The following is a 72,089-nucleotide window of genomic DNA, read 5'->3' as shown; positions in this document are numbered from 1 at the left end:
AAAGCAATTCACAAGGTCTTTCTAAACACAAATACATAGCTTAATTACAACCTGCTATAATGTGGCCATCATCCTCTCTTCTATAGGAAAATCCTTCTGAGTAATGAATGTAAGTTTAGAACTGGCTTGCTACAGTTATTAAGGTCTGGGCATCTCTTACAGCTTTTAATTCACATGGTTGTCATCACTTTTGGGACACATGCAGAAACATCCTCAGTACAATTAAATATTTAATACATTTAATAATTGTGGGAGTCTGAGACAACTGAGTTGACAGCTCTTTGGTTGCTTTACAATGGGGCTAATCGGCCGAGATATTACTTAGCTCTTGCCTTTTCAGAACTCTGGCTGTTACTTCTTCTGACTCTTGACATTGAAGTGTTAATGGTGATAAAGAAATCACTAAGTACACCCTTTCATTCCCAGTGATTTGCAGGCCCCATGCTTCGTTACCTGGAATACCTACCAATAACTTTGCATGACTTCTGCTTCCAGATGCCTGCTTTCTTCAGAATCACCCTTGTAAATGTGATCTGAAGCGTTTATGTTGCCCCAGAAACAAATAATGTTGAATTTACTTTCTGTATCCCATATTTTTAGTGCAACAACTGTAGTTCATGGTTTCTATTTAAAACCCTGTACATTCCTGTGGTGCCAGCTAGATAACATTCATTTTACATCTAGCATATAAAGCTTGATACTACCATTAGGTTAATAAAAAAGTACCACAGATGAGATGTTATTTTCTCTACTGCCAGGTCTTTTGTTTTGTTTTGTTTGAGCCCTGAAGACAACTGGTGCCCTCAGTTTTCATTTATTATTTTTTCTTTCTTTTTCTTTTGTTTTCTAGTGTTTTATTTTATTCTTATTTTCTCTGCTGTCCATAAAGCTTGTTGGAGGTTCTGTCCTCAATATCAGGTTGCTATCTGTAAGAAACTGTAAGATTTTGTTGCTATCTCTGGACTCTTATGTCTCAAATCAGCAGAAATTATTCCAGAATCACCTATTTCACATTTTCCTTTAGTTGATACAAAGGGTTCTGCATTCTCATCACACAAGTATGAATACCAAATTTTTCCTACTTGGGTGATACTTAAGATTCTTTCACTGATGTGTAAAGCCTACTCTGTCACAATCACTTTCTTGCTCACCTCAAAGAAGGCTGGGTTACAATATTTTTAATCCAAATATTACTTTTAATGGTACATTTGTGGAGGTATAGTAACTGTGTTTACATGTTCACAGATGTAATCATGTTCATCTTCCCCCAGGGCATAAGATGGGGCATTCAACCCTGGTGCGGGATGGTTTTCTGTCTTTATATAAGTGTAGTGAAGGGAACTGTTTTCAGCTTTTTAATGATGTCATTCCAGTAAAATAATGTGCTTGAATTTGTTTTGTTAAAATAGAAATGAAGCATGTATACACAGTCTATTCCAGAATATCATGATGTTTAACCCTTCTTATTACCAGAGACATAAGTTTGCCAGTAGCAGCATATGCTGTGTATATGCAGTCTACCCTTATGTCTTTTTGCTTCTGGAGACAATGATCTGCAGGGTAGATTAAAGTCAACACTATACATACAGCTTTACTTTTTCCCTCTCCAAAGGCTAGTTTCTGACTGGATCTAGCAAATTACTTTTTTTGTTCGTTAGTTTCAATGAGGCATTTGGAACTGTTTTATTCCACCCGCTTAAATTGAAAGCTTTTTTTTTTTTTTTAGCAATGTAACATATCTCCCTGTACTACAAATGTAAGTAGAACCATTTTTTATGAAACTTGTTTTAGTTGCATAATACATATGTACTTTAAACTAATTACTATGTACTTTGTCTATTAATATTTCATTGAGACTATTTAATATGAACGTAACATCTTGATTTTAAAGAAAAAGGATTTTTTTAAAGTAAAAGGACTATTTTTATCAGTGTAGAATTCCAAATGAAGCAATCACACTTCAGAGTGGAATTGGAACATTATTTAAAATTTTTCACAGTTCCTATCATATAGCAGTGAAAAAACTCAGATAAGCTGATCCCTCTTTTCTTCTGGTTTATAATTTCCTTTAACGCATTCAAAGTTACAGGTACATTTTATTTCATTAACAGCAAGTTTTCACCAAAAGAGTGAACCTGAAGTGAAGGGACAAGGTAATATTTTTCAATTTCCAAAATAAGATCAGGAAAGCATAAGAAATAATGAAGTATTTGGAAAAAAAAAATCCATGAAGACAGCCTATGAAATATCTGCACTTCTGCAGCTGTAGAATTTAGTGTGCTATAGGTAAACAAGAATGAAAAAAAACCTCTATATATGATAATATTATAATAACTATCTGTTTATCCATATTAATAATCTGATAACCTCATCTTTACCAGCAAGTTGGCTGATTTTGTGTATCAAACATCAGAGAAAAAAAAATAATTACAAGTTTGTGTTCAAGGAAAGATTAAAAGTGAAAGTGTGACCTAATGTGCCTTATCCAGCCCAGCATTCCCTTAATACCTTGTTTTATATGTATCAGATATAAACCCATGGAAATAACATGTCCTAATTTTAGCCATCTGAATCTTAACTCAGTAAGTTGTTTAGGCTCACTGTATGTATAGGGAAATGAAAGATGTCCGTTCATTCCATGTATTTCAGGTTGGCAAAAATGAACTTTACAATGTATGAATTGTATTAATAACTTGAAAAGGAGCTTAAGCAACTGCAACAGACCAAACATGGTGTTCAGCTTCAGACTGTCGACATCTAGATTCAGATTTCTAAGTATTTGGGCTTACCTTTCAGATATGCAAGAGCACCTATTACTTGGGGGATAATGGAGTCCTTCCCTACTGTGACTATAAAGCCCATGATTAATGTATGTATACAATATCATGTATACATACATTGCACATATTTTTTGTATGATATTGTTCTATTAAACCTCCATTCCACATGTGCATACACTCACAGACATACAGAAACTCAAACACACAGATCCGCTTTTTTTCTTTTTGTGTGTTGAAATACCCATCATCTAAAAAGCATTAGAGCCTGCCCCGAAACAAGATATCCCATCATAGTAAATGGAAATGAAATCACTACACTCAAATGATTCTTGAAAGCCTTTCCATTTACAGTATGTCTAAAATGACCCAAACAATCCATTGACTGTATTGATCTACTCAAGTGATCCATTGGCTGGAGATGTCATTGATATCTAACTCATATGTAGACACTTTAAATCCACCACATGGCATGAATATGCTGAATATAGATCTCTATTGTCTTTCTAGGAGCTGTATACCATTGGACATCTTCATGACAGACTAGTCGATACGTCACTTATGATCCTCATGATTGCACTGATTATAGCAGAATTATGCCAGCTTATGTGATAAAAGCTCATCTGCACACTTAGAAAGGAGCAAAGAGAGTAAGTGGTGTTGATGGTCTTGGGGAGGAGTCCAAATAATACCCTGCCCCATCTTCTCTCAGACCATCACAGGGTCCATTGGCCCTTCAAAAGCCCATCTCCGCGACCACAGAGGAGCACAGGAGGGTCCAATGGCAGGCAGGAACCCAAATTAAGGACTCAGAGGAAAGAGCACCCTGTTCAGGCCACTCCCATGCCTGTCCCAGGAGAGCCTCAGCCCCAGTGCACAAGCCTGAAACCCTCTAAGATGACTCAAGGGGAGCAGCTCTCCAGGACACCTTTTGAACTGAGGGTGGTTACTGCCAATGAGTATGGGACACATTATGGTATGCAGGGGAAGAGCATTTCAGGATTGCACAAGACTTATTACGGGTGATTAGGGGAGGAATGAAAGGCAGGGAAAGGAATGGATTTAGGTAATTTGGGGAGGAACAAGTATGGAAAGTAGAGGAGTAAGAGGATAAAAAGGGTTGATCATGTGCAAATAGTTTGCTGGTTGGTATGCTTGTCTGGCTGTGCCCTGTGCCTGATCAGCGCAGTCTGTCCTGTCTTCTTCTTTAACTCTTTTCTAAATTATTCCTGGGTGATACACCCTCTGTTTGGTGTGCATGTGTATGCACGGGGGTTTGGGTGCCAGCCACTGGAATCAGACCAGGGGTCAGAGGGACCATGTGCCTTTGATGCCAGGAACTGAAGAGACCAGAGCGAGTGGACTTAAGTGCCAACAACTGGAGTGGGACCTGGGGTCACAGGGACCTGTGTGTCTGTGGTGCAGCACCTGGAGTGAGTGAGGGTCTGGGTGCCAGCTGCTGGACGGGGTCAGTGGGCTGGAAGCACTGGAGTGAGTGAAAACAAATGCCAGCCACTGGGCTGGGACCAGGGTCACAGGGGGATGTGTGTCTATGGTGCCAGCAACTGGGAATAGCCTGAGAGCCGGGGATGTGTGCTTTTCTCTGAGAGCTACAGCATGGGAGGAGCTGGCTATTGGAGGCACCAGGAGAGTCCCAACCAGCTGCGAGAGGGACCATGGTGCCTGGCGGCCTCTAGGGACAAGACCCACTAGAAAGTGTGTCTCTAATGGTGAGAGCAGAGGAGTTGGCCATTGGAGACCTAAGGAGTCCCAGACAGCCCTTGGTGTATGGGGCTCTGTGCATGTGTGTGTATCTGTGTGTGTGTTTGTCTGTGTGTGTGCATGTGCACAGGAGTGAGATATAGTGTATGAGCAACTGGAGCGGGGTTGTGGCCTCAGAGGCTCCTATATCCAGGTCGCAGCAACTGGAGAGACTGGCATCCAGGGGCAGCTACCAGGCAGACTGAGTGTTCGAGCCCAGCTGCTGGAGAGATCCACCTTGTACATACTTATCCTCATTAGTGGTTCTCTGTCTTGCTCAGCCAGAGAGGGGAGCAGGATGAGGCCATTGGTACTGCCTGTGTTTGTGTGATTGTTCTGTGTGTTTGTCTGTGATCTGCGTGGCTGGACATGTACAGGTGTATGTAGGTGTTGTATACCTGTGCTCTGCACGCATATGACTGCTAGGAATATGTGATGAGCCTAGTTTCAGGTTGGACCTGGAGGCATGAAGCTATGCCAGCCTTTCCTCTGTCAGGCTGTCATATCAGGCACAATATTTTCCTCTAAACAGATTTAATCCACTATAATCAGTAGATCACAGTAGAATTTAATTCACAGTTTGCATCATGATTTAACCAGTGACAAATACTTTCACTTAGTGGCAAGTGATTTCCTGTATCAGTATGTGGACATAGTATTGAAGCCTGAAAAATTTATTTGATTATGCAAAATAATTGAATCCTTACCAAGTAAATATCAAATCACTTTTAAGTCTTTCAGGATAGGTGTTGATATTTCAGCTCACTGATGAACTTTACTCATATTCAAAATTCTTTAATTAACATAGTCTGTTTAGGAAGAAAGGATTGTTGCTTATAATAAGGGAATCACATGTGAATGAATTATGTAAAATTTATCTTGTTCCTCCCACTTGCAAAGAGTAATACTCAAAATTGATTACAAGTAGCCAAATAGCTAAGTTATCGGTATCTTATTTACTTGACCATCTAATCAGTCAAATCTCATTAAGTTTCTTAGCATATAAAAATGTAAAGTTCACAATTCAGTAAATTCTTTTAGTTCATTTTCTGGGTAATTACTGGGGAGTTCACTGTAAACTAAAAGGTTTGGGGTTTTTTTTTAGGGCTTTAGCCCTAATCACCTATGTATTTTGTACCTAATCTTGTGCTACATGTACCAAAACAGAGTTTGCTAGAATAATAGCATTTTTTCCACAAGTCTGTTCTGTAGCTGGAATATCTTATCCAAGTTGGCTGCTTTTGATTTGTTTTCATTATTAAGGACTAATATAGCTATAATTATGCTGATGTGAGTAAAGTTAATAGAATTTTTAACAGTAGTATAACTTTATTAGGACTGAAATTCAGTATCTTTTGAATTACAAAGTAAGCATTTTGTCTGCCAGGCTACATGGTCTTTAGATAATGTTAGCCACAGGAACATAGACATATTATTCAGCTACTTGAGGGCTCACACATTTTTCTGTTAATGTAATAGAAACATAGTGAAAAGAATTAATAACAGAATACTTGTTCAAACCAAGTTCAAACCGAAAGTGCTCCTCGGTTTCTATTGAGTTACCTATGTGAAAGACAGAGTTCATTTCCCTTAGGCTGTTTGTCAGAGACGAACAAGAAATTATTCCACTACATTTGTAGACTTCATGTTTTTTTCCATAACCATAGATGTAAAATTTCTCTTCAGGTCAAGATGAAGTTTTGTTTCAGAGTCGAACACCTACACCCATATGTGTATTATGATGTGATTTTGTTTTGTCTTTGCACATAATGAAATATTGAAATTTTCCTGTGGAAGATATTCAATTTTTGACTCATAAAAGGGCTTGAAAGCATGAGTTTTGCCTGCAGGTTGAGTTCACAGTGAATACTTCAGGAAGTGATCTTCAGCTTCGAATTTTCTTGCCATTCTGCTTAATGCTTAATTGGTTCATGAAGCCAAATGGGCAATCAGAAGACTAGCAAGCAATATCTATAGGTGATGATATATTGAAGGCACCTATGTCTATGCCTCCTGCCAATTCATGTGATAGAAAACTTTACCCAGAAGAAATAGCGCAGTTATGTTTTCTGCTGTAATTTAAGGTAACTACCTTTTAAATTGATTTGATAGATAGACTTGCAATAGGCTAAAGACTAGTAGTTTCATATTGGATTCATCAAATCCCTTCACTTTTACCTATGACCTGCCATAATAGTTCCTCAAATGCTGTTGAATCATTATTAGCAGTGACTGGGAGGGCCTTCAACTTTTAGTCTTTTTCATGTGGATCAGGTACTACTAGTAACTCTATCAGTACTTGTATCTTCAGTTCATTTCCATGTTGTTTTTCTGCTACATTACTCTACTGTGGGCTGAATGAAGGACTATATTTTAAATCTATTCAGGTAGAACTAAATGTATTCTAAGTGAAGTTAACATAGCATTCAGCCAACCCTTTGTTAAACTGAGTATTTAAGCATGGCTGAGTTATATAAGCTTTTCAGTATCTGCTGTGAACTGTATATATTTTTGTCACGAGAGTGACACTTTGTCAAGAGAGTGCACTTCACTTGTAAGAGGGAAGTAAAAATACAGTTTATTGATATAGAATAGGGAGTTGAAGTTCAATGCAACAGTGATTTAACAAGATTTGATGGCAAGGTACACTTGATTATTTACTTCATAGAGGACAGGGTCAGACAAAACTGTCAGGGGGACCGTCCTGTTGAGTCATGAGGTTCAGAAAAGGACCCCCTTGCTTTCTAAACTCCTTCTCAGAGAGGAGTCTAGGTGCAGCTAGATCCACTCCTAGTCCCAGACTTGGTCAACAGTTTATGTCTAAAGGATTATATGTGCACAATCAATCCTTTTTATCACTTAGCTAAGATTTCAAAATTTAGCATGCTATTAGTCATTTACCAAGGATGTGTTGTGGCAGGAATCTCTCAACCTCGAGGAGTAACCTTGAGAGGCCTCCCTGCTCAAGGGGAGATCCTGGCAGGCAGCCCGCTGCCATGCAGGAGAGCTCAAAGGGCTCTTGGGCTGCTCACTATTTATGGGGATGAGATGATTGACTCATAGTCATATTTGCATACCGACCACAGAATTTAGTTTCTTAGGTGGGCGCATTGCACAATAGCCCTGGGCTGTTGTGTTGTTATCTGTCTCCATAAACCACTTTGAGCTGATGCAGCCATCGTGACCAGATGCATCCATTACAACCATCAACGGTAGTTATCACCTGAGCAGGGTTACAGGAGATAAAGGTCGGGGGCGGGGGGGGGGGGGGGCAGGGGAAGCACACCATCACAGTTTTATTGGTGACATCTGAGACAGACATGAAAGTGGTTTCTATCATTGTCTTTTAACCAAAGCCATTGACAATAATTGAGGTACTACAACTGTTTCCACAAAGCTGATGAAGAGTTCAGAAGTCTTCTCTGATAATTCCTAATAATGTACAAATCCTGACTACCGGAGGAATCAAACAACAAGAAAGATCTTTGTTTCTCAGAGACTCAAGCCTTTTCACTCAGTATTTCAGTCAAAAATGCTCTTGGTATGATCACTTTATTTTGTTTAGGAAAATGATTTTCTACTCTTCCCTGAGATTTTTTTCTGTGATTTGCTATTGATTCCCTTACATTTAAACTCACCACAGATGCAATTTTGTATTCCCCTCCCTCTGTTAAAACTAATCTTTAGCATAATTCTTCTTCAACTGGAAATTAGTTTTGGGTAGTGATATGTTTGTGTTTTGGATAAGGGTGGCTTTATACTGGTCCCATTAAAGGTGTGACATTAGGTAGCAGAGATCTTAAATGAAGAGCTGTAGATACACCTACCAACTGAAGATGTTTCCTCTAAACCAAAATAGTTTAGAAAACTTAGGTCCTGACCATTAGACAGACCAACTTCCTTTTGGCATTTTATTTCTACAGGTATGATCAATGTGATGGCACTATTTGGTCTGCAAGTAAATTATTAGGCTGCTGATGAAGCTCTGACCTGAGATTCAGCTAACTGAGCAGTGTGCGGACAACTGCCAGACATAGCAAAGGAAACTGCTAGAAATTACAAATAACAAGGCAGGAAGCTGAAAGAAGTTACAGGTAACCCCATTACAGCTGACGGTCATGCAGATAGTCCAGGAGGAGGTATGCGAGAGAGAGCTGAGCTTTAGGGAAGCGCTGAGGGCCTTTTGGGGAGGGGAATCTCCCAAAGCCAGCAGCACCTCAGTAATCTCAGCAGTGATACCACATAAATCTAAGATGACCTTGGTAATAGTATCAGAAGTTCTGGTTATGGATGTAGCAAAACTGGACCCAAAGGAGAAACAGTAATTACAGGTGGGTTATTTATCTGGGAGAAGACTTATGAGGATAAAGAAAAAAGAATCAAGAAATGAGAAAAGAAAATACAAAATATGCAAATCACGTGGTCAGTGATGTCAGGGGTACCTGTTAGGCAGCCTTGACCTTGATAACCTCACCTTAAATTAGATCAATAAACTAAACTTGTTTTTCTGATTCTACCATGCAACCAGATGATCTGCTTCATCAGTCAGGAAGGACTGAGTTGGGGGAGATGCAAAGCTGCTTTCCCTGGCTAACCCTGCCAGACAGGTCAATCAAGCATCCAGATACCACCATCACCATCTCAGTGCCTGTTCCACGCCTAATGACACTGGCATCTTCCTAGCCACTTCCTAGCAGAAACCAAGCAACATTCTTTTGGTTGATTAATAGAAAAATTGCCATAGGCAATTTCCCATGGACCATAATTAGTTTTGTTATCTACTCACATTTCCTCCACAGAAAAAATAGTTGCATAACTGACTATCAGACTGAACTACAAAAAAGTATCTCTTTACTCTCATGGAGATAAGTTAATATCATTGTAAATGACTGTACATTTTTTCTATTTAAAGATTAATGTCCATCATGATAAAAGTGAATATATGGTACTGAGTCTGACCTTTTATAAATACCTAATGAATTTCAAGAATATAGTGGTCAGTCAGATCTTTTTTTAACATTAGAGTTTCTTGGAAATTTTTCAATGACTGTTTCTTTCATAGTATTACACTGATATACCAAAGCAGAAACTATTAATGGAAATACATATTTTATATAAAACTTCTATTGAAGATTATTTTCTTCATCAAATAAATTCTCTCGTGAGAGAGAGACAGGGACAGACTGACTCCAAAAAGCCAACTGCTAATGGATGACTGCTTTCAGCAGGGATGTGGAAGATGCCTTGAATCTACCCTAACCACTTAGCTAAAGAAGAAGATTCTTGTTCAATTTCAAATACAGTTAGTAATTTATTTAAGTGGAAGAGCATCAGAGTCTCTATAAAGTCTCTATAAAGACCATAGTTTGAAGGTCAAGCCATTCAGTTAGGATATAATATTTCAAGGCTTCTCAGAATCAGGTAGAGCAAAAGTGATAGCAGTGTCTCCTGGACTATAGTTAGACTGCTAAATAGAGAGTCCAAGGATTGATCCATGCACCAAGACCAGCTGTCACGAACTGGATGAGATAATTGCTGCACAGGGTCTCCTAAATAACCTATTCCTTTATCATGAAGAGATCTAAGTGGTGAGTCCAAAACAGAGTGAGGAAGTGAGACAACAATCAATCAGTGTAGGCAACCATCAGTGTTTTCCTTGAGCTTGTCACCAAAATCAGGAATAAACCTCTTAAGACCAATGTAGTTTTAAGAAGCAGGCATTCTCTTTATTGCAGCACTGGATGCATGGGGGATCCTTCCACCTAATGTGCATACCAGTTTACACAGATCTAGGTTCATTTATACAGTATATCTTTCCATATGCATAGGTTTTCAAACTACTAGGCAGGACTATGTTAATTAGTAGCTTACATAATGATGATTTAGCATAATGCATGCTCAGTTTTTCATGCGGGGGGCCTCTGGTGGTCGCTGGTGGTTGTAGACCCCGAAACCATGCTTTTCAGGTCACGAATTCAGCATCATTCTTCCTTTTAAGGCTTAATTTCCTCCATTGTTAAATATCACGTGCTGGAAGATCTGGTTTTACCAGGATATTCTTGGGTTTTCTTTTGTTTCTTCTTGGTTGACCCGTTGAACTTTAGTCTTTACATGTTCCTCACTTATTTTCCAACAAGCTCACTCGCTATGTGTAATAGTGTAGATACGCCTTGTTAACCAGATAAACCTAAGGCTTTTGTATTGTTGACTGTTAACTGTTCCCTGTTCTTGAGGGGGCTTCCTTATCTTTCCATAAAAAAAGATTTACTAGTTCTTTCTTCCTTTCCTTTTTGTGGAAAAAATGTAAACTGCAAAAACTGTTTGTTGCAAATGGAACTAATTGTCTTTACCCAACTCTCTCCTGTCTTCTTGTATATTAGTATTAGAGCAAACCCGAGTGAGTAGATATATTTCTTGTGTGCACGGATGCGTGTGTCGGCACACATATTTGTATGCTTTTATGTAAGCTAAGGAACTCTTGTACGTCTAACAAACACTGACTACAGTATGTGTTGCAGCCTTTTCTGTTTGTGATGGATTTTTGATGAAGTGAAAAATATTTTCTTCTTCTTATCTTAGTTGATTATCCCTTATCATCCTCATACATTTTTCTCCTTGTTTGTGTAGAAGAAGAGATTGTCTGCTAGCTCATAACAGTAAGTGAAATCAGGACACTTAAGAAATAGCTAATAAACTGTTTGTAAAAAGACAAACATCATACTATGTCTAGCAAATAAGCAATATTTCTCATAATTTGATCTCTACTCCCATTGTTTATCTCTTTTGACACATAACAAATAGATACCATCTTTATTAACTTAGTCATTCATCCTTTCTGTAAGTGTGCTAATCAGTATTTGAAACTGGATGCAAAACATTAAGCAGGAGTTGGGGAGAGGGAGGTTTCTTATTTTTCCTCTAGCCATGCTCACAATTGCATGGACCAATAGAAAGGAAGGCAGCTGGGTTTACTTTTCTTTTCATTCCACATCAACTTCAGAACTAGCTGTTCTTTGTTTAGGAGAAAATCTATTTGTTGAGTTTAGCATACAGTGTTATGTATTGTCACCCACATGAGACAAAACGATAATTTCATCAGGAGATTTAGCTATAACATAGCCATCTAGAAGTTCTTATTTCTCAGTCTGAATAAACCGTTTTGTCAAAAAAATAGCTTTGCAGTGAGATTCATCTTATTCTGAGAAAAATGTCTAAATTGGGACACAAAAGTTGTGCTGTGGGGGTGCATGTTTCTATTCATTGAATATAAAAAAAATGTAGGATGCCTAATCAAGATGCAGATGTTTAACTTTTCAGCATTTAAATTAGGTGAGATAAATGCCAACTGTAGTTTCAGAAGAAATACGAAAGCTTTTTACCAATCTAAAAAAGCCTAACTACCCTCACATTTACACCCTGCAAATACACCAAGCTGTTAAATGGACAAGTGATAAAAATGTTCTCATCTGACTGTACTTAGTCTTAGCAATGACCCAAAATCCAAAATAGATCATTATTATGGTATTAAAAATCCTGGTAATTTTCTACTACTTTTTCTAGATGTACATTAAATTTAGTAACACTTTTAAAATTGACTTTGTAGAGAAGGCATGCTAGAGCAAAGACAAGGTCATGAAGCCCTATAGTTCTACCCATAGGAGTATAACACATATAACATCTTTTGGGACTTTTTAGTGATTATCAGCAGATTTCTAATCATTAGGAAGGAGCATGACTAAATGTAGCTGTAAAATCTTAAATGTAAAACTTTACCATTCAAATATCTATCTGGGATTTAGATCACGATTCTGAAACTTGTTCAATGCAGTAGACTTGTGCTACTTTGTAGTCAAACCTTGAGGATCAGACCTACATGATTTCTATTTTTTCTTAGAAATGTGAGTTTGTATGTTCAGATGAACTTACACAGCTCACATCAAAACAAGTGGTCTTGAGTGTGTATTATTGAGACCACCACAGAGTCCTTTTGAAAATCTTAACTGTAAACATTACTAAATATTTTTTATAAGTAAATATGGTAGTATTTACCATATTTACCAGTAGTGCTAACATATTTACTTACATCTAACCATTTTACTGTATATGTTAAGTATATTATTTGGATTTAAATATGTGATGACAAATATTTGTTCGTGGCCTACTAAGTTATTTATAGGATTATTTTTCAAACAGTAGATAAGATAATATATTTAATACTTCTTTGTCAACAATCATGATTCAAAGAAGACATATTTTAAAAATAAAAATAAAAACAAGATCAGCAAGCCAATTACAAAACAAACAGACAGATTTTCCTTTAGCAACTTTAAAAATCTCTTTTAGAAATTGTGCCTAATTTCTTACTTATGCTTGAAGCACAATAACTGTTAGGCTTAATGGAACATGGAGAAGTTATTAAGGGTTAAATTTCAGCAGATGGTTTCAGAATTATTTTACATACTAAAAAGATAATATTAAATCTTTAAGGAAATATCCTGAAACCCAAGAATGCTGGTCATACAGGAAAAATCTTATCTTATCAATAAATGAAACACAACTGAAAACTTAATCCAGAATATGTAAATTATAATACCTAAATCAAACTAATGAAAACATGTTCAGACTGCACAGTTTATTTCTGTTCAAGATATGTATCTACTATGCTTAATTATTCATGCTGTATTAAGTAGTTTATACAGTTAATAATTATGAAAGCTAAAATTTTAATTTCAATTTTAAGGAAAAACATAAATATATAAACTGAATTGGTATTTTATTTCACTGTTAAAAACACAGTTGACAAAACTGTGACCATGGCTATCTAGAATAAAAAGCACAAAAGAATTCAATTTCAAAAGTATTCAGAAAAGGCTGTATAAGTAAATGACACTTGCAAACGATCATGTCCCAGATCCAACACCCATTTAAGTTCATAGTAAGGAATAAAAAAAATTAATTGAACTATTAGTTATATCTTACAGTGCAGGTGAATCAGTGAAGATGAGCTGGAAGATCTGCATTGCTACCTACAGTTATAAGCAGTTGTGCTGGGTCCTTGTCCTTCACCTCTCTGATGTATATAACACTTTCTAAGAATCTGACCCATCTTTTTCTGAAGCACATTATTTCAAAGTAAACTGTAAGTCAATGTAGCATACATATGAGTCATAAATAGCTGGCACAGTATGGAAAATAGAATCCCTACATTAAGGCATTAATCTGATATTACATATTACAATTACTATCTTTATACTGTTATTGTGATCACTTAGAAGAGGTGACTCATGTTCTTTAGCTGAACTGGTATAGGGCAGGGACCTCACATGAACAGTTTTTATATTTAATTCTTTCTAGTGCATACTGATCTTATCCACACTTGGAATGAGTTGTTACTTACCCAAAAGTTTTTTGCACATAATTCCCTCTGTATTGTCTGGGCACACTATTCATAATACGTGTTGAAAAGACCTTTGCAGCATGACAGTAAGGATTCATGCTACATACGTCTACAGCTGGGACAGAAGGAGATGTCAGAGAGTGCAAAACTTTACAGGACACATTTGGAAGTCTCAGCCAAACAGGGGAACTTATTTTTATCTGTATTGCTTCTTGGAGTGGTCATGAAATGTATTTTGTCTGGGAGTGACTAACTCACTTCATGTCATTCGATTGACAATATTCAGGATTTTTCACATTATTTCAAACTTCAATCCACCAAAAATAAGTCCTGCATATTTTTTACATGGTTCACAGGATAAGGACAGAGTGTTTGGGCTTCTGTAGTACTGTATGAGAGAAAAATCAAGCTGATTGATAGATTAAATGTATTGATTTGTGTCTAGATAGGAAGACTTGAGCATTTTGTATTGCTAGTTTCAGTACTTATCCAAGGAACCTGGAATGTTTTGAGCACACACACACACATACGCACACACACACACACACACACAAAAAGCCCCAAACAAAGAAAAAAACCCCAAACCACTTTTCTCTTTATTCACAGATATTGTGCTAGACACTACTTCATGATTAGTAGTATGCTCATCTGTAACAAAATTTCTTTCTGTAAGTGCAATGTAATTATTATTACTCTCAAAACCTTGTTCTTCTTCAAACTTCTCAAGACCTTGTTTAGAATGATCAACCTAAGTTGATCATTCTAAATTGATATTACCAATAACAGTGTACTGTAATTCAACTAACACTGTTTTATCCTCATAGATATCATCCTTATTGTCTTCATTTCTAAATTACTGCCCCTCACTATTTCCTAGGACAGTAAGATGCCAATCATATATAGTTTTAATCTGCATTAGAAACAGATGTTTATCATTCACCCCAGCAATTTTCAAAACTAGAGTGCCATTTTTATTCCAGAAGATGATGATAAAGAAAAAAGATAAAGCAATAGCTAATTTTAGAGCACTATATTTCATAAAATCCTTTTAGTACAGAACAAAATCAAACAGAACAATCACAAGAATATTAACACTCTGCTTTTCTTACTTTTTCACAAAGTAGAATAATGCCATATAAGGAGAAAAAGTCTAACTTTTAGCAACATCTATGAAGTGCTGAATTTACAAATATTTTAAAATTCCAAAAATGTAATTGTTTTCCACTCACATTCTGAAAAATATTGCATGCTTCTTACCCATTTAAACTGTGTGTCAAAAAGCACGTGACAATGAATTTCAAGCTGTGTCTGCTAAGGGAGAACATCACCACTTCTGTCAGTGCTTGTACTCAAATTTAACTTGGTACGTAGGTATAGTTCCATTATTTAAAGCATGTTCACATGTCCAAATACAGTTTGGCTCCAGCTAACAGAAGAAACTAGCTCTTCCCACTGTATAGGAAAAAAACTGTTTTCATTTTTACTAAAGCTGCATCATTATGCAGCTGAAACAGAAAATTTCTTGAGGCCATGAAACAGAAAAACATAGGAACATGACTTTGAAAAAGAAATACTTATGAAGAATGTTGAAAACTGTTTAAGAACACAAGAAAAATACATATTCTTTCCTGTAATGTTTAGTATGTAAAAGAACTACATAACCAACATATTACACAACTCTGAAAGGACTATAAATTTGACATTGAACAGCCTCTCAGTACTGGAAACTAACTGCTGTACCGTGAAATCATTAAAATCACTAACACATTTTGCCTTGTGCCAGCTGATACTTGTATGATTCCTGAACCTGATGCAGGAATTAGCAATGGCCAGAGACTTTTACCAATAAATACTTCAGATATGATCGTGGTATTCTGAGGCTTTGAGTATTTAATAACACAGATATAGGACATTCTGGGTTTACTGGCCTTAGTGATGACTTAAACATACTGGCCAGAACAGTCTGGGACACCTTTAATTAGTAGCATCAATGTACATAAATTGATTATGTCCATACTCTTTCCCTTGTTTCCCTTTGTTTGTTTGTGGTTTGTTGTTTTGTTTGGGGTTTGGTCCTAATATTTCACTTATGCAACACTAGCAATTTTGTGGAAAATAAGGTTACATTAAATGAATGCAATACTCTGTATTTTCCCACTTTTTTCCACAGAACTTGAAAATAATAAATTTAGCTTTTTTGTTGTTTTTTGGTGTTGTGGTTTAGCTTCAGTCAGCAATTAAGCACCACACAGCCGCTCACTCACCCTCCCCGCCCCAGTGGGATGGGGGAGAGAATCAGAAGAGCTAAAGTAATAAAACTCATGGGTTGAGATAAGAACAGTTTAATAATTGGGATAATACTAATACTAATAGTACAAATAATAATAATAATGATGTAATTAAAAGGAAATCAACAAGAGAGTGAGAGAGGAACAAAACCCAGGGAAAAAAACAAGTGATGCAATTGGTCACCACCCGCCGATCGATGCCCAGGCAGTCCCTGAGCAGTCGTCACTGCGCCCTGGCCAACTTCCTGCAGTTTATATACTGAGCATGACATCATATGGTGTGGAATAGCCCTTTGCACAGTTTGGCAATTACCTTGGCCCCCTCCCAGTTTCTTGTGCACCTGGCAGAGCATGGGAAGCTGAAAAGTCCTTCACTAGTGTATGGACTACTTAGCAACAATTAAAACATCAGTGTGGTATCAACATTATTCTCATACTAAATGCAAAACACAGCACTATATTAGCTACTAGGAAGAAAATTAACTCTGTCCCAGCCAAAACCAGGACATTTGGTTTATGTGTTGTTTTCTTAATATAAAGTGGATTACGTTTAAATGAAGAACAAGATAAATTACTGCAAACTGTAGATGAGTTTTAGGACACACATCTGACAAATAGGAAAAGAGTGAAAAGTGAGTCAGAAAAGTCAAAGGCAGATATGACACCTTGTATAAGGTGTAGGTGGCAAGGTCTTTGTAGTGGTGGTAGGGTGCTGAAGGGGTGGCCTCTGTGGGAAGAGGTCAAGGGCTGACCTGTGCTGAACACAGCTGGTTCCAGCACGCTCCTCAACCAATCCACTGCAGGGCACAGATGAGTCAATAAGCCAAGTGTGTGGCACTTCTGTGAAAACATATTTAAGGAAAGGCAGAAAATGCCAGAAAGAGAGGAGGAGGCAACAGAAAAGAGTGCGAAACAGCAGAGGGAACACCAAGGAGGAGGGGCTTCATGGTGCCAGAGCAGATTTACACACTGCAGCCTGTGGAGGATCCACAGATGGATATTTCCTGAAACAACTGCAGCCTGTAGAGAACCTATGCCAGAGCAGAGGAAAAGTGTGAGAAGTAAGGAGCAGCAGAGAGAAACCACTATGTAAAGAACGTAATCTTCTTCAGCCCCCTGTGCTGCTCAGGGAGGAGTAGAGGACTCCAGAGTGAAGGAGTGAAGTTGAACATGGGGAAGGAACAAATGTTTTATTTCAATGTTTGTCTTTGTTTCTCACTACCTGAATCTATTTTAATTGGCAATAAATTCAATTAATTTTCCCTATGTTGAGTTTCTTTTGACTGCAACATAAATTGATAAGCAATCTCCCTGTCTTTATCTTGACGCATGAGCTTTCTTATTCTATTTTCCTTTTCCATCCCACTAAGAGAGGGGAGTGAGCAAGCAGCTGGGAGGGCATTTGGCTGTAGCCAAGGCTCACCTATCACACACGTTCAAAAAAATTTAAAACACTAACTAGGGAGACATATCAGTGCTGAATGTACAGAATGTCCAGAAGACATTCATATATATAACATCATCTTAACAAAATAGTACCATCTTGAGCTTTTATTAAAAAACAATCAAAAATAGAAGATAACCTCATAAAGGTGAGATATTCTTTACAGTATCTACCATAGTGTAGAATATGCACTATGGAAGACTCAACAGGGAGCTTAGTAAAACTCTCACTGTAGTTTCACATTCTCAACAGTGAATTGTGAGAAAACACACAAACAAATGTATACTAGAATTTTGTCAGTGAAAATGCATTCTATTGTAAAACACAAATTAATAACATTCAGATCAAAATTTATCACAGGACACTCATCAGGAAAAACTTTTCAAATAGAGGTTTGTAGTTTTGATCACAGAATGAAAGAGCTGCACATAACAAATGATAGTTGGAAAGAAAGTCCTGGGAAAGATATAAGATGGTAGTTCCCAGTTATGCCAGGAGAAATAAGGAAGTGGTGTCTTCTTCCTTATTTTAACAAAACCTCCTATGGTATTTTTAAAGAAATTGAGTATAAATATACAACTAATGGTTGTACAGCTCTTCTGAACTTATACATGCTATTGCTTTCCTGTTTCACACTCAAATCTTCCAAAAGAGCTTTTAAATTCTTTAAATATTTATTTAAGTAACTATGCAATTTACAGGCATGGAATATTCTATTCAGAGGGAGCATTTTAGAGAATTTTTATTGTGTGAAAACATGTAGTTGTACTTGACAGAGTTCTGCAACCTTAACTGCATGGAACTCTCCTACTGCTTGTTATAATAAATACACATACAAACACAGAAACAAAAACCTGCCTCTTAGAAATATACTTTGCTACACATATATTGCAGGAATAAAAGCTACAAGCTCCCAATATGCAGTTTAATTCAAGGAGAAAAGATACTTGAATAGCGTACATGAGGAATTAAAATCTAAACAGGAAAATAAAAATAAAAACATTACCAATAGTTCTCAACAACAGTCAAAATATTGTTTTTTACAATTTTTGTAGACATGTAAGAAATAAATTTATATTAATACTGTAGTTTACCAAATTTCAAATTTAAAAAGGTAATTTTTTTCTACAGGCCCAAATTATTTCACATCTATTTTTGAAATTTGCTTAGACATTATTACAATATATCAGTTGCAATATAAAATATATCTCTGTTCCTGCTTAGTCCTTCTTCTGATCCTGTTGAGAAAGGATGAGTTTGTTGGTTCCTGCTTTTAAGGCAAAGAAAGCTACTATTTCTAAATCCAGTGTAATACTTTAGTTACCAAGTCCGAAGCTTTGGGGAAGGTTGGTGGGAATATGTTCTACCTGAGTTTTCACTAACTTGTGAGAAGCTTTTCAATCCAAAGTGAGTAAAACTTTCCAAAGTAATTTCCTAAAGATCCCAAATAGTGGAGAGAGATAGATACTTTGAAATTATTCTGGAGGATCATCCTGCACACTTGGTTTAGGTGCCTGAACTTAGAAGGACCCAATGTCCCTCTGAAATCCTGGGAAAGCACTTCCCTCCCTCTATTGCCTATATAAGGAAAGGGAAAAAAATTTTCATGGACTGTTTCACTGTCATATTAAAGTTAGGGACAAATTTAAAAGAGTACTTCTATGGGTCACATAGAACCACATGAGGAGAAGAATAATGTCAATATTATTTAAATTACATTCCTATTCATGAAGCTTTTAAAAAGTATCTTAAATAGCTGTGTTGTTTATTGGGGAAAAATGGAAAGTATGTTTCCAAATTGGATTATCTGAGAAATTGTTTATTAGGATTTCCTTCTGATAACTAAGTTGCTCTGGAGAGTTGGAACCAGTAAAATCAAGAAAAAATGATTACAGAAATAAAAATAAATTTAATAGATTCAAAATTTTAGTCAGTTTTGAATAGAAGTATTACCTAAACTGACTCAGGACAAAAACATGCATTGGAACCAGAAGGTAAGTAGATCCTTTCAAGGCTAAGTTAAGGAAACATCAAAGAAGATATTCGAAGTATACATTTCCACAGTATCACAATGTTGTTCTGTTTAACTTCATGTTATTCTGTTTAAATTTGCGTGTTAATATAACTGTGCCCATAACATGTCTCCACATTTTTCCTTCATCATGGAACATTCCTGACAGTTTTTTAAAAGTAGCAGTATATTAAAATCCAAATAATGTCTACCTCTTGTAAAGAAGCAATGATTACAATCATTATAATGATTCATTAAAACTCCATGAAGGAAGGAGTGGCAATTAGTACAAATAGAAAAATCTACATTCTGGGAAGGAGCAGCTGTAGCAAGGTGAAGTATTAATTTTTATATTGGAGAACGATTCGTATTCCTGTGGTAACATAAGTATAAAGAATGTAAACATAGGGAAGTTTTTTTACTCAGTCTGTTTTCACTTCTGCTTTTTCTATATAATGTTCATTTATTCTCTTTCTGGACAAAGCCCCTCTTTTCACTCTGTCCATTCAGTAGAAATGCTATTTGTCACATATCAAGCTCAAAATATATTCATAACTGTAAGTTATTGTTTCACAATGATGGCTTCTAATAGAAAACATGACATTTTTTCATTTTAGAAACAGAAAATTCCTGTTTTAATTTTTGGAGGAACAGTCAAGTCATTCAGTTTCTGTTGTTGCATATTTGAATCTCAACTTGTACTTGACTAAAGCTGCATTAATCATTATTAGAGATTTCTTCATGCAAACAAAATAGCATTTAACTCATTTAACTTATAATTGTCCACTAATTGACCAATAACTGGTTCACAGAATTGTTAAGTAAGTATATGAGTGTAAAAGATACATACATTGGGAATAAAGTTTCTCAATGCTTAGTTTACTTTTTTTTTTAAATATATATATATTTATCACAACATCAATAGTTGGGATAAAATTATATTGCTTATATGAAATTAGTTTTCATTAATTATAATTCAATTACTTCTCAGTTCATGTAATATTTTATCAGAGGAGAAGGAAATAAAGCAGGTTTTCTTCTTGTCCATTGACACTGTCTGGAAGTAGTGTCGGTGTGTAACTCGTACATTCTCTTTCACATTTACACAGAGCTTGTGTCTGTATATGTTTTAAAATCAAATAACTCTATGCACAGGGAAAATAAAAATGTAACAGTTTTATTTTGGAAACAAAATTCTTCTATCTCTACTTCTGGAAAAGTAATATATTTTTCTATATTTTAATCAAACTCTTAAAAGCAAAATAAAAAAATAATAGTGAGTCACTGTGGAAAATCTATGTTATGGAATTTGATTTGAAAAGTTTTTCTCTTGGCATATAATATAAGCTTCTTTAAAAAACAAACAAACAAACAAACAAACAACTGTAATTCCTCAGCTTGGCTAGCCCTTCAACTATTTATTTGCTGAGCAGAGTGAAATAACAGATTTTTCTGAACTTGTATGAAAAGGCCTCTGCTCTCTTCTGAATTTCTGTTATTGGCCACACATCTTGGGAATTAGAGGGGACAGAGAATAGTCTGTTATCTTATTTGTTGTTATTCAGATAGTAAAATACCTGAGATAATATATAAATTACCCTAGTACATTTGTTCCAAGAAGAAATAAAGAAATTACAGGAAGAACCTTTATATTTAATAATGTTTCCCAAAGAATAGGCATGTTTCAAGTACCAATGGACATTAAATCGAGATGTCAAGTTTTTACAGAAGAAAAATAAGGGTGGAGTGCAAGAATGACTGAGAAAGAAGAGGAAAGCAAGCCTCTTTTTTTTTTTTCTGTCTCATCATCACTGAACTTTTATTCAGGTTGTGTTAATTGTTCTTACCTGTACCTTTGACAGAATACTATCCAAGAATGAAAATACTAATGCAGACATTGTCTCACTGTTGGGCCTGTATCAGACTTCTCAAGTGCTCATCCCTGTCTTGAGCATTCACTCACTGTGTGGAACTCAAATTATACTTTAGGAGTAAGACTGAGTTCTAGATTTGCCTGACTAATCTAGTCGCTTTCTAAGATGGAGTGACTGCATCACTGGACAAGGGAAGGGCTACGGATATCATCTACTTGGACTTCTGTATGGCCTTTAACACAGTCCCATATAATATTCTTTCTGCTAAATTGGAGAGATACAGCTTTGATGGATGGACTGTTTAATGGGTAAGCAAATGGCTGGTTGGCTGCCTCAAGAGTTGCAGTCTACAGCTCAATGTCCAAATGAAGATCAGTAACAAGTGATGTCCCCCAGGGGTCCTTACCCTGATAACTTTATCAATAACATAGACAGTGGGATTGAGTGCAAGTTTGCAGATGACACCAAGCTGAGTGGTGCAACTGATTCACTAGAGGGAAGGGGTGGCATCCAGAAGAACCTTGACAGGTTTGAGAAATGGGCCTGTGTGAACCTCATGAAGTTCAACAAGGCCAAGGGCAAGGTCCTGCAGCTGGGTCAGGGCAACCCCTGGTATCAATACAGGCTGGGGGATGAAGGGATTGAGAGCAGCTCTGCAGAGAAGGACTTGGGGATACTGGTGGATGAAAAGCTGACATGAGCTGGCAAAGTGCTCTTGCAGCCCAGAAAACCAACCGTATCCTGGGCTGCATCCAAAAAAGCATGGCCAGCAGGTCGAGGGAGGTGATTCTGCCCCTCTGCTCTGGCGAGACCCCACCTGGAGTACTGCGTCCAGCTCTGGGGCCCTCAGCACAAGAAAGACACAGACCAGTCAGAGTGCATCCAGAGGAGGGCCATGAAAAAGATCAGAGGGATGGAACACCTCTCCTAAGAAGAAAGGCTGAGAGATTTGGGGTTGTTCAGCCTGGAGAAGAGAAGGCTCCAGGGAGACCTTATTGCAGCCTTTCAATACTTAAAGGGGGCCTATAGGAAAGATGGGGACAGACTTTTTGCCAGGGCCTGTAGTGACAGAACAAGGGACAATGGCTTTAAACTGAAGGAGGGTAAGTTTAGATTTGGTATAAGAAATTGTTTATGATCAGAATGGTGAGACATTGGAGCAGGTTTCCCTGAGAAGCTGTGAATACCCCATCTTTGGACATGTTCAAAGTCAGGTTGGATGGGGCTCTGAGCAATTTGATCTAGTGAAAGACATCCTTGCCCATGGCAGGGGGGTTGGACTAGATAACCATTAAAGGTCCCTTCCAACTCAAACCATTCTATAATTTGGACACCAAGGTTAGGCATTACAGAGTAGGAGACTACACGTGATCTGGGTGCCTACGCTCTTAAGCTCTTAAGCTCTATAGCTAATAGAGATCTTGTCAATAAGGCAGTGACCAACACTGATAAAAATCAAAGGGTATATTTAAAAGAAATTAGAAGTCTCAGCCCCTACATTGTCTATTTATCATTTGACTTTGATTGAGAGTGTATCATTCAAATGTAGCTATGCATGGGTTCAATGCAAATATACAAAGCTGGTAAAATGAACCTATCAGTCCCCCTAATCTCAGGCTCCTGCTGCCTACTGTGAGTTTAGTACTGCTAAGGGGGTACGCATATGGTCTTGAAATATACATTTCTGTAAGAGCTGAGTGAGAATCTATATGCCAAATTTGAGAAAGGGCATTTCCAGTGTTTTGGCTTTCTTATAATTTTCTCAAATTAAAATTTTAAATCAAACCCACTTTTTGATCTGAAAAAAATATTTAAATATTCTATTCCCACATTTCTTTTTTGCTTTAATTCTTTATGTGTGAAGAGTTTGAAAAGTAACGTCAACCTGCAAAGTTTTAATTTTGTCTTATCAGCAGTTTTCAAGAAAATCACATTAAAAAGAGATTCAATTTTATCTTGTTGACAAGCTAGAAGCATTTCAAACAGAACAGATGTGAAATACATTAAAAGATATCTGCCATACTTACAGCGATATTTTATTACCATTGAAACAAGATATGTGATTGTTGTGGTTTAGCCCTAGTCGGCAACCAAGCACCACACAGCTGCTTGCTCACCTTCCCTGCCAGTGGGATAGGGGAGAGAATCTGAAGAACAAAAGTAAGAAAACTCATGGGTTGAGATAAGAGCAGTTTAATACTTGGAATAAAATAAAATAATAATAATAATAGTGATAGTGATACCAATGAAAAGAAAAACAATGAGAGAGAGAGAGGAACAAAGCCCAAGAAAAAGCAAGTGATGCAACTTCTCACCACCCGCCGACTGATGCCCAGCCAGTCCCCGAGCAGTGATCACTGCCTCCTGGCCAGCTCCCCCCAGTTGATATGCTGAGCATGATGTCATATGGTATGATGTCAAAATGGCTTTTTGGATCATCTGTCTTGACTGTACCCCCTCCCAGCTTCTTGTGTACCTGGCAGAGCATGGGAAGCTGAAAAGTCCTTGACAGTATAAACACTACTTAGCAACAACTAAAACATCAGTGTGTTACCAACATTATTCTCATACTAAAATCCAAAACACAGCACTATACCAGCTACTGAAAAGAAAATTAACTCTATCCCAGCTGAAACCAGGACAGTGATAGAAGGCTACAGTGACAAAAACAAAAAAAGGAGAAAAAGAGAGTAGAAATTGACTAAGAAAAGTAAGAAGATGGTGGACCACATATTACCCACAGGTCAAGAACTGTCAAATCAGTATTAGCAGCTGAAATGAAGTACAGGCGGGCATGAATCCCTCCCAGCAACCACCAGTGCCGAAAGGCATCTCAGAAATAAATCCACACTAACACTATGGCAGTAACTTTTTCCACTGACCTTGACAAAATACACTAAGCTATTTGCACTGTCTGCCACAAGAGTATAATTTCAGAAAGACAGAAGGGATTACTTGTGACTCTCAGTATTACAAATCAGGCAGCAGGAATACTATTGAAAAATGTCACCACATTAAGATATTTAGAGACTGTAGTAAACTTAATCAATAATTTTAATATGCTGTTCAGCACACTGTGCCTTTAACTCCCCCTATGTCTCATTAATACTGGGGGCAGGAGAAGGGGGAGTAAATTCCAAATCCACTACTGCAAAAATATTTTTTTCTGATGAAAATGTAATTAATCCTGCACAAAATTTGGAATGTTGAAAACAAATTAAAATTTTCCCAAAGGAATTAGACCAGACTTTATACACAAGCCACTGTACTAGTATTTATATTAATTTTTGGTTCATCCCTCATAAACAATGGTTGAATTAACATTACGTTATTGCCCCATACTCAGTTTTTCTGCTAGATGATGTTCTGTTGTATTAGCTACTAGTGTATGAAATAAAGATGTTTTCAGATCCTAGGGAGCAAATATTAAAGTGTACTACATTTACATGTTAATAAATAAACAAATGCAACTACCCATACTACCATGTCAGTTATCTATATAAACTAATCATATTTCTTTTCTATGCATCTCTTGCAAATCAAAAGCAGAAAACAAGTGCTGTTAAAAATTCTGTCTTGTAACTCATAGACTACATGGTCTTCGAAACATCCCAGTAGAAGTTACAGGGATTTGCCTATACATAGATTATTGCAGCTCCGGGGATTAAATGCATATGACTGTTGAATATTTAGAAATGTGATTCAGTTACCAGTTGGCAAAACACTTCTGGGGCTGAAATGAACCAGTAGCAATATTTTTATGTGACTTACAAGAAAGGAGAAAAGCAAAATCCAAGTTTAAGATTTTTCTTTCTGGCTGTAATATGGGAATGCTAAGGGTATTATACGGCACATTAAAAAATAAAATGTGTAACATTTTCAGCAATAAAATCTGGACAGGGCTTTTTAATTTTTTCCTCAAAAATAAAAATTCAGACAAACTAGGTCTCTTACTAAAAGTGTTTGAAACATGATATGGTTATGAACAATCAACACTGAAAATGAATAAACAACTATTCCAAAAGTATCTGTCTGTATAGGATCAAACTAAAATTTCATAATATCACTGAATTAAAATTGGGAGTGAAATAAAAGTTTAGTCTTACAACTTTGTAAAACCAGCATTCCTAAGACATAAAGTGATATTTCAAAATGTCATAGTTTTTAATCATATCATTTGGCATTTTATACATATTTTGAAAAACATACGTCACTACAACCATACTTCATTTTACAGCTTTATTATGGTAAAATGAATTTGTAGCATTTATTTTACTCTTGTCAGTGAAGAGAAGAAAAAACAATAGAAATAAACTTATGACACTTTCCGTATTTAAAACCTGTTTTAAAAATCTATGTCTGGATGAACTGGAAAAGACCAATTTTTCTTGGTGTTGCCTATATTAGTATTTACAGCAATGTTAATTACAGAAAAGCTGAGAATCAGGTGGAACATGTACTAGCCTCAAAGTTTATATGGAAGAGATTTTTGTTTTGTAAGAAGTTGATAATATATAATGGCAGTGGATAGTACATACTGTTCATTAACATTGTTTTCAAGATTAGAGCTTTGAAGGCATTAGTAATGCATGTTGGCTGGTATTTTTAAAATCTAGACTAGACAACGTCTAATAGGGTATGCTGAATCATTTGTATGTACTCTGAGGACTAACTCAGTCTTAGCACTACTTTATCCACATACTGGTCATACTAACATTGACATAGTCTGAATTTCTATTACTCCTCAGAATGCTTTTAGTCAAATATAACTTTGTTGTTTTAAATAATTTCTGTGGTCATTTATATATATTTTTTTTTCTGATGTATTGACTTATCTATCGTCTTTTGTAGAAGAAAAAAACATTAGCAGGAATTGTCTTGAAGCAGAGGAGAGAACATGCCTGTGTGTATGAAGAATTAAAGGCAAGAGACACTAAAATCTGGCATTGTAATTTATGGGACAACCAAAGTATCCCAGCTCAGGGACTCAGATTCCAGGCTTTGGAAAAATACTTAACATTAAAATGCATTTGCTAGAAAAATTTTCAATTGTATATGTTAAAAAAGGAAATTAGGCATAAAGAACAGATCAGCAAGCTTTGGTATCACTTATTAGTCATGACTCACAACATCCTTAGATACTGGAAACTAGTAAACAAGAAATGTTGTCAATATGTTCTTATGCATTTTCTTATGCATTGTCTCATGCAGCTTAAGAATAACAGATATTGCTAGGGGAAGGCACCATTTCTTGAAGCATATTTCTCTGTTCCAGAAATATAATTGGGATTTTCTGCCTGCTGTAAATCTGTATTTTCACCCAAGGATTTGATTCATAACTGTTACTCCTTGAAAGTAGACAGCCTTTGTGATGCACCTAATTGTACATCACCTAAACCACTGTTTTTCACTGTTTCCACTGTTGGTTTTTTTTATTTGTTTGTTTTGGGCAAACCTTAGACATTAAACAGAACTAAAAGATTTTCATTTAGGCAGATTCTCCAAACCATTCTTAGTTCCCTCCTTAAGTGGCATTCCAGAGGCAGATTTTTCCATTCCCACAGAACATTACTTACTATCAATCTTTCCTTTCCTGTTGGCACAACAATAAAACAAAACAAAACAAAAAAACACCTCAGTGGCATTTCACCAATGATAGGAATATGTAATTCAAATGCTTCCACAACATCCTTTCACACCGTCTCACTAATTCCTGTTTTCCTAACAATTTCCTTTTTTTCTAATTGGTGTACAGGAAATAAAATCTAATTTAAATTGAGAGTAAGAAAACTTATCAAACTGTGAAAATTGTAAGAAGTAAAAAAAAAAAGAATAAATTCTGGTATATATTTCAAAAGAGAAGAGAATGTTGGAAAACTACTCTCCTTACAGTACCCATGTTCTTCATCTATGTATTGGAGATAAGAGAAAAAGGAGAAACTATATAAAACCAGCATAAACTGTGTTCTTCACCAATAACCCTCAGAAGTCCATTGCAATTTATGTCAAGATAAATATGTTCCGCCACAAATCAAAGCCACAATAGTTCTTTCTTAGTCTAGTCTTTCAACCATGGAAGAAACATCTAATTCTATAATATTATAAGACATTTGGCTCTAGAAGCATCAGTCCTAGTCCACTTACCTTATATTTTCAAAATAGAGAACTTTTGATTGTGTCTTAGTGCAGAGCTGTCATCATATATATCTGCAAGAAGCATAAATGTTTTTCTATTGCTAACTCAGAAAAAAAATGCTTAGGTTGGCTATTGTTTTAAAAGTCTAGTTTATTGATAATACATCACAGATAACTTGATAAGTTTGCATATAAACTTTTGAACAATTTTGTAATATTTTACAAGCTGGAGTTAAGTTTTCATTCAAGCTAATTAATTGTGGCTGCATTTCAGCCTGAAGACAAATTGCAAAGCCATTAACAATAACTTTAGATGTTTTTGTAAAAGAAAAAAAGAACTATGAATGGGACTAGTCTCTCCTAATTCACTAATGCAAAGGAGAGAAGTTTCAAACAGAGGTTTTTCTAAACTCAGTTTCCTCATTTCATTCCCAAATTTATATTTTCACAGAGGGCTTACTAAGTAATTATCTGTTTTGTTCCTGGAGAAAATCCCCATGTTCCTCTACTGTCAGATGCTGATCTAGGGCTGGCCAAGGGGAAAGAAAAAATAATCCATTTTGCAAGGAAAACCCTTTGACTTTTTAGTATTGGTTTTGCACTGAACCATAGAAAAATCTTGTACTTATGTGAAAAAGTCATAATATCCTAGTCGTTAAAACAATGGGCTAAAAAGATCCAGGATTTGACATTAGTAATGATCTAATTTTATCTGAATTTTGTTAGTCTCACTGTGAGCATGACTGGGCCCCTCTGAGAACTTTAGCAGGGTATCTGTCTACCTAAGTATGTCTTGCAGTTTCGGAGGGACATGTGTGTTACCACTTGCTCTCCATCCTCCCAAACTAGATACTTCTGAACGTAATTAGAAGCTTAGCATTAAATGTTTAAGGAAATTTAACCCTCAGCAGAAAGACATAATTTTACATACCTTAACGTTAGATAGTGTTAGGAAAGATACAGCCTGGTTAACTGTCCTAACTCAGACACCAAAATTCTGACTCAAATAAAATTTAGGCAAATTCTGTAGAGATTTCAGTAGAAATGCTTGTGTATGTGTACCATAATCAAGTATCCAGGCAGTTTTTACACCAAAGGAATTAATTCCATAGTAATTATTTTCCTGCATCAGCATGTTCTTTGTCCTTCATTGCTGATCCTTGCTTCATATTGTGTTCTGCACTTCAGCTTTGGCAGACGGAGACACATGTTCTTCATATAGTGTATAAACATTAAAATTCAGTTTAGGCTCATGCATGAATAATACAATAAAATTATAAGAGAAGCCCCTGGACATAGCTCAACAGATGAGGTAAATTGAGTTCTGGGGAAAAAAAGAAATTGTACCTCAAGGGAAAGCTATAAACTATTTTTGCTAACAAAAGAAATCACTACAATTGAACATAGTTTTACAAAGTTATCTATAAACAAAAGCAGCTTTCTGCACATTTTTTTCAAAGTTTGCCAAAAGGGAGAAAGGTAGGTGATGGAGGGACCGTTGTCTCATTCTGTTTCAAAGGGAACTCATTACATATTGTAACTGAATTTCACCTTATTTAATAATTTTTTCTTTTAAATAAATGTTTTTTATCACTAATTATATGTGGCATTTTCAGCATAGCGAGTACTTCTCATGCTGATGGTAGGGAGACGCAAGGGAGATGACTCAGAATATGGAGGCAATGAGCTGTCAAAAATCATGCTAAATCACGTTGGAACCACGGTTATCTTCTTGCTCTGTACTAAAACGAAAGAGAACTTTCTCACTCCTTTTATCTCTGAAATAGAATACAGGTTGAAAAGCCACTTTCCAAAACAGCCTTGTGGGACCAGCTGAGATTTGTGACTGTTTAAAAAAATACCTATTAATACCATACACTACTTTTTTGACACTTGTGAAAATTCTGTCTTGTATTTGAGAGTGTTGCTGAAAAGAAAATAGGATTGATAAACCCACCCTTCCCCTTTAGTTCATGTAGTACGAAATTTTATCCTACATATAATTTTAATTTTGTAAGTTTATTTGCTTAACTTTGCTATGATTAAAAGAAAGGATTCTTACAACATAGAGAAAAATTGGGAGATTCTTGAGATGACAAGGGAACCTACTTGCAGCAGGGAGCAGATTTATACCCAAGCCTAAGAAAGGGTAGAGAGAAAAATGCTTCCCTAGGGACTTAGAAGAGATTATGCAGAGAATACAAGTTGCTGGAATAGGAAACAAAACTAGAGTTCTGCCAAGAAAAAATGCAGAATGAAAATGTAAGGGGGAAATATATTTTCAAATTTTTCCACAATAATCTGTCTGACACAAAAGTTCTGAGTTTTCTCTGTGTGAAAGGTTATGTCTTTTAACAAATTTGTGTTCTAAAACTGTTTACCTCTGAAGATGTCTTCAATATTTTTCATCATCCCAACTTAGAGGGAAAAGGTAGAGCATTTCCACTTCCCATCTCCAAACAAGTTGGAGTTTTGTTAAAATAATAACAATAACAATAATAAAAACCCGTATGAAATTGCTAAAAATTTTATTTCTCTTGCTGAATATAATTTTGTAATTAAAGGGCTATCAGTCTGAACTAAAACCTGTCAGATAAGTGTTCAGTGCTTGTTAAAACCAATATAGTGTGGTTAACTATAATTAAATAAATATTTCCTAGTAATATAGCACTATTAATTTTTGCATCTATGTAAACTAGGACTCTTTTAAACTGAAAAAAAAAAAGTAGTCTGACTTAGAAAAGGGAACCTTTGAGGCAGCTGGAGATGGCTGCAGTGAATAAACTCATTTTTTCCTCTGGATATGTTTGGTAATGTGAGCAAGAAATAGGCAACTCACTAATGACTTCATGTTGTGTCAGACGGAATATAGCTTTACTGTTTCAGTCTTAACATTTTTTTTATCTTCCAAAGTTTCAAGCCTATATCATTACTTTCTTACTAGTAACTGCTTTTTCTTTCAAAGATTTTTCTCTTCCTTTCTCAGAAAGTTAATCACTGGAAATTTGCCTCTCTCAGTGTTCTGCTGCCCACCCACCCACCCCCCCCCCCCGGCCCCAACCTGAACTAAAACATAAAGAGAGAAACTAAGAAACTAACAATCTGGAAGTAACAGAATATATTGCAAAAATACGAAAAAATCTTAAATAACCACATTCTATCTAAAATTCTCATTTGAATTAAAATGTTGGACCTCAATCTTTTTTTTTTTTTCTTTTTTTTAAATCTGGTAAGGCTATGGTAAGGCTCATCATAATTTAGAATAGATTTGCAATATTTCTCTGGCTCCTATATAAACGTATCTAATTTACTAGGCTATTTTACACAAAGTGCGAACCTACCCATACAATCAGTAAGAAAGTAATATGCTGTCTACTGTTTATATGTAAAAGCACGTTGCTTGTAAGGTTGTGTCTCTGACATATTTTTCAAGAGTTCATAAAGTTGCCAGTGACAGATTAAAAAAAAAAGTGAAAGTAAATCCAACACAATCAAAAGCAAAATGTATTTCAAACTAATTGAAAAACATTAGTAGGCTGATTATTCAAAGTTGATCCCTGGCATGGTTTGAGACTGAACTGAGAATGTGCAATGCTGGACTTCTCACACTACCTTTTGCACCAGAGAAGATAGTTTTTAAAGCCCTTTTTGTCAGAGGAAAAAGTGCATTTGCCTCAAGTGTTACAGTGACATCATTCTATTTATTTTAATTCTACTTATTTCCAGAAAATGTGAATTCTTGAATCTCTCTGGAGACAACAAAAATAGAAATTCAAAAGAGAAAAGCCTGTGGTCTCAAGCCTCTCCATATAGATGGCCATGTTCCATCCAAAAATTCTGTCTAGACATTATATAACATTCAGACTTATATTGGTTGTCCTTTAAGCCATCTCTGGAAAATTACTCCCTTTATATATGGAAACATGACATATATATCTTTTATTTCTTCATGATCGACCCAACTAGTTCTTATATTTAAGTTTCACCTGTAGGTCATATTCTGAGTATGGACTATAGCAGAGAACAAGGAATACTTTATTTTTCCCTCAGACTGGAAGGCAAGATTTTAATCTTTCAAGTTTGCAGTAAAGTTATTCAAACTAGCAATAGATGCTACCCTGCACGTTAGTCGATCTCTATCGACTAGATTAGTTTTTCAAGTGGTAAGCAATGCACAGTCCACCAGCCTTCCTTCATTTTGTGCAGAGTCTAAAGGGTTCCCTCAGGGATGTCGCATGTTCTGGTGCACGTTCTCTAGTGTGAACTCCACTTCTGCTTCCTATCGGTATCCTGAACAATTAACAAAAAATTTGTAGTGCATTTAATGAGACTGATTTTGAGAAAAGTGCTCATCAACATATAGAAGAGTTTGATTATTTAGCCCTTTGTACTTCTAACCTTTCAACATTTTAGGCACCTGATGGTGCCATTTAGAACTCCCCGTGCAAACACCGCAGAAGAGAATCAGCCTGCAAAAGGCAGCATGTTCAGTGTTTGAAAGGTGTTATGGACTGATATATATTGGTTGTGAGGCCATATATGCCCTCTGCAAGGGGTTCCAAAGAGCATAGATTCAAAGGGCTATCAAGGTATGTCTTTAAAGGTAGTATTTTCCAGCAGATATGTCTATTTTTAACGTAGTGACCTCAGTTCTATTTTGCTGTTATAACTGGAAGGCTCATGTGTGGAAAATTATTAACTTTTCAATTATAACAGATTTTGGGATAGTGTTAGCTTGCAACTAGTAGAAGCCATTGTCAGTTTTGCAGGCATCATCTCCAAACAGCGGTCATTATACTTCATGTTCTCTCTATAAAGCTTTGTTGTTCTTAACAACTTTATTCTAATATTTCATTTGGTTACCCCATGCTATACTTTCCTTTTTCTGGATGCAAAATGATGTGTAGCAGTGTATTTGACAGCTATATTGGATATACTCAGCTTCAACAAGCTTATTAATCAAAGGTGTTGGGCACATAACAAGTCATGTCAGGTGATACTCATGGCATTTATCAGTCTCACTTTGTATGTAATTTTAGGTAAACTTTGACTCAAAATTTTAAATACTAATCCTAAGGCTAAAGTATAACCATGGAGTGCTTACTTGGGGGAAAAAAAAAAGCCCTCATTTCCGAAATAAAGCTCATTCTTATATAAATGTAATTGCTGCCACACCTAACCTACATTGCTCTTCCAATATTAATATTATCTCCTAATAAAATCATAATCATAGTAGTATTCGTGCATGCATATTTATGACAACAAAACCTCACTGCCAAGTATTTGAAAATAAAAGCCTGTATTTTAGAGATATAAATTATTAGAGAGATGTATTTCACTGGAACCAATGACAAAAAAAGAAGTCCTCTGTTTCAGACATGAAATATAGCTGACATTAAATGTAAATTAATATGATCTTTTTTAAAATTCTTGTTTAACATTCGAAGTATGATCCCTTTAAACGTCCAGCAGCTTCTCAGATCCTATTTCAAAAATCCCTGCAGGAATTCCTGTCTATATTATCTGAAACATGTAGCAACCTGTATTTCTTTGAAACTTTGTTTTCATTAGAAAATAAATATTTTTAATTCAGTAAAAACTGAATTATAAATTATACATGTTGCATGTCTGTCATACACGGATACACCTGCACCTGACACATGGTAATCATTTTTACACAAATCAACATTTGCTTCAGCTGAATAATTTGTTCCTTTCGATATCGTCAGTTAGTGAATAAATCCATCTTGGATATTTCTTAGATCAGGTGTTAAGTTCATCGGAGGACTTAGATCTACAAAATGCAGGTTAGCAGAATCTGTCATCAAACTACAGTTTTCTGTACAGCTTTTGCCCAGTCTGAAGCATTGAAATTAGGTAAGAATTTTCATTTTGAAATTCATCTAACACACTGAATTATCCTAAGCATGCTGCTTACTTATCTCCAGAACTGTGGTTTAGGAAAACTGTTTAAGTGTTAGCTGATGTCTAAAATAGATTAGGATTCAGAAATTACTAATTTTTCTATATTACTATTATGGTCATGATATTCAGTCACTTCATTATCCTGTGTTAACATTTCCTAAACAGTTACTGAATTATGAAAACCAGTTAAAAGTTTGCCAGAGGTTGATAGGTTTGATAGTAGTTTATCATAATGAAGATTTGGGAGGAAAAAAATCACATTTAAAAGTTTGAAATAAATTAAGTTGGTTTTATTTTATTAATATTTATTTTCCAAAGTAAAAGATCTCTACAGGTATTAAACAAGTCCAGAATACCTTGTACAACCTTAGTGTGTAAGGTTACTGACTCTCAGAAATGGATATAAAGACCAGAATCAGTCGTGTTTTTATTTTGTTTGAGATATTTGCCTCCACACTGAGGGCTCTTCAGTAATATAGAGTGGATTTCTGTTGAGTCAATCTGTTTCTCAGCCTGAGGAAGCAGAAATAACACGTGTCTTCCAAAATGAAACTTTTCCCATGTGAAAGCCTGATGAAAAAGGGTCTAGCATGAACAGCCAAATATTGTTACAGATACCTAGGAAAAAGCAGACCCAAAGACTTTGAAAAAGATTTGAAAAAAGGGCCAGAAATCACAATTACTAAGGCTACCAGTTTAGACCTGTTTTAGTAATAAGTCAGAACAGAAAAATAGATCTTTGAGCCTATTGTTTAAGAATAAATCTTTTAGTTAACCACAGACTTGTTACAAAGCCTCCCTTGCAAAACCAGATTTCTGACACACCCAAGCTAGTAATCTTGTTTTGAGTACAGTCTAGTCAAGAGGCATGGTTTGAAGGTCAGTTGTGGGGAAGAAACAGTTTCTTTAGCTTTCTGTTTTGTTTTAGACAGTACAAATAGACAGTTAAAAAGTGCTTCAGTCCTGCTGTATCACTCCAAGACATCTTTTTAGCAGTTCCAGCTGAGGGGTTGATGCCATTCTCCTTTGCATGCTTTTCCTGTCTGCATGCACAGTGGCCTGTCATATTCCCATTCTCATCTTGAGAAGACTGAAACCCTCCGTTTGTTCCTTTCTTTCCTCGTGCATTGTTCTTGTACGCTACTACTGATTTTAGTGTGATATTCACTGCTTTTATTCAAAGTGTCTTTCTTATAATCAGGACAATACTTAGCAAACTGATAATAAATCATAACTTTGCTATAAACAGACGTGTTTAAAATGAGATACCTCCCTTTCCTGATTTCATAGCTTTGGCTATAAATAAAAAAGGGAATGTAAAAAGTGGTCCCACTTGAAGTGCATAATGAAGCTGTTCGAAAATTACAAATTGATCTTGCATGAGTATTTATTTTTCACATTGAAGCTTCAAACTGAAATAAGAAGTATAATAGTATTACAATTTGTTTAATTATTATTGCCTCCTTTATTTCCCATTCTTCTTTCTGTCTTTTTTCTTTCCATGTCAATTAATGTGTTGATAAAAATATTTCAGGGTAAACTGTTTGAACCACTAAGGAGGCTACAAAGATTTTTAAGAATACTTGTGGCAGTAAAGCAATAAATAGAGCCAATGACTTTGCAACGACCATACCCAGGAAAAATATGCAGATAGGAGAATAAGAGAAGAAAGGAGTGCATGGGAAAAAATCAGAGAATGAAGACTAGATCTCGTCAGATGTACTAAACAGTTGACTAAATATGAGGAAAGTACTTGATGGCAAATGATAGAAAATTGCCAAGGATACTGGAAGAAAAAAGTTCCATCAGTACTTTAGTGTAACAGGTTCTATAGCAGATGATTGTAGAATGGATGACTCTTTGTTGCAGTAATTGTGTAAAACCAGCTTTTGTTATTAAAATGAAGAAAAAAATATGATTCTTGGCTAATGTTAAATGGGTTCTCAGATACACAAACCTGCGGAGGACAAAAGCATAAACTCTTTAGTAGGGGAAAACAGCTTTTGATTACCAATAACTTGCTGAATGTGCAGTTGTTCTCTAAAGATTATGAGATTTTATTTATTTATATATTTATTATTTTTTAATGGTTTGTTATTAAAACTTAGAAAGGCTTAGGGAAAAAAATTGCTAAAAATATTGTACCCTAAGAAACAAACACAAATTAATCAAACATGATCAACTTGCTTTGTATCAGGCTTAATGTCAGGTAAACCTTACTATGCTGAGGTTACTTTTTAAAAACAACAGCAATCAGTTCAAAGAACTAATACCCTATTATGTCCTGGAAGAACATAAATGGCTTTCATTGATGTAAATGCAAAGCTTTCATTGATTAAGAACTTACTTGGAATTTGTTCAGAGATATATTCAACTGAGGACCATATTAACCCATGTATTTTTCCACAAAGTACCCTTGAATTGCATGGCTACAGAACAACCAAGGTACTACAGCAGGAAATAGTTTGCACATTCTCTTTTGAAATCCTCTAATTATAGAGTCAAGCATTTAAGATCATAAAACTAGAAAGACTGTAGAAGCATAACTCTAATCTCTTTCTTAGGTCACTTGTACAATGGCATGGAGGAACTCTCAGTCATAAGAGAGTGGCTGGTGTGCCTGCCTTCCACTGTCTGATTCAAAGTATAAGTTGTAGATGCTACAAAAATATAGATAGCAATGAATCACATTAATACATAGAGTAAAACTCACTAGAATTAGAAACATTTCAAGACTTATGTGACCTTTAATATGGGAAAGTGATGAGATACATCATGATGAGAAAACTAGTGAAGAAACTAATTATGTGATTTACATAATCTGCTGTAACTTTAACTGAACTTCCTGACTTTCCTTTACAATAGTTATCTGCTTCTGATTTATTGACCTTAACATTGTATTTCTTCATATACAGTTTCAAAATTTATTTTTTCTTACAACTGTAGAACTAGACTATATTCAATGGGTGTTAACACCTTGACCTGTAATAAGCTGCGCACAAAAGATATTTCTGTTATTGACTGACCTCAGATATGTAGTGATTCAATTAAGTCTTCAAATTCCATGTACTCCCAAGACTCTCCTATATGAGGAGCTACATCTGTGAAAACCCAGTAAAAGAAGCCTCTCTTAATTTTCTTCTTTCTGGTTTCAGTTGCTTCTTTCCCATATCACTTAAACATTATTGTTTTCCTTCCAACAACTTCTATGATATAGAAACTGAGTACTAGAAAATATTCCTTGGTGTGAAAACTTCATAACAAGTCCATAGCTGCAAAGAGAACAAGTCCCCAGCTACAACCAGTGATACTGATCATAAAAACTCCTGACTCATTACCTCTGTTTTATCTCTGTCTGGTACCTCTGAACCTCTGTACCTCACAGTGATGCCACTAGACCAGGAACAGACACCAGTGTCAGTGTAACAATAGCAGGATGCTTGCTCTGTCTGTTGGATGTTCCCTCACGAGAGAAGGCAAGCAACCTGCACCTCCATCCCAGTCCTTCTGACCACAGAGGGAGATTTGACTCTTATGGTATGGTCAGAACAACTGGTGTGATTTAAAGTTCTGCTCCACGTGTGTTGATCAAGCACAGAGCTACCCAGCAGGTACCCCCATTCAGCCCTGGTTACATCATTTTAATACTTTATTATCCTTTTTCCCATTGCCCGATGATCTTTTTCATTCCCCTCATACCCCCCTTTCTCTGCCCTAATACCCTCCCCAATAAACAGAATGCCCCTAATGACTTTTTCCTAATTCGTACTAGTGTTGCTACAGCCACACCCAAATTTGCTGTTTCTAATGTAGCTGCCCAGGGAATCTCAGCCTTACAAGTTTTACTTTACAGGCGCTGCTGGCCTTGCAAGACTCTGCTCCTCCAGTGCTCCCTTGAGCCCCCCTCCAATTATTTGTGAGGTTCATTTATCTCTCACATACCTTGCCCTTAACCAACTCTGAGATCCAGCAATTATTCATGGAGCTACCTGTAAGTTTGTTCTCCTTGTTATCTGTCACATCCAGGAATTTCTCATGCCCTGTTCAGCAGTTACTCATATCCTGTTCTGCAGTTTCTCATGTCCTGTTAATATGCCTCACTTCAGGCCAGGATCTTTTCAGCAGCCAGGCCCTTTCCCTGCTACCCTAGTACTGGTGTGAACTGCAAAGTGCGAAAGACTGACAGGAACTAATTCCTGAAGCCTTAATCACATCACAGAGCCAAAAGTTTCTAACTTCATTGAAGCTGTTAGTGACAGAAAGACTTCTGATCATAGCGATAATGCTATTTATAGCAAATATACTTACAATTTTAATGGATTATTCTTCTCTTAGAACTTGTCACCTGCCATCGTGCAGTGTAATCCAATGGTATTTGTGGAGTGCTGAATAAGCTTTATCAGATACAAGAGGAGGAATCACCATAGATGCCTAGAATAATAGGGTAACTGTATCAAAATGAATGTAAACAGACAAAGAAAGGAGCAATACTAATGGCTAAACTATTCTTGTTACCCATTACTGTTTTTTTCCAGAGGTTACTCAGATGTTTCTCCATTGCAGTAAATTGCATCCTAACAACATACTTTCTATTGCATCAGTGACTTCACTGATTCTAATAAAGTGTATAGTCATTGAAATGTCATAACAGAGATTGTGTAGATACTGGCTCTGGTTTTCTTCTTTTTCAAAACTGCCTGCGCTGGTAAGGACAGAGTCAAGAGTCTTGTGGTAAAAGAGACCTTTATAACCTGAGTTTAAAAAATATGGTCTGAATCTATCAGACATATCTAATCAGAACTAAAACTAGTTAATTCAACTTGCCACCTTCCACAAGTCCAGCTTTGTTATGTATCTGTCACTGCAAGTAAGACTTAATTTCTGAGCCATGCACTGATTTATGCAGAAGCTCTATGACGTAGATGTTAATATTGTGAACATACAGGATAAAGTGTTATACTAAAGGTTTTATTCTTTAAAACCATTTTTAATCTTTTTAATTCTTCATGAGTAATATGTGTTTAAGACCTAATTTCCAAACTCATATTTTAAACAAACTTTTACCAGTCTGACCCATGCTGTATGTTACAGCAATAGGTCATTTACTGTGTTAGAGACCAGGATTCCTCATGAGACAAAGTTCTTTCAACTTTACAAGCAAAAAGGATGAATCAGAAGCCACATCTAAAGGTTCCTTGAGAAGCTTTATATTAATACAAACAGTTTTTGAAATCCAGTTGTTTAAATAGGTTTTTAAGCAAGATGCAAGTAACCTTAAGGAAAAGCTGGGTTTAGAATTCAGACATCTGAATAATTCTTTAAGTAATGCAACATCACCATAATGCATAATCTCATATTACTGATTTTGTCACATAAGAGAAAACTATATTTAGCAGCTTCCTCAGAATTACAAAGTCTTTCCTTAAAGTTTCCTCAGAATAGATCATGTATTTCTTGAACTACAAATAAGCGATGATGTGTAAATCAAATCCCCAGACAGAGTTAGGGAATGATGAATGCTTTTCCTAACAATTTTCAACCAGGAGCTTGTTTAACTGTTAACAGACAACTTTCTTAACCGCTAATTTATGCCTCTGCTTTCTGTTACCTCACAACAGTAACAAAGATGGGACATCCGCCCACAGAATTCTTCATCATGAGGATAACACTTATCAACACCAGAAATATATACCTCCTGATGATGTGTTATTACAGTGTTTGACATCACTGTCCAGCAGTGTATCTACTGTGCATACAATAGGACAGGATCTATAAAGACAACCTTTAAAAGCTTGATTACCCTTTCTTATTCAACTGAAACTTGTCTTTAATTCGCAGGTACTGCTCTACATGACAGAAAGATACCTGCATTAGAAAACTGACATCCTTCTATGAGATTCATCTTGGAAATGTGAGAATGCAGCACAAGGTGCTGTAAGAAAATAGGTCTGGTAACCTAGTAAGGAGAGGTTTCTGCATGATTTTTCAGTAGTTTAGAATAGGAGTAGAGTTTAGAACAGTACTAAGAGCCCTTTTACACAAACTATTTTCATTTTTATGATAATTATGTGAAAGTTACTGCTTCTAGTATACTCCATTTTAAATGTATGTGTTTTCTTTGTTTTCACCAGACTGATTCTTTGTCCTTTTCTTGTTAACAAAATGAAAGGGATTGGTCAAATCTGATAAGACCTATTCAAATGGGATGCCTCTGCCAAACCACACAGTCTCAGTATCCAACTAGGCAAGAATAAATATTTTCACTACAAACAGAAAGCCAGAAATCCATTTGCTTTTGCATGAGAAACTGAAAGTCATTATCATATTATACATTTTATAAGGATCTGATAATCAAGCAAAAAGTGAAGAATAGCAAAGGAGATCCATCAGTCCTGAAGGTCAGACAACTGGAACATGCAAATGAATTAAGTCATTCCAAAATTAATGACAACCTATTGTCAAAAAATATTTGTACAAACCTGCATATTAATTTTGTATTTAATTTATTTCTAAATGTGGCAGCACACACGACTATGGTTGCTATTACAAAACATTTTAAGGTATCTTATAATTATGATTAAATCCCTTATGTAAGTATGTCTCTGTTCAACCCAATTCTACAGTTTAAGAATTAGGTGCTAGAATACCTCAACTTCAAATATGCAATAAATATAGCTGCATTTAAAAAAATGACACCGCTATTTTAAACTCTGCCAGTTTTGCATTCATAATGCAACCCTTTAAATTACCAAAGACTTAGATTCTGACCATATTCACGGTTTTGAATCTTCCCTTGAAGGTCTGGTGCCTGATAGAATTCGAAGAGTTGTTTAACATTTCTACTTATTTGATCAAGACCAGTCCAGTGTAAATATTGATCTGGTGTAGAACTGTATGTTGAAATTACTATACCATTGCGACAATGTTACTATGAAGGCACTATAATTTAACTGCAAACTATAATATAACTGCAATTACTCAATAAAATGACAACAGCAGGCAGAACTGAAAGGATCACTTATGCCACTTTCACAACTTTCTACTTTTTGCAATATCAGGAGATAGTGGTTAGTAAAAGAAGTGTAGCACAAAAACTTTGCCACCTGATAGTGGATTCCATCTATGACCAATTGCAGTCACATTGGTTAGTATCATGCCAAGTATCCAACACAATACCTGACTCTGTCCTTTTCAAAGGTCCTTACGTTCCTTGTATTTTTTTTTTTAGATCTTCAACTGCCACTCATTTAGAATTAAAATCTTCTCTAATTTTACTCTGTGATTCTGACATTTTGCATTTTCTCTACTATTATTCATATAAGTAGACTTACTCAATACGACATAATGTTCTGATGCAGGAAATGTAGTTTCTCTCCAAATTACACTAGATTAATATTTCTATTTAAATCAATGGAGTTACGAAGTGTGAAAAGATTCAGATGAGAATTAGAATCTTGACGACTATAAAAAACTGTGCTATTTTATACACATTATAATACTACAGTTTGGATTTTTAAAAGGATTCAGACCACCAAATTGCAAGTGATTTGGGATTCAATTTCCTAACACTGACCATAGTGTTTTTACAATACTTAATCTAAATCACCATTCATCGTAAGAAAAAGTGGCCAAATCTATAACTAGACAATTATAAATTGGTAAAACACATTGTGTGGATTCTGAATGGGGAGGTAAGTGGTGAAGAATTCTCATGTTATTTTCTGTCAGTATGTTCTCCAAGAAATAATGATTGAGTACTCATGCAGAATACCGGGGAAAGGATTTCTACATGACTAAGTGGGAGAGCCCAGCACTTTACATCATTAAGCTGCAGCTCATTTGCATGCTATTGTCAATGATAGCTTTGAAATCTAGCTCTAATGAAACTGCTTTCTTTTTTCATCTTTGTCACTCCTCCTCTAGACCAAAGATTCATTGTTCTGTTCCCTGAACTGCTTTTATAACCCCATTTTTGTTGATTATCTTCTCCACTGTAAAATCAAGCTTGTTAAATATGTGATCTGGAAAAGTGTTGACAGTTTTCCACAAAAGTATCCACCATGACTTCCTGTCCTACCTAAGGGATCTGCACCATCCTTTTCCATTTTTTTTTTAAAACATTTCAACATGAGATGTCTAGGACTTTGAAACTGTCTTTTCATATCATTGATTTGATTGGCATTTTTCACTGTATCAATTAAAAATTCTATCCAAATGGATTCGGGCTCAGAATTTAAAACCTTTTTTTTTTTTTTTTTAACCAGGCCTATCACATGTACAGGCATTTTATGTGAAAGGTCAGGAGGCTATGTTACATAAAAGGTCAAAATGTCCTTTGAGAATATATCCCTTCAATTGATTTGTTTTGCACTGAAAATGAAGAAGATACACAAAGATCTTATAAACTCTCCTTTATAATTTTTCTTTCATAACAGGCATTACATAATTGAAATGAATAATATAGAAATTGAAAAATGATTATAAGTAATGATCATATTTTCTACAGGGGTCAGCAGCTAGTAACTTCCAGTTTTCTCAGAATAAGCTCAGAAAATTGAGCATTTCTTAAAGTATCTGTATTTCTTTAGTATCATTGATGTTATAAAAAACCAAAAGCATTTTCTGTCTCTGAGATCTGTGTACATATTTTAACTTCATTTTGTTTCTGGAATTGAAATCCATTACTTTCTGTAGTGTTCTGCCTCATGTTGTAGGTCCTTGCCCTAATTACCATCTTCAGTAGTTGCATTTTTACCAGAGGGAAATATTGTACAAGAATTCAAGAGCCTTTGTAGTGTAGAAATGTACTGATCAGCTTTACAAAATGCATATTTGTACTGCACTCTAATTCAGAAATGTATCAAGCCTCATGTATAAGTCAAATAGTGTTCACATAGTAGATATTGTTCATGTAGTATGCATTTTTGTATCTTAGCTGAGCATGTGCAAATCAGCATGTTACTCCTTTTGTATTCACATATTCATCAATTTCCTACGTTACTTACAAGAGAGTATCTTGTCTGGATACACCTTGTCAGCTCACAGAAAAATGAAATACAGTTCCCTGCAGAGATGGCTTTGAGAGCGTTTTTGAGATTCTGCAGGAAAATAAGCGGCATTGTTGTACTTGAAGTACAGTTCATGCTGTGTTGATTTGGCAGATTAGTACCTCACTCTTGCCTTGCAAGGGAGTTTCTATTTTGATTGAGTATTATAGGCTGAAGATTTTATTGTAAAGGTAAATCTTACCTGTGAGGATATAAATCTTTACTTCTGTCTTCTGTGTGTTCTCAGAGCATAACTGAACAATAATTTCATTAGTGTCTTTGAGCTCATTCTTCGTCTCAGATGAAAGAGGAGAGACAGTAGGCTTTCTATATATCCCATTATATATTTCATATTTTCTTTTTTTTTTTTTTCCTTGCTTGCTTATTCCACATGTCTAGTAATAGGGTAAGACTTAAAAGCAGGAGATTGCACATCCACATCTACACGCATCTACACATCTACTTTACATATAGCTGTTCTTGAAACCTTTTTAGTCAAAGGGGAAAAAAGACACTTTTAGGCTATAAGCATTCATCTGACATGTTTTATAAGTCTGCTTTACAGTGAGATTAATTGTAGTTCCTTCTCTACGTCTACTAAGAAAAATATTAACCTGAACTAATAAAGGAAAAATATAGTACAAAGCAAAACTTCTTCACTTTTGAGTAAGCAAAGATGTAAGAATTATTTTAAGACCTAGACATTAACTTCTCAAGTGAATTAATTCTCAACAGAAAATAATAGAATCCTAGGCTGAATTTAGTGAAATAGATGTAGCTGTGTGTAGAAAATGAAACAGTGATGGAATGTAGGGAAATTAAGTTAACAAATGTTGCCACCTATGAAGCAGACTGTGCTTGTAAAATTTTGGGAAATGCTATGTATTTAGATTTCTGCATAGCAAGCATTTCCACATTATGAAAGGCAATTGCATTTATCACATTGTTCACAATGCAATGAAGCATGCATATAAACATCTGCCCTGTGATAGAACAGCACTGAATATTAATGTGGTTAATGACTTCTTGTCTTTAACAAAAATTCCAGAAGACAAACTGTGTTAAGTGTGTACGGTGACAGCAAAGTCTATTCTCATCTGTGCTTTATTTCTAGAAGAAAGCCACCATGAATTTCCTTCTTTTTTCTTTTAAGTTGCTTGTTTTAGGTTTTTCTACTGTTTTGTAGCAAAGAAAGTTTAAAAGACTTTAAGCAGTACCCTACTAAGTCCAAAATGAAAATTGTGTGTTACTTCCTTTTTTTCCATATGCTTTTCTCTGTCCCTGTCCTCAGTGGAACTAACTTTTTATTACAGAAATGCAAGTGGTCATAGGAACTTGTAGGTTCTGAAGTAAAAATAATAAGAGTCTGGATTCATTATCATATTTAACTCTGTACATCATCATAACTGAAAGACAAAATCTGTCTGAAACTTCTCACTTATCTTAAAAAAAATAGTTTTAACATTTGGGCTTGAAAAAAGCAAGAGGAAGACACGAAGGATTTTAATTAACAGCTGATGTGGAAGATTTCAGTAGAAACTTTTAAATTTAATTTAAAACAACATTTCTAATGTAAGCCAGGTAGGCAGTATGAACTATGAAATTTTGTCAGCAATTGTGGCATAACAAAAGTAAGATGTGCACATACATAGTCAGAGTAATACAAAATCAGATCTGAATTCACACATGTTGGAGGTAGTTAGAGTGGGATGCCATCCCACTTTAGACATCTACAGTGATTTTATATCTAAGCTAACCACCACTGATTTCCTCTGTAGTCAATGCAGAAGAATGAATATAGTTTTGTTTACAATTTTTCTGATTTGTTGTTACACAAGTGTCTCTTTTTTGCTGAGAAAATTGCAGACATGACCTTTCCATTGGCAACAAAGAGAACACAGAGTGACATACATACATATATATTAAAGATGTCCACTCTTAATCGGATTAAACCTACCTCTGGAACTTATTTGGGCTTTCTATAATATTAATGGATTTACAGAAAGTCAGCAAAACTATGATTTCATTATATGATTTTTTTGTAAAATCTCTGGAAGGGATGACCATATTAAGTAACTCCAAACAGCATCCTACAGTTGCTAGGATCCTAGATCATGGTAGATGTCAGTGAGTAGATCTTCCATTCCTTCACCACCTCACCATTCACCTTCATTCCTTCTATGCATTCACCTTCACCATTTTAATGCCATTAAAATTAAGAGGGCTTCATTGGCATAATGGAGAGAAGGACTTAAATGATAAGCCACTACTTATTGACATTATGTCTCACTAATTTTAAATTGTCTGTCTTTTATATTTCTTTTTTTGCTAGGGCAAATGAAAGGAGGAAAATATTTGGCAGGGATTAAACTATTTGTTCGATAGGTCATACTTATTTTTTTATCAAAAGCCAGTTGTTTAAAAACTAGACAATTTTATTATTGGTCCTTGATGTTTTATACTTGGAAGTCATTCATTAAATCATCAAACAATCTGATAACTGTGAAACCGATTGACATGAGCCATTAACTGCCTTCTGAATACTGGAGCCGTTTCTTCAGACTGTACCGCTGCTTCCTAACTACAGCAACGGAGGCTAACATTAGAGTCCACTTCAAAATGAGAAAAGTGAGAAATGAATCTGCGGTTAATTTTGGATTTCCTAAGCCAATAAACATAAAATGTTTGTCTGAACTACGAAATCCTAGAAATGTGCACATGCTATTTTTGGAGTACTAAATAATTGTTACATCATGATAGCTAAGTGATTTCAAAGAAAGTGTGCACTGAAAATGCTATTTATATGACAACTTTCTGTCATGAACACTAACATGATTAGATTACTTACACATGCATTATTCCTACAGAAACCTTTAGACTAAAGCCTTCAACAAAAGCAACATCAAAAGATACTTCCTTTCTGTAGCAGCAGACTACAGCTCTTTTGCATCATTTATTTTCAGTCACGCACATTAGATGAATGAAGGATCAGGACCAAACATACACGGGCTATCTGCACATCTATGTAACACTAATTTGCAGTTTTCTTTACTTCAAAACAAAGACAACATTTTATTATACTGTATTGTTATATTTGATCTTTTTTCTTTTATTTTGTTAACATTTTGGTAGCACAGTCAATTCTTTCAATGGGTTTCTGTCTGTATTGCCTACTGTCTTTGTTTTTCACATATCTTAATTTCTAGCATTCCTTATATACTGTAGAAGATCAGTCCTGCCTCTTCCCCCCTCCCTGTCTTTAGATATTTTTATATTGAAATTGCCACAACGTCTTTTTTGGTTTGTCAGGATGCAGTAAGTTTAAATGCTTGGTGTGTACAACCGTGATCTACTTAGCCCTATTCCAATCAGAATACTTTTATGGAACGTGTGATAATATTTTCTCTTAGAATCATCTTTATCCCATGAGGAAGAGTGTGATTTTTAAAATTAATGTTTGGGCCACAGTCAGTAGCACTGGCACTGGGTGCCTTCTAGAGGGCACTCCTTGCTTTCTTGCCTATTTAATGGAGAAAAACAAGCTTTTCCAGAGAGAAATTTAGAACACCTTTATTAGCCTCTGTCTCTGAATCATTCATTGGAAAAAGGCTGTCATTCTCTCCTCTTTTATTAACCTTATTAACTACTTTCATTAGAGAACTTCAAATACATAGTCTAAGTATGGTCTGTAAAAGCAAGGAGATGCACTTCATTCCTCCTCTCTCAGAATGCCTACAGCGTTGTGGATTTATATGAATTAAAGCATGTTATTGCACTGGGGAAAAAAAAAGGAAAAAAAGTGACAAGTGATATTAGAGCTAGCGAAAGTTTATTATGTAGCTAGTTGTCTGGCTCCTTGCTTTATAATTGTCTACAATTAGAATGTTACAGTTCTATTCAAACTGCAGCTTCTCTTGTTATTATTTATCTCAAGTATCCTGGATAAGGAGATATAGATTATTCTTTTTGACTATGACAAAGCATAAGGAATGCTTTCCTAGTAGCTTCTTGTTAAGAGCATCAGCCCTATACATGGAGAGACATGATAAAACTTGAGTTTGATAGGATTACTTCTGTAGTCAAGACATACCGATACTCATGCTGGCTATGTATCAAATATTTCTGCCTTAGATTTTCCCTTTGCATCTCATAAAGTTAACTTAATTGGGTCCATGGAGATTCTTTAAATGCAAGGTAGTGTCCAGGTGATATAACGTCTATATAAAATCCATGTCTTTATGCAACCCCTCCTTGACATATCCATTTGAAACCCACCATAAGGGACATACCAGTGACACACTGTAGCAAATATTTGATTATTGTAAAGATGCAAATGGGGACTGGTATCAGCAGATGCTGTACAGCATTGCTGTACAAGGTTTATGAATGGGCTGAAATAAACTTGACAAAGAAAAACAGAAACATCATCTATTGCCTGAAAGAAAAAAAAATAAATTAAGATGCAGTACTGAATGAATCTCAAGGAACAAGTTAAATTTAAAACATTATTTTGGGTTTGGCATTAATTAGAGAATTTAATGTAATCCTGTAGCTGTACTCCTGTAAAATATATTATTCATTTTTAGAGGATATCTGCAACAAAAGATTGACATTCTCTATTTTGATGTATATAAACTTTTCAAAACCCATGTTTCAACTACTAGTGTCTCCTCCTAGACACTCCTTGAGGAAATATTCCATTTCTACTTCACAATTGCCTATACATGAGAAACTCCTTAGCATTCTCTGTGAGGTCAGAGAGTGATAAGCTGTTGGAGTCTGTGAAACATGTCCCGGTCCAGACTTTTTGACAGGAAAAGGTGCTTTTCTATTGATTTGAGTTTGGAATCCTAAATTTCTGTAAATACCACGAAAAGGCAGCTGTATAGCATAAACACAGCACAGAAAGTTTTTAAGTACAGCCACTACCTTATCAGCGAGATTCCTACAGTAACAAATGTGAAATTCAATTTTGCACAAAGGCACAACCACACAGGCAGCAATTTTATTATATGAAAGAAGAAAATATTTGGAGACTATATTTAGTTTGCTAAGCTAAGAAGTCTCACATAAACTGCAGGAGGAACTATTTTCACAAAAATCTCAAGTGTGCTATTCTACTTAAAAAGGAAGTGGGTTAAACAATTTACTCTAGCTCTGCTCACTGAGGCACTGGAAGATTCATGTAGATGTTAAACTGTACATGAACAATTAAGGAAGAAAATGTGCAGATGTGACAGGCCTTCAGATTTTGCTCTCATAGCTTTTCAGATCAGTCAGAAAATTGCCTCTCTGTTTCTGGCAGTAAGTACAGTATATTACTCTGCAGCAGCAATTGCTTACTAAAGTTTTGGGTGGTTTCTATTGTTTAACCAAGCTCAGAATCATAGTCAATTCATTACAGGATGTATGTCAGTCCAGTGATGTGGAAAACTATGCTACCGACATGAAAGGCTCATATACTAGATAAAATCTAGAGGGATCCGGGCTGTGAAGTCTGTGTGAGAAGAGAATCTTAGTCTCTTGAGAAATGACAAAAGATACACTGAGGTTAGTGTGTTTCATTCTCTGATCTGGCCACAGCAGATGGCACTGTCAGTAGCTCTAGAGAAGTCAGCCTCAAAAACAGTAATTTTCAAGGAGGCAGTTGTTTAAGAATTACTAAGAAACCACTCTATAAGTAATAAAGTACAATTTAATTATTTGACACTGTTATGGAAAGATACCGACTGTCTTGTACATTTCAAAAATGTTGAGATCTCCTTCTAGCTGGGAAGTGTTGAGGACATATTAAGAAAATAATGTTACTCATTTGCTGAAGTGTTTTGTCAGTTTGCCTCTATTGAGTTTCTTCATCATTTTTGTAATCTATCACAACATACTGGAAGTAAACATTAGATCAAGCTTTTCAGTTAAATTAAAAGGAAGATTCACCTGGATGTCAGCATTGCATAAATTTCATCGCAATAGTACAGAGATTCTGATGTTCTATCTTGACATATAAATTTCTGTCCTTCCACTGTGCATTTTGTTCATAAAAGGAAAGGATGAAGAATAATAACTACTAAAGTAAATCTGTGGGTAGTGAAAATGTGAGATTTGGTGACGTAAGTCAGAACTCAGGCACAGAGTTGAAAGAAGCAGGTCTGAGATTTTTCATAGTTTTGTATCTACATTTACACAGGCAAATCCACTCTTTCTCAAATAAAATCTCATCAATCCCATTTAGATATCAACACAGTGCTATCTTTCTGGTGGCCCTCAGAATCTTCCACCTTGTCTTTCTTTCAGAAAAGCTGTTCAAGCAACAAACTTACTCATCTTACCTGGATCAGAACACCAGGTTTCTGCTGCTGTGGTGTTGTGCAGATGCAGTAGGCATCTACTGTTGGGTAAATAGCCTTTTCTTCAAGCAGCTACTGCAGCCAGTCTGACAAATCTTATCAGAATCAGTGACAAGTCTATTCATGGTAGGCAGATTTGGTTCCTGTCACTGCACAAACTGGAGAAAAAGGGCTGTCCCTAAGGGGAATAAGAGTGGAAAGAACCATTACCGTGAGGCACATTAAGTGCAGCTTGGGTGGTACACAACTTAGATCCCATCTTCAAGGATTCTCAGATATAATGTATAGTCTTGTAAATACAAATAAGTCTTTACATAGACAAAATATACAGGAGTTGGGTTAGGGAAAATCTGAGTTATTAGAACAAAAGCAAATAATATTCTGATATGCACTGCTGCTGCAAGGCAGCATTCAAAATTTTGGCCTAACTTCCATTTAAGCTGAGAGAAAGCAAGCTATTTCAAAAAAAAGACAAATATTTTCTAGCTTTAAGTGCAAACTCTGCAGACTTTCTTTTATATGGTTAATTGACCCTTGTTAAAAATACACCCACTGGATGATTTAAAATCTTTCAACTATTGAAATGAAGTCCACATAAAGCCTATGACTTGCTTGCTTTGACAATGAACCCACATGACAGAGAAAGACAGAATTTCTCTTTCTTCCCCTAGTTTCTCCACATTCTTTTTCATACAATATGTTGGATGACATAAAATCAAAATGAATTTTTACCTTTTAAGGAAAAAAGAGTCACAATTTCCTTTTTGTTATTGTTCTTTTCATTTTTCAGTCAGCACTTGTTACAGTTGAATCACATCAAATGCAAAAGCTGAAGTTCCCATAGTAACATTAACATACCCACAAGCAACAATAAACCCTTTACTGTAACTCATAGTACTGTTTATTTAATTTTATGTCTTTGGTTTTTTTCTTCATGTTAATCTGTTTTTAGTTTTCTTATACTATTTGCCCTCTGAGTTACATTAGTTGCTATGAAAGTAATGTTGTAGATAAGGATGAAACATATTGGTACCCACAAGTATAGTATAAAATCAGTTTACGTGAAATATTAAATGTGTACTTTGGAATGTGAACTGTCTCTGAAAAACAAAATAAAAAAATAAAAATAAATTTAAAAATCAGCAGTTAACACTGTATACTCTGGACTGGAACAACTATTTTAGAGAAAAATAAAATAGAATAAGCAATGCATACTTTAGTAAAGTTCAAGCGTGATATGCTGCTCAGTGAGCATAACAAAACATCTTTAGATAGAAACTGGCCTACAGAGGATCCAAGCTTCTAGAGACAATAATTTGAAGATGCTGCTACAATTTAAGTAAAGAAATTTTAAGTAAAAATAATCACATATTCGACACTAGATGCCCTAGGTTTCATCCCTGCTAGTGATGTATAATGATAATCACAACAAGGGACATCTACAATATGAAATGTAATATATGTTTGATAAAATTCTGCAAAGGACTTGAGACTTTTTATAGGCTAAAAAAGAACTTTGTCTTAAAATTTAACAATTTCAGGAGTTGATATTTTATAGAATGAGGACGAAAAGGAAACATCTCAGTGTTAGATTGATAGTGCATGATACAGAATGTTTGGGGGGGCTGTTAATGCCAGATTTAGAGATGTGAGAAGGAAGAGTTGGATGGCTTATCTTACTTCAACAGAAGCACAGAAATCACAGAATTACACAAAAGTCAGGTTTGAAAGGGACCTTTGCAGATCAACTGACCTAGCCTTCTGTTCAAAACAGGGACTTTGGTGAGGTTATTTGTGACTCCATGAAGACAAGTCTTAAATACTTCCAGTGAGGGAGATTCCACCACTTCTCCAGGCATTCTATCCCAACATTGAATTGTCCTCAAGTTTTGTTTTTTGTTTTGGTTTGATTTGGTTTTTAATATATATAGATTCAGTCACTTCAGGCATCTCCCCTGAAGTGATTTCTTGTCTGTTTCTTCTTGTCCTGTCACTGTGCACCTTATGAAGCGTGTAGCTCCATCTCCTCCTTAACTATTTTAGGTCCTGGAAGACTATGATTAGATCTCCCATGAGCTTTCTCCTTTCTATATTAAACAAATCCAGTTCCTTCAAACCTTTATATGTTAAATACACTTCAGTAGCTCTCCCTGGAACACTGTCAAATATTTCAATGTCAGTCATGAACTAGGGGGAACAAAAGTGGACATAGTATTCAAGGGGGAACAAAAGTGGACATAGTATTCAACGTGTGACAGAACAAGCACCAAGCAGAGTGGAATAGTCACATGCCTTGAAGTGCTGAGTCACATGCCTTGCAGCCCAGGGCATGAGTTGCTTCACTGCTACACTTTTCAACATTGCTACACCAAATCAAGTCTACCTCAGCATGTACTGCTACTGGGGATTAGTCTGTCCCAGATGCAGGACTTTGCATTTCCTTTTGTTGAACCTCATGGAGTTTTTGTTGGCCTAGTCTTCCATTTTTTTCCTTCTACCCTATCTACCTCTCCCATCAGGTTGGTGTAACGTGCAAATGAGATTACAGTGCACTCAGTGCTGTCATGCAGATCATTTATAAAGATATTGAATAGTGTTGAACCCAGTATCAACTCTGGAGGAACTCCACTCTTAATTACTGCCATTAACCACCGTCCTCTGAACTTGTCTGTTTAACCAGTTTTTCATACAACTTATGGCCCATCTATCCAATCCATCTTACAACAAAGATGTCATTGGGAGACCATGTCAAAAGCCCCTCATCCTTCCCTTCATCTGCTTAGCCAGTTGTTTCATCGTACAAAGCAATCAGTTTGGTCAAGCACAACTTCCCCTTGGTAAATCCTTATTGCCTTTTCCCAGACTCCTTCATGTGTCTGGTAATAGTTACTGTGAAGACCTCTTCCAGCCACTGAAGTGAGACTGACTGTTCTGTAGTTTCCTGAATTTTCCTTTCTGAACTTTCTATACATGTGCACAGTATTTATCCCCTGGTCCGAGTTGTCTCATACCTAGTGGGCGGAAAACATGCAAGGGATGGTAGCTGATCCACAGACCTCACAGTCTCCCCAGTACTTGGCTTGAACCCCCTGGTTCATCCAGTAGTCAATGTTCAAACAGCTCTGATCTCTTCAGTATGTAGGACAGACTCATATCTCAATACTTTCCTCCCAAGCCACTTACCCTACTGTCCAGCTAGTCCATCTTGATGTCAACTAATGCTTACACAATGACATATGTACGCACACAATATACAGGTCTCTCCAGTTGCTGACACCCCAGACACACAGGCCCCTATGACCTGTGATCCCCACTCAAGCTGCTGGAACTTAGACCTCCATATATACTTATGCACACAGAACAGACAGTCCTTCTTCTCAGGAAAATATTCATAAATGGAGCTTGACAGATTCTGGTGATCAGGTATACAGCATGACCAGACAAGCATACTTACCAGCAGTCTGTTTACATGTGACCGACTCCTTAATTCCCCTATCCCTGTATTTTCCCATGTTTGTTCCTCCCTAAGGCACCTTTACCTCTCCCTTTCCCAACTTTTGGTTTCTCCCCAAAACACCCCAAAATGTACAAAGTAAGTCTTGTACATGCTCAAGATGCTATTCCCCTGCATCCTCTGTCTGGACAATGCTCTTAGTCATATGGTTTATTTTCAAATAGTGCTGCGAGGGGTAGGGAGTTGGACTCGATGATCCTTATGGGTCCCTTCCAACTCAAGAGATTCTATGATTCTATGTTCCCATAATGAGTCTTTTACCTCTAGAGTCAGTAATCCTCTTCAGTCTGTACAGTGATCTAGAGACCCTCTCCCACCCTCTCATGGTGAAAGGTGTCACCCCTGATCCATGGGACTAATCAGCCTGTGACAGCCCTGGGAGAAACCATGGCAGTTTTCTTCTTTTTCTCTGATCAGGTTATTGGAGTTCCTCCATCTGTCGTTGTTCATCTGCGCCCCTTTGTATTTGCCAAGATAAGCCTTTAATTCCATACCATGACACTATGCACATAAGAACAATATTTCTATATTCTGCTTTTGGAGTCTGTACCCTTTACTATCTCTCATATGCTTCTTTTCTTGTGTTTGAGCTCACTCTTTAACTGAGGTTGGTTTCTTGTTGTTCTGGTTTCTTGCTTAGGGAGATGGACCACTTCTGTGCTTTGAGAAGATCCTTTTTCAGTATATCCAGCACTCCTCAGTTCCTTTTCCTTCCAAGACAGATTCCTATGGGATCACTTCTAACAGTTCCCTGAGCGAGTTAAAAATCTCTTCTGAAGGTCATGGTTTTTATTTTGCTATTTGTCTTTCTCACATGCCTTAGGATATTAAATTCTATGATCATATGATCTATGACCGCTACAGTCTAGGCTGCTATCTAGGGTCACATCTGCCAAGACTTTCTTATTTGTAAGCAGTAGTTCCAAAGGAGCACCAATCCTAACAACTGGCACGCCCAGTTGACAGAATTATGACGTTTTCCCTGAAACACTCCAGAAATATGCTAGATTTGCCTGTACATTTTTGTGTTGGTTTCCCAGCAAGTATCAGGACAGTTGAAGTCTCCCATGAGAACTAGGGCCTGCAGACCTGAAGCTTCTTTGAGTTGTCCACCTATTTTCCCTGATCAGGGGGTCTGTAGCAGACATATACTATAAGGTCCCACAAAGTGATACCTCTAATTTTGACCCAAAAGCATTCTGCAGACCTGTCCTTTTCTCCATAGCTAGCCTCCATGCACTCTTAACTACTCTTTTCTACAGAGCACAAACTCTACTCCTACCCTTTTTGTTGTTCCTGAATAGCTTGTAACCATCCACTGTCATCCTCCAGTCATATGAAATATCCCACCAATTGTAGTGGGGAGCACAGAACTGGGCACAGTACTCCAGGTGTGGCCTCATCAGTGCTGAGTAGAGAAGAAGGATTACCACCCTGGACCTGCTGGCAACACTTCTCATAATGCAGCCCAGGATACCATTACCTTTCTTTGCCACAAGGTCACATTGCTGTCTCATGTTCAACGTGGTGTTCACCAGGATCCATCCCCAGGTTCTTTTCTGCCAAGCTGCTTTCCAGTCTGGCAACCCCCGATATATAATGGTGCATGGGATTATTCTTTCCCAGGTGCAGGACTTCACACTTCCCCTTGTTGAACTGCATGGGGTTCCTTTCAGCCCATTTCACCAACCTGTTCATCATGCAGTTTTACATTGTCACCTGGATCCTTGCTTTGGACACAATTCCCCAAGAAGCCTAGTTTAAAAGTCACTTTACTAAGTTTGCCAGCCCTTCGGCAAAGATGTCTTTTGCCACTTTTTGATTAGTGGATCTCATCTCTCTCCAGTAGCCCACAGTCTTCATATGGTGTCTCATGGTCATTCCAGCTGAAACTTGGCTGGTGACACCAGCCATGCAGCCAAGGGTTGAACTGCCTGATACATCTGTTTCTCTCTACACTCTTCCATCTGACTGGCAGGATGAAGCAGAAAATAACCTGAGTACTTTATCCTTTTATTTTAGCCTCCAGAACTCTCTAGTCCTTCTTGACTTTTTTCCTAGGTCACATTTCATAGTATCATTTGTACCCATGTAGAAAAGGAGTAAGAGGTAGAATTCTGTGAGCTTGATGAGTCTAGGCAGTATCTCCATGACATCCTGGATCTTGTGTCTGGGCAATTAGAAAAGTTCCTGAGACTCAGGGTCAGGTCAGCAGATGGGTGCCTCAGTTGCTTACAGAGGGGAGCCCCCACTACTAACACTCACTGCTTCTTCTTCCTGACAGTTTCAACATGCTGAGCAGGAGCTGTTGGGCAGGTCCATATCTGTTCTTCATCTGAATTTTCTAGCTGTGAGCACAGCTGCTATGTTGTTGCTATGGGCATGAGCTTCCTGGGTGCCTGGTTTTGTGAATGACTGCCCTTCCACTCTTCAAGCCTTTCTTTTGATGTTCCTGTTTTGTTTGTGCTTCAAGGCCTGAGCTCTTGCACTTTCAGAGTTCCTGGTAGTATCCCACCAATTTCCTATTCACCTTCCCAGATGCAGCATAACCTAGTGACCTCTTTCTGCAGCTCTTTCACCTGATACCTCAGATAGCATCCCCTCACACATTTTATGTTTACAACACAAGAGAACTTTCTCACATTTTTATGTAATGCATCCTTTCCTAATATACATGTAAAATGGGTTTATAAAACAAAATGGTTTTATAAAACTACAAAGGATTTAAATGTAATGGTCCTGCCACATGAATAATCCAAATTTATACTCTAAAAACTCTATTGAGCTGCCACATATCACCTCAGTCACGTAGCATATATAAGCTTCATACATAAAGTTCTGCAAACACAGAAATGCTTGTGTCTAAGCACAAGAGCTAACAGATCACAGCAACTATCCACAAAATTTTTGTTGGGGCATTCAGATGTGGTGTCTCTCACTTGCACTGCCCAATTTGGTAGGTGCTGTGTGCATTCTGCTAAAACCAGAAAGTGGAATTTGAGATTACAAATTATGTAAATCATCTTCACAGAATTGGCAGATATCATACAAGGTCTCTAGAGGACTGTATCCTTCTGAAACAGCAACTCAAGGCCAAGCATGATATCTGGACTTCTCAAGTGTCACTTGTTATTCCGTATAACTGAATGAAGATCATAGTGAAAGGGGATGCAGTCAATATAATCAATGAAGTCTACCTATGTCCTGGTTTCAGCTGAGATAGAGTTAATTTTCTTTAGAGTGGCTGGTATGGGGCTATGTTTTGGATTTGTGCTGAAAACAGTGTTGATAATACAGAGATGTTTTAGTTGTTGCTGCACTAGCCAAGGACTTTTCAGCTTCCCATGCTCTGCCAGGTGCAGAAGAAGCTGGGAGGGGACACAGCCAGGATAGTTGATCCAAACTGACCAAAGGGCTATTCCATACCACATGACATCATGCTCAGTATATAAAGCTGGGGAAGAAGAAGGAAGGGGGGACATTTGGAGCGATGGCGTTTGTCTTCCCAAGTAACCATTACGTGTGATGGAGCCCTGCTTTCCTGGAGATGGCTGAACACCTGCCTGCCCATGGGAAGTAGTGAATGAATTCCTTGCTTTGCTTTGCTTGCGTGCGTGGCTTTTGCTTTACCTATTAAACTGTCTTTATCTCAACCCACGAGTTTTCTTACTTTTGCTCTTCTGATTCTCTCCCCCATCCCACCAGGGGGGAGTGAGCGAGCGGCTGCGTGGTGCTTAGTTCCTGGCTGGGGCTAAACCATGACAACCTATCTCATAGTAAAATGCTACATGTAGGAAACCAGATTGTAGAGATTTATAGTTAAAATGAGCTCAATCCCACCCAGTCTGTGTTTCTGGTCTGGGCAGAAGGCTTGTTATTCTGGACACTGGCAAAACTAGGATCTTAAAAACAGCTACCCTAGAAGCAAATGGTTTTTCCAAAGGCACACAAGAAATCTGTCAGAGATTTAAAATTTGTATCCAATTCTGTTGATCAGAGCCTAGTTCTTCAATCTAGTTCTTCAACCTTTTTTCCTGGTGTTACTTTCCTTTACAACATTACTTTTGGACAAGCATAATATTGTCATCATTATGACCACACCATATTTTATATTTTATATATTTTAAACATTTAACTTCTACTGGCATAAAAAATAAATTATATTTATATGTATATAAAACACTTGACCTAATCAGTTGAGTTATCCCTTTAGTTGCAAACAACTGATCACATAATTTAGGCTGCCATGTACTAGAAGTTGTGGGTTTTTTTCTATATTTGCAAAGTACTTTTCATCAGCCTGCTGTCTATAAAGAAACAAAACAAGTAACACCAACATATTTGTGCATTTCCAGAAGCTCAGAAAATTTCCCAACTAAATCAGTCAGCCTCTATCTGAATGATTGCAGGTAGCAATAAGAATCATTTATCTTTTTCTTTTTACTGTGATGTTAAAGCCCTGAACAATGGAACTGTATTTTCTACTTACTGCATGAAACACCATGTGCATTCTTCATTTTGCCAATATCCCATGTGTAAAGGCATCAGGCACCTTGCTCTTGGCCAGATGGTAAAAATGTACATTTGGCCATTTTCCTATTTTTTGGGTTGCCTGTGTTACTTTGTGTTCTGTTTCCCTTTTACTTATTTGTTCTTGAATGTGTTCCCCTGTGCCCTTGCTTTGCCATAAAATTGCCTTTACTCAAAGCAACAGCAAGCTGTGTGTTCATGTTGTATAGGTTTGACACTGTTTTCTCTCAGTGGGCTTCCCAGCACCTGCTGTAATATCCATAATCTAAGCCTCCTTTTCTTCCAGTGTTGAAGTATTTTTTATTTTTGGAATGTAAGTGTCAACAGATGTGATTGAAGATAATGAGACATGGTACCACTGTGAGATTACAGTTGGGAGGGGGAGGAATTGTGCAGAATAGATGGCCCAAGCAGATGTATGCTGGTTGTCCACCTGTAATCAGGATGATTACAGTACACTGTCTGGATTAGATGAGTAGATTAATTAGGTTAAGCAAATCATTAAAATTTAACAAAAACAGATATAAGCTATAAATACAGACATTAGATGGAGAACTTCAAAATTTACTTAAACTCCAATAAAAACATTACAACATTATGCTTGCCTGATGCAACACACCTTCACTAAACTAAATACAACACAAGTAATTGTTCAACAGTTCAAGAAGGCTTACACTGTTTTGAAAACTGAAGATCAAATACTCCCCACTTAAATTTAGACACCAAATGTCACTTTCAGGAAGATTTCTATCTCCAAGATCTGAACCTGAACACAAAACTGAAATGGAAGAGGGCAACAGTTATGCAGAGATTCCCGGGGACTGCAGTTAGGCTTTGGAACGTCTCCCGACAAAACCACAGAACACAACAAAAATTATGGGTAAACTCAACCCCTCCCTAAGAGACCCCAATGAGTGAATTTGGGAGAAATTAAGTGAGAAGAATGGATTTATGTCATCAAGCTTTAAGATTAAGTTTCAGGTCGTCTTAAATTTAGGTGCTAAATACAGGTGTCCACAATAACACAGTCATCTAAGGTCACATTTTAGTCAACAGAGAGGTTTCAGTGCAGCAAATGGAGTCTTTTGTGAACTAAATAACTCTCTAGATTATATTCAACAGACTTTTACTGAGTATGATGAATTTTCAGACTTTTAGTCCACATGAATACAGCTACACTGTAGACAGCTACAGTTAGAGACTCAGTCCCACCCTAGGAGTGAATTTTGCTTCTTACAGTTAGATTTCAACCGCCTAAACATAGGCATCTAGTGGGCAGTGTAGGTATGACATCCACTCAGATACAGAAGATGTGGGACAGAACATAGGGGAGACCAGTGCTTCTCTGAAGCAACAGCCAGAGGTTACACCAAGGAATCTGAAAATATGCCAAATATGTATAGGCAAAGGGAACATTCTCTACATGTCTACAGGTATAAACCTCTACTGAACAAGTTACTAAAGATTCCCCCTCATATACAATGGACAGCAATAGATACTTCTCAGTTTGAATAATGTGGCCAGATAAAGATCTCTACCTTAGGATGAGAAGAATCACTCCCTGAAAGTATCCATCTTTCTCCATTGACTTAAAGAAACAAAACCCCAAAAAGGATTCTTGGCGGGGGGGAGGGGGGGGGCAAAATTAAAGCAAAATTTTTGTCACTTACATTTTGAAATAGTGTGTAAAACATTTTTCAAGAAATGTCTCTAATATTGGAATTAGCAGATATATTTGTCACAAGTTTCCATGGATAAGATTTCTAAATCAGAGCAATTTCTCCTTCTTTCTTTTATACCAGCTGTATTCTTACACACAAAAGAATTTTGTTTCCACAGTACTTTAGTCAATTTCCCAAACATCTACACCTACTTTTTTTTGTAATGGATTATGACTGACCCAGTGATTCTGCTCACAAGGTTTCAATAGTAGGGTATTTCCCATAATATTATTGTCAATGATTGTGGGGGGAATAAACACCAGACAACGTGACACTGCTAAGCTGTTTATGAAGTAGCTGAAAGAAATCACAGGCTGTGTCAGGAAAAGCTCTGCACTCACACAGGCACATGTAGACACACAAGTAGTACAGCCACAACTTTTACTCAAGAGAAAAAGTGACAGGTGCCCCACCCCAGCTTCTGGTAGAAGTCCTACCCCGCTGCAAGCAGCCACACATGCTATTCAACCCAGAGGTTGCTCCCCCCTTCCAGTCATGCCGTCTGTTATGACTGGCTGGCAGGTCTAGCTGCCCCTTCCAGTTTACCTGGAAGTACATCAGACCAGGATGTCCCTTCCTTACATATTCGGAGGCACCATTTTGTTTCAGCCACCATTTCATGACAGGGTGCTGCCTCTCATAAACACATGTCATAACCCACATGTTTTTGCGGGTTTTTTGGTGTGTTTGCTGACCTAGCAGCCATGGATCATGACACTCATTTACTCAGCTCTTGACTAAGGCAAGGTCATGATGCTCCTATGGCAATTTTTCTTTGTTTTTTTCTTTCTTTGTTTTTTTTTTTTTTCACGTTTCTTTGCTCCCCATGCTGTATAGCATGGAATTATTTCCATATCATAGCATGTTTCTGTACTGTTTTCCTCATGAAAAAAAAAGAAGGGAAATAAAAGAATATAATTATTTGATAATGTTGGAAACAAGTACAATTGATTAGGGTAGTACAGGTTAGTTTAGATTTTTATAGCTCAGTAGTTCAAGGCTAGAGGGAGTTGCCATGTTGTCATTGCTATTGCATGCAGCACACAACTGTTGAGATTTTGCTTTGACAAAGATATATCTACTCAAGCTGAACTGTAGTTGAAAGTAGAGAGTAAAAATAGAAATACCATGAGAACCCAGCCTTTATTTCTGTGTGGTATTTACTCACTAAGTTCCAATTCATTGTAAATGTGACCCTCAAAATCAATCCTTAGAAGTCAGAAAAGGCACTTTAGACTTTGAGCTTCAGTAGACAGTGAGAATAGAAAAGCTGTGATGATTATATTTTTCAGATATTTTCTGATGTGATTTGTTCCTGTCAGATGTTAAAAAGACTTTCAGGTGTGCTGTAAGTATTTCTGCTTTTCTTGGAGACAGTGGTTACATCTGACACATAGTTAAGAGAATTTTTTGTATGCTGAAAGTGCCTCTCAAGTTGTATACAGGACACCACCTACACACGCATACACACCTACACACACACTGAGAAGTATTATTTCACACTGTGAACTATTTCAGAAATACTCAATTTTGCAGTAGATTGCTCTACAGTCTTAGTGCTTAAGCACTCAGTTGTGTACGATTCATCTGTTAAGTGGGGTGAAAAATTAGGTATCCCTTACTCAGTTAGGGCAATGAAGCAAAACATTCCAAGTTTTGCTCCTAGTAACTCCTCAGAAAAAGTCCAGAATAAAGATTATTTTTAAAGGAGAGCTTTAAAAATTATGCACTTGATATTTTCACCTCCTCACATTTTATGCAAAGGGTCATTATTTTCTTGGGGATTGTGGATGTTCAAACTTCATTATGTCAATTTTCTTATTTCATGAGAATCATTATGAATATGCCTAGTGCACTGTTTTTTGGAGTATTGCAAAGAAGACACCTACTAGATAAATACTAGTAGCTAAACTACTGAAAGAAGAACCTCACATTTTAGGTCACATAGAAGAGCAACCAATTGTTTCTTTTACAGCATTTATATTTTTTATTGCATGTGACTTGTAATTTTGTAAATAATTGTTATTGTTCCATATAAATAACTAAATTAGAACACGTTGACATGAAATCTAACTCATAACTCTTCAGTCAAACCTGTGCTGTCACAGCATTACCAAGCAGTAAATTGCATATATGTATAAGGGTAGAATCTCATAGTAAAAGAAACCCTATGGTAAGTTTCTTGTCACTTCATAATATTGTAAACTTCAGATACAGAATGTATGGGGAAACTGGATTTTTCTTAATTCTCTTTGCTATACTAGGAGAAAATAAGCAGAGTCTTTAACATATTTGTTTGATATCTGCTGTCAGTTCTGGTTCTCTGGAAGATAAATTGCTTATTCTAAGCTTTTGTTAAATTGTATAATTTAAGGTGCTTATGGTAACTGTAGTTCTCCATTTGTAGTTTTCCATTTGTTGTTCTATCTTGCTTTATTTTCTTCTGCATAAGAACCAAAACTGTTTTTTGAAAAGCAGAAGTCTTCAATGTTAGCTTATCCTTTCCTAAAGGTTTTTCACCCAATATCAAAATAAAAATTATCCTGATTGATTGACAATATCCAGTTATGAATATGTTGGAAGGACTGTATCAACACTCATTCTGCTGCATTTCAGTTTTTCAAGTTTTTCTTGCTCTCTTTATTACTTTCCAGTGAGGAGTAGAAGAGGGATGTAGAAACTGATTTTTTACCTTATACATCTTTTGGTGGGGAAAATGGGGACTATGCTGATAGGGATCTGATACAGTCCCAGAAAGACTTACTAATGTTATTGTTTCTCTAGAAGGCAACCTGAAGCTGTTCCTACCCCAACATAAGCTCATCCAGACCATAACCCATCAATGTCTTAGCCTCATGCTCCCCCTCAACCCTTTTATACTGGTAACTCTTTCCTATCAAAGATTTAAAAAAACAAAAAGGAAACGAAGGAAGAACAAAAGAAAAAAAAAGATTGGGAAAAAAAGTGCAAGAAAAAGAGAATGTAAAGGGAGAAAAGAAATAAACTTTTCAGATTTGTGATGATTTTCAAAAGCTTAATTTGAAACAACAAATGTATTTAATGTAAAATCTGTAGCTTTTTCTCTCTATTTCTGTAATGGAATAGTTTTAGTTTTCTGTATCAATTACACAATATGTTTCATTAGCAATATCTTCTACTTTTTCTAAGCCAACCTGGGAATGGAAATTGAGGAAGAAATTTTAAAAAGGCGGTTTCCAAAGCAGAGATTCCCAAGAGGACACAATACTAAAGTCCTGCTGGAATGCTGATTTACTCATTCACAGATACTTGTTCAAATGTAAGACTTCACAGAGAATGGGTCAGAGAAGCCATGATGCATAGCCTCTACAGATTTTACATCAAGTACTATCTTGATCTCTTTATCAAATGGAGGCATTTGCACAGTAGCTGCTTCTGCGTGTTAAGCATCCATGGGTGGGAAATCTGTAGGATCATTTGTCAAAAACCACACTTTTGAAACAGTTTTGTTTTGGAATGCAGGAGAACTCTAACACCTAATCTTAAGCAGCTGTAGGCTGAAGATATTTTCTCCTACTACTCTCTAAGCATTGAGGAAGACTTAGTCCACATTCCTGAAAACACCCATTCAATATTAGCAAGAATACTCTTAGTAGAAATTCATTATAGTAAAATTAATTATGTTCAAGACAATTCAAATGTGGAGTGTCTTTTTAAATTATTTCACCAAGTGAATTGGGTTAATATATCATAGAACAGATAAAATAGATAATTCTGTCAGTTTATACAAAGCATGGGGTGTCCTACAGCATCTTATTAAGTATTCTGCAGCAGGATTTCTTCCTCTTAGACATTAGAAAGCATAAGAAAGTGCAGAAGGGTCAGTATATAAGAGGCAGCACAGAAAATATTTCTACAGCTGGGAAGTGTTCTGATCTGACAATGACATCTCATTTATAAACTAGGAAATGACATCTTATTTATAATTCTAAACAGAATTATAATACCTTTCAAGCAAGTATTAAGAAGTGAGGTATTGACCATCCAGTCACCAGAGAGCCCCTACAATTAAAATTACAATAGTCACACAAAACATCACACAGATGATGTGTCCCCTTTCAGACATGGAGTCAAGGAGACAATTTAGGTGTTTACAAAAACATTGTCCAGAAGTACAGACATCACCAGAAAGATGGTCATAAACAAGCTGTGCAAAATATGGTATTTTGCTCAGGAAAGCTGCTTGTAAGACATTGTAATGATCTGGAGTCATGGTATTTGCAAAGCAAAATAACTTTGTGAAGGGAAGCCCACTTGAGAAGATGGAAAGTCTGTCTATGATTCATAAGCACACAGAATGATCTTCAAGACACAACATAGAGAAGCAAATGGGATGACCACAAAAATCTTTGCACTTTTCATTGAGCAAGCCTTATGTGGTAAACGACAGACTCTCACTGCTTTTTCCTGTTTAGCTGCTTGAAATTGTATCAAAATTTTGAGAATTTCTGTAAGGAACTAAGTGGTCTCATTTCTCACCGATGTCAGTGGGAATTAATAAGGCTCAGTGCCATGCAGGATTGTAGCAATAAATGACTACAGAGAACTTATTCTTTTTTTCTTTTTTTTTTTCTTTCTATTTTTTAATGGGGTTAGGAAGATTCTGCAAGCTTGGAAGTTCACAACCAAGAATTTATCTAGAATCATATAATAATCCTAATTAATATGATATTTTTTCTATTAAATCCATAAGAAAATCACACTTTTCTAAATAAAACTAATTGTCTGGAGCTGCTAGTGTTACTTCCATATTAAACACAGTACATTTTACGTTCAGCTCATTACATGATTAAGCCTGCAACAATTTCACTAGTTTTGAAGTAGTACCTGGTAACAGTAGAATGTTTTGCTAACTGAATGATCTAGCATCAAACTGTGTGGCATAGTGAAATTTTGTACTCTAAAACCTTAAAATCTCTGCAGAAACCATAACAAATAAATTTCTTTTTAAAGTATATTTTATTGAGAAATGAACATGAAACCACAATATAAACTTTTCCTATTCTATTCATAGTAAATAAGTTACATAAATATTATCATCTAAACTATTTTATATAAAATATAATGTAATACTTTTTTGTTAAATTCTGCTATTTAACACTACCACTTGGCATTTCTATTGTGCAATTCATCCAAGGATATGAGAATGCTTTATAAACTTGAATTAATTAAGCCCACAGTAGTCTCATGTGGAGGGAATGGAACAGAGGAGTCATTTTACATGTCACTTAAATGCAAACACCTTTGTGGTGAAATGTGCCAGCTCTTTAAGACTTCATAGCATCATTAGGCAGTAGATTAAGACAAGAATTGATTAATATTCAACTAAAACTACAGAATTAATGTACTTAGGTAAAACCTGCTTACTTGTATTGTGGTTTAATCAAAGCACTAAAAACAAGTCATAAAATTCTATGTAAAGCATTTATTCTTTTATTTTTCTTCTGCCTCTGGGTAGACAACCAACCTGCAGAAGGAAATCCCCCTGAATTTCTAACTCTTCTTATTGCTACTACTTATTAAGGTACATTAAAGCTAACTTATCAGACTATTGTAAGGTAATAGTAGGGAAAACATTTTCTGCTTTCTAGCCTCTGTACTTAAAAGATTCTACAGAAAGTTAGTTCCTTTATAAAAAGGCTTTCTTCAGTTCTATATTAATGCCATCTATCTGTGGTTATTTTATCTGATCTATCATACTGCAGAATGATTTCTGTTTTAACTAATCTTTAATAAAAAGAAAAAAGAAAAATTCCAACACAACTGTTCACTTATAGAGAAGCTAAAATTTTCTTCATTATAGACAGTAATTCAGTAACAACAGTTGTGGTAAAAGTAGACAGTTTCAAGACAATATAAGGGCATTCCATGTCCTATTTGGAGTAAAATAAAGAAACATATGGAACTCGACATCATAAATGTGTAAAAAAAAAACCAACCCAACCTAGTTTAAAAGCCTAAGTAAGATAGAGAATTTAAAAATGTCTCCCTGGAAACATAGTATGTAGTGATCTATTTTGACAGAGGACAACCTTTGAAAATTAGATTCTGCAGCCAGGACACATGTGGGTCAGCAGATTGAATAGCCTTGGCATAAGATTTTTTGCAAAATTTGATATGTTTACATTTAAGTAATATAATTTCAGCCCCTTAAGAATATCTTAACGTTTAAATGGCTTAGTTGCCTGAACTTAATTCCAAACACTCTTAAACTCCATATTTTGCAAAAAGTATCATCTTCTGTTCTATTCCAGTCCCTACTTTATTGTCTTAGCCCTAACAAGTGAGCAAACGTAAGCCTACTTTGTGTTCCTTCTACTCATTCATTTTAATCAATCTCACAAGACTGCAGCTCCGAAGCACACATTTTTCTATGGAGTAAGGGAATAGTTATTATTTCAGTTTTACATATGAAAGAATTGAAAGCCTGAAACTGGACAAAATTCTGTAAGAATTTAACGTAAGTGCTAGAAGACAGAAAAGAAACTCCTCATACATATTTTAGACTTGCTTGAAATCTATTTACTCTTACATCAGCAGAAATGAAGAGCAAGAGGCCTGAGAAAATTTACTTCATGATCTATCAGGTTGCAAAAAGTCAGCACAACAGATCTAGAGATAGGAAGGAGGAAAAACAACATGCAATTTTTGATTATTAAAATGATAGTGAACTAAAATAAAACACATAAGGGCTTTGAGTAACCTGTAAATATTTGTACAACAATGACTTGAATAAAGGATTAAAAGAATTAAGAAAATGAATTTTCTGGACAAAAGCCACAGAAAATGCCATTTGTTGAGAGGGCTTAGGATTGTTTGTCCCCACCTCAGACCTCAGCACTTCTTTTTGTGTTGTCACCATGAACATTTTGCTTGTATTAAAAAAATGAAGTATATATAGTGCCTCTAATATCACAGTGTAAGCATACACACAAGGAATAACAGTAGGCCATCTATACATTATTTCAGACTAGCACCAATCTTCTCAAGTATGTAAAAATAAACTAAATTGTTCATCTCTAAGATACAGACAGAAGTATTTATTTGTGAGCATGAGCATTCAGTTTCAGATTGTTGGCTCGGTAAGTTATGAGGTGGAAGAATGTAATGTATGATCATGCTGATCATGCTGGGAAGATGATTTGTTTTGTGTTTTGAGAACAGTTCAAGGCTCTATTATCCTAAAACAAACTGGACTCTCTTTTTGGAGAACATGTGATTACAATCTGCCAGTTTAGTAAGCGACATAGGACATCCTCTCCCTGCTCATTTTCTTCTGGGACCCACTCTTCCTTACACTTTCCTCCATGGCATGGGACTTTCTCTTTCCAAGCTTGTTCTTTCACACACTCATCAATAACACACACACACATTTGATCCAAGTTAAATCTCTGCTATGTCTCTGCCCTGGTTGAGAGCATCAGTGACAGTGGAGAAAAGGGGATGGCTGGGATGGTACATAGGATCTCCAACACCTACTGGTTAGAAAGAGGAGGATTCAAACAGGCAACAATTCTCCACTTCTCTTGGCATCTTGAAAGGGTGGGGGTAGGAGGCAGATGACAGATTTATTACTCTCTATTATCCAGCAATGGTGCATTTTGTGATTTTGGTGGGTTGTTGGGTTTTTTTTTGGGAGGGGTGGGTTTCTCATTTGAGCCTGCACCTGGAACCAGTAAAACAGTTTTGGCACCTCCATGTTCAAAACATCATGAGATGTGTCTTAAATTAATCTCAGTTATTTGGGGAAGGAGTAGCGGAACCTCAGTTGAAAAATTAGTTGTGATAGGTTTCCCTCTAAGGGGAGAAAAGAATTGAAAGGTCTTCTGAGGGGATGACTCAGCCTACTGTCACACTCAAAATCCTGTTATGACCAAAAGGGAGCACACACCATGTATATGGAACCAAAACCTCAGTCAGTCCAACTAACATTTTAGAGAGAAAGACCTTGCTCCAGCCCCTGGCAAGCCACTGTTGCCGTGGGGGCCACACTGCTGCAGGGGTGGAGGGGATGGAATCACAAATCAGAATTATCTTTTCCATTTACTGTAGATGGAGAATAGGTCAATGCTGTCCTAAAATGCCACAACAGTGTTCCCAAAGCTAGGTGGGATTAACCTAATCTAAAGCATCTTAAAACCTTGGGGAATGGGTGGGTTTGGGGTATTTATTTATTTATTTATTTATTACTTTTTTTTACTTCTGTTTAAATTATTACATTACATTTAAGATGTCCTTTCTAGTGGCTATGTAGTACCATGAAAGTTAGACAAGTTATTTACATTTTCAAAGGAAAGCTGAACTTACTGTGGCTCCACAAATTGGGCTGCATGGAAAATGGAAATGATGAGAATTTTCTGTCCTTGTAACTAAGGAGATTTTACTCAATATCTTTACTGTGAGCAAGTATTTTAAAGAAACACTGCAAAAGTCATAAGAAAATTTAACTGGCATAGCTGAGAGCTTAGCATACGTGTTTGCCACTTTTTTTTCTCCTCCCTCCTGACAATTGAATGCTTAACCAAGCAAATTCAGTGTTCAGTTATCACACATTTGGTATGGAGTAGTATTAAACCATATATACAGAACCTTTCCTTGGAAAGCTGATTTTGATTTTGGTCCTCCCGTAGCTGTGACAGGTGGAGAGAGATATTGAGAGCAACACGTGAGCAGCTCAAGCCCCCACCAGTGGAGTCTCCTGAGCTCCCCTTGCTCTGTTGCTAAGGAACAGGACAAGCGTACAGCTGCCGCTCCTCCCTCTGAAAACCACAACACCTAAAATGTGATTAAGAACTGTCTGTTTTCACGTTGAGGGATCATAAGTTTTAAAGCTTCAAGCCCAACATTCTCTGAAGCATAATGGAGAAAGGAATAAATTAAAGACAGGGGAAAAAATTCTTACTAAAAATGTCTCAAGCAAGCTGCTGCTCTTTTAGTTTAGAGCTATGTATAAACACAGCTATTTATAATCTGCTGCTGCAATCATTATGTCAGTATATTCAGTACAAAACTCACTGCAAATAATGCTGTGACTCAGAAGATACAGAATTTTCGTCAAGGGCAGGCACTGTACAACTTAGATGTCCCTTATATCTTTGAGAATTTTGTGACTCTAAGAGATTCATTGGTCTCCAAGCTTGCAATTATGAAGGGCATAAGTAATACTATGGCCTATTATTACAGATACTTAGAATACATTATAAATTAAAATCTCCTCATACTGTCACAGTGCTGACCAGAACTTTCCTTGCCTCATATATCTCATGATTATGAAAAGATGTAACAGACAGTTAGGCTGATATATAGGTTTGTAGTTGGAAAGAAAGGTCACAGTAAAGCTGAGACTTTTGCCTAAGTTCATAGTCTCAAACACGGGATTATAGATAGGACTTTTCTTACAAAGACGGCAACATCTACAGCTTCAAAGTAATGACAACATTCTGAACATAAGAACACCAAACAGCATTAAAAAAAGAGAGCACTGAAGATATAGGTTCCTTCATAATGCTTACACTGGAGTGTGACAGACGTTTTCATGTTGCCATATACAAAGTCTGAGTTATTATATACTCTTCCCCAAGTATATATTATATACTCTTCCCCAAGCTTGTAGCATTGCATGGGGTTGCTGTGGCCCAAGTGCAGGACCCGGCACTTAGCCTTGTTGAACCCCATACAATTGACCTCGGCCCATCGATCCAGCCTGTCCAGGTCCCTCTGTAGAGCCTTCCTCCCCTCAAGCAGGTCAACACTCCCGCATAACTTGGTGTCATCTGCAAACTTACTGAGCGTGCACTCGATCCCCTCGCCCAGATCATTGATAAAGATATTAGAACTGGCCCCAACACAGAGCCCTGGGGAACACCGCTTGTGACCGGCCGCCAACTGGAGTAAACTCCATTCACCACCACTCTTTGGGCCCAGCCATCCAGCCAGTTCTTTACCCAGTGAACAGTACACCTGTCCAAGCCATGAGCAGCCAGTTTCTCCAGGAGAATGCTGTGGGAAACCGTGTCAAAGGCTTTACTGAAGTCTAGATAGACAACATCCACAGCCTTTCCCTCATCCACTAGCGGGTCACCTTGTCGTAGAAGGAGATCAGGTTGGTCAAGCAGGACCTGCCTTTCCTGAACCCATGCTGGCTGGGCTTGATCCCTTGGTTTTCCTGTACGTGCTGTGTGATGGCACTCAGGATGATCTGCTCCATCAGCTTCCCCGGTACCGAGGTCAGGCTGACAGGCCTATAGTTGCCCGAGTCCTCCTTCTGGCCCTTCTTGAAGATGGGTGTCACATTTGCTAATCTAAATCCAAAGTCACTTCTGATATAAATAGATACATACATACATAAATAAATAAAATACAAAAGGATCTAGTGTAGACTTCTCAGGACACAATATTTCACTCTATGTCTGCCTCTACCGATCTGCTTTACCTGCTACTGCAGGTGTAGACTATAAGGACCAAGTAAGTTCCCCTCTAAAATCCCAATAAGTTTTATGGAAGGTCAGTCTAGGTATCGTATATACAAATGGATTTTACGGTCATGAAACAAGATAATGAAGTAATATATTGCATTCTGTAAAGTTCAATAATGTCTAACACCAACTAATGATCTGGTCCTTTATATGATTTTGTATGTAGCAGATGCAGCAATCAGTTTCCTTGAATCCTTCAAAGAAACCAACTTTGAGACTTGTGTTGTTTTTCTAACAGATTAAAATGGACTTTTTCTAAAGGTGACTGAAAGATTTTTTCTCTTTTGTTTCTGCAAATTTGATCTTTCAAGTCTGAATTCTAATTAGTTCTAAAAATCACAAAAATATTTTTTCAGACATGGTTTTATAGCCAATACATCTAAGAAATTATTGTCATTTAAAACAGACCTGCTGAAATGATAGACCAAAAGCCAAAGTGAATAGTCCCTACAGATGAAAAAAGCTTCTATAATGAATTTGCTTGAAAAAAGGAGTAAATGAAAGCATTCTTGACCTGAACACTAATTTCTATTTCTTCTATGCATAAAATAATGCAAAGTCAAAGCATCTGTCACACTGAAATGTTTTTTAAGGATTGAACTAATGCATCTTTTAAAAAATATCATTAGTTATGGTATTATAGATGTGTTAGTCTCCTCTCTGTGATTATGTATGGAAAGGCAATGAAGTGCGGGTGACTTTTCTGCCTTAGGACTTCATCTGTATACTGTATAGCCATATGCTGCACGGTACAGCCATGTGAGCATTATTTCATATGTAGGAGGATGTCAGTCTTCCTCCTCTACAATTCTTGATCAGTGAGCTACTGTTTCTAGTGGAATGCTGATGGGTTACAGTTTAGGTTGTTATGGACACTGAATAACAGGGTATATTGGCATGTTTAAATATACTGCTAAATCAGTTCCCCCCCCCCCCCAATCTTAGTCTTGCTTTGGACTAATTTGCTTCTGTTATAATCTGTTAAGACGTTTATTTGTCTTGGAAGCCAGACCACCTTGGATCTGAGAGAAGTCAAGAGGACAACTCAAATTGCATCTGGTCTTGTGTACAATTTATGAGAAAGCAAGATCTATAATAGAAAGGCTTTATAGATTTACAAATTGTCTCAATATACTGAAGTGCCACTGATTATGTTGATCACTCCAAAAGCAAGAAGTAGGAGACAAAGACATAACAACACCATCTGGAGTGCAGTCGGTAGAACTGGCTCACTTCTGAAAGAGTGTACAAATAATTCTTTTTTAAAGAGTATAGCAATAGAAGTGTTTCCTCTACATGTTAGGAAGCTCCAACAGATGACACTTTTTTCCAACACATTCACATGGGTCCAAAAAAGTATTTTAAAATGTAATTTCCAGGGATTTAGACACACTGATGAGCTATTAGCACAGTACAGCTGATCTTTAATATCCTGACATGTTGATAGATTTGGAGATGAAAGTTAAAGCCCACTCATGTTTTGTGTCTGCCAGGACCACAGATGACTCTAAGTGTAATGTACTAATATAACTGCATACCTGCAGCGATCCTTCAGTGTAAAGTTCTCATCAGTGAAACAACATAGGGAAGAATATATCTAACATCTTTCATCTGATATTGGTTACATGTATAGATAGATCAATCACAGATCAATTGCTTAGTGTTAGTTTTGTCCAGGCACCCAGAATCTCTGGTACATTTTTAAATTGTCTTTCAATAGGGCCTAGCATCCTGTTACTGTATGCCATAGTGCTGAAAATACAAAATTAGTGAACATTAAGAACATTTCACATTCTACAGGATAAGGCCTAAATTACTGTTACTATTGCTTAATTACTTACTATTTCATTAGTTATTACTTATTTGCTATTTTGACCATATATTTACCACATATTGACCAGATATTTACTAATATCTATTTTTGTCTTCATTTTCAGTAAGTCACATCTCTACTTCCATATATGACTGTGGGCTCAAATCTGTTGGTCTAATAATTCAAGATCAGTGTGTTTCCAGGCATTTCTTGCCAGTTTGCAGTTTACCAGCTTGTCAGTTATCAGACTCGACAATCTTACACTCATCAGTACGTAATGTCATGTAATTCTCCAGGTTTCTCTAACGGATACCTTTTGATTAAATTGACACAGTGGTTTTACTGCACTTTCAGACAGAGATGCATTGCTTTGACTTGCTGATTATGTAGCTGCTGATAAAGAAGTTCCACTTCAGCAGTTTCAGAATCAATAGCAAGAAATGCAACTGCATGCCGTATGCTTGCTTCTTACTTTATTACTTTCCTTTTTGGTGTTATTGCAGTCTGGGGGCTCCCTAGACATCTAACATGGTAGTTTTTGATCTTTTAAAATGTCAAACTGCTGCCAGGACACTGTTTGAATGGGTTTACTACTGTCACTTCGGATGGATAGCAATAGCAAAAGAAAACCTGATAATACAGCATTTTCCCCTCTGGGAAAATGGACCTGAAGGGTCCATGCAGTGCACATCTGTTATCCATGAAAAATATCAGCTGGCATATTCACTGATTGCTCTTACTTTTTAATGTATACTGGGTAGCAAAGAAGGAATTCATTTTCCTGAGAAATGGTTTGTATTTTGCAGATATATCTTCAGTTTCATGGGTTGCAACATAAAAGCTTTCCCTGTGCCTAGCAGTGAAATCATATCTACAGATGTTATAGAATCCAAAAAATTCAAAACCACCTTCACCTACTCTTGAAGATCTCTTTACATAGTTACATAAACTGATTGCATAATCCAGCTGCTGTCAGTTTCTGTCTGGGTCTTGT

This window comes from Ciconia boyciana, chromosome 1, assembly GCF_034638445.1.
Source record: "Ciconia boyciana chromosome 1, ASM3463844v1, whole genome shotgun sequence".
NCBI lineage: Eukaryota > Metazoa > Chordata > Aves > Ciconiiformes > Ciconiidae > Ciconia > Ciconia boyciana.
Note: the sequence above shows the minus strand (reverse complement) of the source record.